The following is a 72089-nucleotide window of genomic DNA, read 5'->3' as shown; positions in this document are numbered from 1 at the left end:
AGCTGATTTTTGGAAGACGTAAAATTGATACACTCAGAAAAAAAGAAGAAAGCAGAAAATCAAATTCAAAAAATATCAAATGAGCAAGATGAATTCATAGCAAAAACAGAAGAAATAAAAAGGAATTATCAGAGCATATTATACAGTTATATGCTAATAAAACAAAAACTCAAAAGAAATATAGGAATACCTTTGAAAATATAAAACACTCAAACTTAGATCAGCCAGAATTTTAAAGAACTGATCTCAGAAAAAGAAATAGCTCTAGCTATAAAGGAACTGCCAAAACAACAACAAACTCTTGATCCTGATGGATTTACAGAAGAATTCTATTAAACTTTAAAGAATAGTTAGTATCCATACTTCACAAATTATTTGTAAAAGAAAGAACCCCATGAAAATCTTCTTAGGAGACAAATACAGTCCTGATACTTAAACCAGGAAAATCTAAAACACAAAAAGAAAACTATAGGCCAAAATGATTAACGTACATTGACTGAAAAATTCTAAACAAAATTCTATCAAAGAGATTATAGGAATTTATCCAAGAAAGGATTCATTATAATCAAGATGAATTTATATCAAGAATACAATGATTGGGGCAGCTAGGTGGTGCAGTGGATAGAGCACTGGCCCTGGAGTCAGGAGTACCTGAGTTCAAATCCGACCTCAGACACTCAATAATTACCTAGCTGTGGCCTTGGGCAAGCCACTTAACCCCATTGCCTTGCAAAAACTGAAAAAAAAAAGAATACAATGATGGTTTACCTTTAGGAAATCAATCAACATAATTTATCATAATAAAACCCAAAATATCTAAAACCGCGTGACTATCTCTTTTGCTAAAGTGCTAAAAACACTACATAGTATACAGAGGGTTTTTTTAATATCATAAAAAGCATCAATCTGAAACCAAAAGAGGGCAGCTAGGAGGTACAGTGTATAAAGTTCTGCCCCTAGAGGCAGGAAGACCGGAGTTCAAATCCAAGTCATTAAGCCCTCTTTGCCTCAGGTTCCTCCTCTATAAAGTGAGCTGGAGAAGGAAATGTAAACCACTCCAGTATGATCCCAAATGGGGTCAAAAAGAGTTCGTATGACTGAAATAACTGAACAACAACAACAAAACCAAAATAAACATCATATGCAATGAGGATGCATTATAAATATGGGAATGGAGCAAGGATATTCATGCTCAGCACTATTACTTGATATATTCCTGGAAATGCTAGCAGTATCAATAAGACAAGAGAAAGGAATTAAAGGCATAAGATAAGGACAGAGGATAAACTATCACTGTTTGCTGCTAGTGTGGAAAATTTGGAATCATTGGAAAATTCCAATCAGCAAAGATACTAGAAAAGCTGCAGGCTACAAAATAAATCTTCAAACATCAATAGCATTTCTATATAGTAATGACAAACAAAAGAAGCAATAATAGACAGGAAAATTCCATTCCAAATAGCTACAAAACATAAAATATCTGGGAAATAAGTCTTACTTTTTATCTGTTTATTTTTATTTTTTCCCCAGCTTCATGACAAAACAAGTTTCAACATTTACTTCCAAAACCTTGAGTTTCAAATTCTCTCCCTTCCCCCACCTCACTCCCCCTTATTGAGAAAGCAAGTTACTTGGTGAAGGTTAAATATGTAGCTATGAAAAATATTACTAAATCAGTCATAGTGTAAAAGTAAACATAACCCCTTTCCCCCAAAAAAGAGAAACTTCAAGAAAAATAAAGTAGAAAAAAAAGGCTTCAGTTGGCATTCAGTCACTATCAACTCTGTCTTTGGAATGGATATCATTCTTTTTTTTTTAGGAAGACTCAACATTTATTAAGCACCTTTAGTTGTGAAAGGTACAGTGCTGAGCACTGTACCAAGATACATAGAGTGACACAGACATTCAGCCCGTGAAAGGGCTTAAAGGCTAATATGGATTTATGAAACACAAACAAACGATGTAAAATGAAAAACATTCTCTACTGTTCAACATCTTGCCCAGCTGTCTTTCCTACCTCTCCCTAAACATAATTTTTATCAATTTTCAATTCACAGGGATTTCAATCACTATTGATTAGTTCACAGAGAATTCAACCTAGAAATGGGAAGTCACTTCATTAATACTTTGAAAACAGGGTATGAATGAGTTTGACTAATAAATGACCAGGCGGTTCAATCATTAATATTTTTCAAACAGGGCAGCCCCTAAAAGTGATGAATTAAGTACTTTTAATTTGATGAAAGTCTATAATAGGAATAAAATTTTCCTGTATTTTTATTAGTGATTTTTTAATTGATTTATATTCCTAATTTATCGAACTTTCAAGCTGCCTAGGAATCCAGGCTGTCAGCAACTATGTTAGCCATAGTCCTAACAACCAAGTTCTCCAGGCTCCTCCCCCAATGATCAGCTGGATTTTCTCTCTATAACATAAATCTCATTTAAGTAGATGATTAAATTACAACATTCGGTCACATCTTCAAAAACTATTCCTATGTGGGAACAGCTTCACATAGTATCAGACTTGGTTTTTTTCTCAAGTCTTTTCCTTTCCAAGACAAAAAACACAAAAACCAAGGAATGGAATCAGATGTTTTTTTTCCCTATCAAGAAATTCAGAACTGGATCACTTGGCCCTTTCTCTTCTTAACTCCTCCCAGTTCAAAATGCTTAAACCTCTTCATGGCAAGCTTCCTCTTAGACCTGCAGCTGGGTTCCACACAGTCAAGCCTCAGTACAATCTTTTTGGGTTTTTTTTCCTTTTTCTGAAAACTTTCTTTTGTCTGCCCACTACAACCTCTCTGCTTCCGATGGTTTCGTCTTTTCCCCAGTTCCTTCAGGGAATCCTGGCTTTTCTCGAACTGCGTCACTTTCTGAGGCTTGCCGCACTTTTTGCGCAAAGTTCTGCGGATTCAGGGACGTTCACCAAAGGACGACGCCGCCTTCTCCACCAGGCTACTCCTGTCGCCAGGCCGCGGGGGTCCCTCGGCCGAGCGCTCAGAGGCGAGCTCCCGGCCGAGGACGAGGACGAGCTGCAGAAGACGACCGACTTCGAGGGCTGATGGCGGAACCGATATCATTCTTTATCATAAGTTCTTCATAGTTCTTTTGGATCATAGCAATGCTATGATCCAAAAGATAGGTTATTCACAGCAGATCACCTTGCAATATTGCTGACACTTTGTATAAGGTACATTTCCCATTGCATCTGTTTGTATAAGGTTTTTACTGAGAGTATCCGGTTCATCATTTCCCATAACAGAACAGCATTTCATCTCAATCACATGCTACCATTTATTTAACCATTACATATCTATATAGACATATATATATATATATATATATATATATATATATATATATATATATATATATATATATATATGGAGAGAGAGAGAGAGAGAGAGAGATTCTTTTCTTCCTATAGTTCATCTCTTCTGGACTATAGACCTAGCAATGGCACCATTAGAGCAAAGGGTAGGCATGGTTTTATAGCCCTTTGGGCATTCCAAATTAATCTGTAAAATTGTTGGATCATTTCACAACCCCTCCAATAGGGTATCAGTATTTCAATTTCCCTACATCCCTTCAAACATTTGTCACTTTCTCCTTCTGACCTATTAGCTAATACAATAGTTATAAAGTAGTAACTTAGAATTATTCCAACCTGTATTTCTCCCATCAATAGTGAGGTAGGACATTTAAAAATATATTTAAATAGATTGAATTGATAACCTCATCTGAAAACTCTTAATATCTCTTGATCATCCATCAACTGAGGAATGACTCTTATTTTTTATGTTTGACTCAGCTCACTATGTTTGAAAAATGAGGTCTTCATCAAACTTGTTTCAATATTTTTTCCCATAGCTGTCATTGCTAGCTGTATTTCCCTCCATCCTATTCCCCCCATCCCTATTTATTCTATCCTCCCTCTCCTTTCACCCTATCCCTTCTCAAAAGTGTGTTGCATCTGTCTACCATCTCCCATGATCTTCACTCCCATCCACATCTCCCTCCTCTCCTCACTCCTCCCCTTTCTCCCATACCTTTCCTTTCCTATTTTCCTCTGCAGGAAAATGTATTTCTATACCTAAAATGAGTGTGTATATTATTCCCTCTCTGAGCCAATTTTGATGAGGAAGATTCACTCACTTCCCCTCACCTTACCCCTCTTCCTCCCTACGGCAAAAGCTTTTTCTTGCCTCTCTTATATGAAATAACTTGCCCCATTCTATCTCTCCTTTTCCTTTTCCCTCAGTATATTCTTTTCTCACCTATTAACTTCATCTTTTTAATATATTATACCTTCAAATTCAACTCCCTCCTGTATTTTATTTATGTATGTTCCCTCTAACTGCTCTAACAAATTAGAAGGCTCATATGAGTTATCAGTATCATCTTACCATGCAGGAATACAAACAGTTCAACATCATTAAATCCCTCATAATTTGTACTTCCTATCCACTCTCTCTCTGCTTCACCTGAGTCCTGTACTTGAAGATCAAACTCTAGTTCAGCTCTAGTCGTTTCATCAGGAAAGTTTGAAAGTCTCCTATTTTCATTTTATGCCCATCTTTTCCCCTGAAAGAATAAGTACAGTTTGCTGGGTGGTTGATTCTTGGTTGTAATCTAAATTCTTTTGCCTTCTGGAATATCATATTCCGACCCCATGATCCCTTAATGTTGAAGATGATAAATCTTGTGTTATCCTGATTGTAACTCCACAATATTTGAATTGTTTCTTTCTGGCTGCACACAATATTTTCTCCTTGATTTGGGAGTTCTTAAATGTAGCTATAAATATTCCTTACAGTTTTCATTTTAGGATCTTTTTTTAGGAGGTGATTAATGAATTCTTTCATTTTCTATTTTACTCTCTGCTTCTAGAATATCAAGGCAGGTTTCCTGGATAATTTTTTGAAAAAAATGATTTCTAGGCTCTTTTTTGTTCCTTTTTTTGTTTTCCAGGTCAGTTGCTTTTCCAATGAGATATTTTCTGATAGAGAAGACCTTTGTCTCAAACCATCCACATGCTCTAATATATTGGTCACACATTCATTTTTCTTCTGTCTGGACTCTCTACCACATGAGTTACCTGTCCTCATCTGTCTATGTCTGGCCCCCACAAGTCTGCCCCCATGTTCTTTCTATTCCAATCAGCTGCCCATGTGACTAGTCCTGCACTGACATATTCCTACTTCTACTTTCACTTCTCTGTCCCAAGCCCCCATATGTCCTTGAACTGTGTGCCTACTCCCTCCCTATTTCCTTTCCTTCCTTCTCCATATGTGTGGGCAAATTCATATTACATAAAATTACTTTACAAGGAGCTCTCCTCAACAGTCTACTTAAAATGATAAATTGTTTGAAGATACATGAGCTTAATATTAATGATCATAATATTAAAAAATTTGGAAAGAAATAAATCATATGTCTAACAGTTATGGGTAGGAAGTTAACTAAAAAAGAGATAGAGGCAATTGAAAAAGACAAAATAGATAACTTTGATTGCTTGAAACTGAAAAACTTCCACACAGACAATATTAATGCATCTAGGATGTGAAGGCAAGTTGGTGAATGGCAAAAAAACTATCAAATTCTCTGGAAGGAAGCATTGATGAGAAAATTTCCCCAGATGCTCCAAAATATTTATAGCAGCACATTTTGTAATAGCTTAAAATTGAAAGTAAAATATAAGCCAATCAGTTATATAAGCTAAACAAATTGTAGTACATGAATGCAATGGGAATACTAATCCACTCTAAGATATCATGAATGTGATGATTAGAGAGAAGCCTGGAAAGATCTATAGGAACTGCTACAGAATGAAGAAAGCAGAACTAGAAAACCCTTTAAACAGTAGCTACAACACTGTAAATGGAAAGAATGACACACCAGAAAATCAAAAATCAACATTAAAAAATTATGAAGATCAAGCCAGACTTGAAGAGAAATGAAAAGATGCCCTAATCCACTCCTTTGTGTAGATGAGAGATCCAGAGATAATATACATTGAACATGTTTTCAGACTTTTTCAATAAATCTATTAGTTATGCTAACTTATTTCTCCTCTCTAAAAATACTGTCATTGTAGATAGCTCTCCGAGAAGAAGAGGGATACATGGGATACTATGATGATTTAAGAAACAGAAAATATCAATATAAACTTGTTTTTCAAAAGAGAATTTAGCATTCAGATCAGCTAGTTCTTTTAATCACATTTTAGGAAGAATACCTGTGGATGAGAGGGAGCACAAATAAGAAGTCCAAGATGGCATTGAAATTGATATGAATTGTATTAAAAAACATACCATTTGAAAGTTGGTTGAGAGTGCTGGCATTGTCTACCTTAGAGAGGAGAATAAGAGGGTGGGCATGGTACAGATTAGTACCTATGCTGTGGTCAAGTTTTATTGGCTTGGATGTTCACTTGGGAAACATGATAGAGATTATCTTTTCTCTTCCTTGGAATTATGTAATTGCTGATGAGCAGAAAATTAGTCTGTAAAGTTTGTTTTCCTAAATTTTGTTTTTAGGTTTTTTCCCAAGGTAAATGGGATTAAGTGGCTTGCCCAAGGCCACACAGCTAGGTAATTATTAAGTGTCTGAGGCTGATTTGAACTCAGGCACTCCTGACTCCAGGGGCGGTGCTCTATCCATTGTGCCACCTAGCCGCCCCATGTTTTCCTAAATTTTGGAAAAATTCATCCAGTTTTTTTTTTTGTCTTAACATCTAAATGCTTCAATTCTTTGCTTCCTGAAGATAAAGAGGCTGTTAGTGAGAAAAAAAGAGGGGGAATGTTACTATAATATATTTGTTGTTGTTCAGTCATTTCAGACTCATGATCCAATTTGGGGTTTTCTTGGAAAAATAATGAAATGGTTTACTATTTTTCTTCTTCAGCTCATTTTACAACTGAAGAAACTGAGACAAACAGAGTTAAGTGATTTCCCAAGTATAAGTCAGATTATCACAAACATATCCTTTTTGTGACACCAATTGTAGGGCAGCAGGTTCTCCTTTCTTCAGGTTTCTGGTTTCAGACATACCAAAAGAATACTGTAGAGCCATGGGGAAGAGATTTATACCATTTATATGTGTAGCCACTGGAGGCTGGCAGCTACAGGTCAACTCCAGAAGTCTCAGATCCACCAAATTGGAAGACAATCTGCATCCTGCTTATCCCAAATCCCCACTGTTTACCTTATGGGAAAAACATTTAAAGGGACATAGAACAAAACTGGCATCATGCCAAGTTTGAGGATTACATAAATCTTAATACATAAACAAGTTGTGTCACTGTGACTACATTCGAGTCTAAAATAAGAGTTTTATATCTAGCTAAGTTGTTTTAACTATGACTAAGGGAAATTCACATCTGGGCCAAACATTATTTGTTTTATACCCAGGGTCACACAGCTAGTAAATAAGGCTGAATTTGAATTCATGAAGATGAGTCTTCCTGATTCCAAGTCCATGTTCTATCCACTGTGCCACCTAGCTATCCTGTTTTATATAGATAAAACTAATAATTAATTTCCATCAGCATTCATCTTTTTTGTCAGAAATACATTTTAATCCTAGTTTTTCAGAGCAGTTATAAATAATAGAACAATTAGAGCTAGCTAAATGTGAAATTTACCCAAGAGTTTACTGGAGACAGCTTGAACTAGAATGACTGTCAAATTTTCAGTGTGAGCATTTATACCTCAGAAACTGTTAATACCAATCACAGCATGAGTTATATTGCTTGTTGATTCTCTAGACTGAAGAAAGTGATAGAGAAAATATTAATTTGATAGAGTATATTTTAAAAGCATATTATGTATGGTCCATTCCCCACCCTTCCCCAGATGTTTGTTAAACATTTAATGGCATACACCTTAAACAGGACCCCTCAAAAAGTAGCAGGTACTCCTTCATTGGTGATTTGTAGGCAAAGGCTGCATAATCATTATTGGATACTTAATAGAGAAAATTCTTTTTCAGCTATGGGTTGAACTACAAAATCACTGAGATTTCTTCTAACACTGAAATTCTGTAAAAAACAATACTGAAAGAATGACTTTAACTATTTATACACTAAATCCTTCTAATTTAAACTGCTGGGTGTAAATGTCCCTGTGACTCAAGGGTGGGGCATGTCTTCTTTTGGTTTCTGAGTCATGGTGAAACTAATTTCATGCTCTGATTTTTCTTCATGTTGCTCCTGATACTACAATGATGACTTTTGAGAATGTTGTTTTCTGCTGGTATGACATGATACAGCACATTTTTAGGGTGAAAGGTGAAAGATGGAAAGGCAACAGAAGTTTGGAATTGGAAATGACTTGAGAGATAATTTGTTCCAACTTCCTGACTTTACAGATGAGAAATAAGATCATCTGTAAAGTTAAGTGATTTTGTAGATATTGATAAAACTGAGTGTGAACCCAGATCCACTGACTCCTAACCCGTCAATTCCATTGTACCAAAGGTGCTGCTGCTGAGATTTATCTATGATACACATCATACATCAGCATCTAATTTAAAAAATAAACCAGCTTTACATTCATACTGTATTTCATACGTTAAGTTTAAAATTCTTTTTTACTATTATGAATTTGACAATACTGATTGATAATGGACAAAGAATAGGAAAAGATTATAAATAAAAACATGAATTTTGAGTGTGCTATTTCTACACTATTCATCTGAAATTCCTTCTTCTCTTTTTTGTGAATTTAAAAAATGGTTCATTAATATTTTTTCTTCTTTTTCTCCTCCTCCTCTTTTTCTTCCTCTTCTTCCTGTAAATATAACCCTACACACATATCTGTATCTATAACTAAATGAAATGACTCTTATCCATATATGTGTGTGTGAATGTGTGTCTGTATCTATCTATCTATCATCAATTTTTAGTATCTTGAATATCAGAATTTTATCAAAGAAATTTGCTTCAAAGTTCCCTCCATCTAGTTAACAATTTCCCTTCTAATTCTAGCTAGCTTTCTTTTTTTTGGTACAAAAAAAGAAAACCCTTTTCAACTTTGCAACACCAAAATTGCCCATTTCACCTTTTTGATCCTTTTTATCACAGAGAAGCTTGGTCAAATTCTTCCACTATCTATAGTTATGAATATATCTATTTCCCTAATCCTCTACTTTGTTTAGAAGATAACCTTTTGCATCCAGTTGAAGATTATTGGAATATTGGATAGTGATCAGACCTTAATTTCTGCCAAACTGCTTTCCAGTTTTCCCCAGAAGTTTTTGGTGTATAGTGAATCCTCATTCCAGTAGTAGGACTCCTGGGATTTTATCAACATTAAGCTACTTTATTTGATTGCTACTGGGTCCATATACCTAATCTACTTCTCTATACTGATCAGCATTCATATTACCCAGTACTAAATAGTTTTGGTTTGAAATATGGTACTACAAGACCTACTTCTTACCATGTTTTTTTAAAAAATTATTTCTCTTGAGATTCTTGATCTTTTATTTTCTAGATTAATTTTGTTAAAATTTTTAAGGGGGAGATCTTTAAAATAATCTTTTGGTAGTTGAAGTCCCAAAGTAATACATTATTTTAGGTAGCATAGTCATTTTTATTGTATTGGTATGACCTAAACCATAAAGAATTAGTATCTCTCTATTTTTCATTTTATTTCTATGAAGAATATTTTGTACTTGAATTAATATAATGTCTGTGGATTCTTAGTTGATGAACTCAGATATTTTACACATAGTGTGGTTATTTATAGTGCAATTTCTTTTTATATTTCTTTTTGCTGAGTTTTGTTTCTGATATACTGGAATGCTGATTTTGTGGTGTGTGACTATTTCATTTCCTAAAACTTAAGTGAAGGTTTTTAATGAATTTAAATGGAAAATTTAGGGTTATCTAAGTAAATCATCCAAAGGAAGCAATAATTTTGTCCTCTCTGTTTATGCAAGTTTTACATAAATGTAAACCATTCAAATGATGATTTTGAAGAATACAGAGGTTTATATGAGGTGATACCAAGGGAAGTAAGCATAACTTCTAGAACAATATACACAATGACAATGAAACTAAATTAAAAGTTCAAAAACCCAAAACTTAACATTGCTATATTGTAATTAAAGGTAAACTAAGAAAGGAAGTGAAAGCATATACGTCTCTCCCATATTTATCTGTAAAGAGGGGGCCTATATATGAGTGTAAAAATGAAAATACTGACAGAGTTGAAGAATATTCTGCTTTTCTATTTGCCCCCCCCCTTCAATCATTATTTCTAGTTATGGCCCACTGAAAGTGATACAAAGCCAAACTATGTTAATATATTTTTAAAAAACCTGACCATGTCACCTTGGGAAAGTCAATTTACCTTTTATGGGTCTCAATTTCTTCATCTCCAAAATAAAGAAATTAGAAGATATCTCTAAGTTCTAATCTAAAATTCCATTCAATAGGGATATCGATAAGTTGCACAAGAAGATTGTGGAACATTATAATTAAAAAGAACTCATTCTAAAATTTCTTTCTTTAATGCTATATGAGTATCCTATCCAACTCTTAGATATAATATAGCATGATAAGCAAAGATTATACATGGTCTAGATTTCATATAACAAAGTTTATGAACATAAAATGATCATGCTACATGGTCTTTTCTTTTTATTTCCATTTCAATTATTTATTAGGTTTTTTTGAAAAAAAATTCTACCTACATTGGAGTAGTATGGATTAGAATTTTAAAATGCCCTTGATTTAGAGTTTGAAGATTAAGTTTCAAATCCAGGTTTTGCCTTTTCTAGCTGTGGAACCTGGGCAAATCTTTCAGTATCTCTGAATTAAATTTTCACATCTGTAAAGACTTCAGGCTTTCAATGGCCACATGCTCACGTCATGCGGGCAATTCCTCCAAAGGTACATATTACAACTCATCTACACCTTTTTTTCCTGAGTGATTCTTTAAAACCTCCCATAAATCCTCCATGTTGTTATCTACCCAACATACTCTATACCTTTTAAAAAAATATTTCATTACTGCATTTGGATTGTTCTTTCATATCCCACTCTTGCTACATAACTAGAACACTGGGAGATGAATTCAAATGTGGCCTCAGGTTCATATATAGCTGTGTGATCTTGAGCTAGTGACTTAATTTCTGTCTCAGATTCCTTGATTGTAAAATAGAGATAATTTGAGCACCTATTTTGAAAAGCTGTTATGAAGACCAAATATAAAGCATAAAGTACTTCATACATGGTAGATAGACGATATTTTAAAAAAATTCTTGTTTCCTTCCCTCTTTTCAGATCATATATTCTGTAGATGACAGTTTTTTAAAGCTATTGCTTATTAATGTCATTGTTGGCAATATGCTGCAACTTCCTTGGATTCATTATGTGTCTTATCTTTCTATTTTTTCTGAATCAACTGCACTTGAAATATTATGATATTTCATGATTTACGTCCAAATGATATTACCAGGAGAAAACTGGTATCAAATATATTATTGTTTGGGATCATTGAAAGCATAGAACAATGACTGGTTCTATGATATTTGTTCTTCCCATCACCCCTCATCCTTACTCAAACCAAGGCTTCTCCGAAGATCAAGTGAGATAATATATAAAAGACTTTGTAGATCTTGAAGCCTATTTAGACATAAATTGCTATTATTAGGGAGTCTTTTAAGCTTAGAGAGATTATAGGCATCAAAAGACTGGCCTCAGATAGAATATTCCAAAAGGAGAACATCAGGAATGTGTGCTTCTGAAATCTAAAACCCTTTAATTAGAAATGTAGTTAATGGCTCACCAGGTAGATCCAGTCTCATTATCTGGTAATCTGGCCACAGGAACAGCATTTAACTAGGCTTTCATCTGTGTGGTAGTTTAGGTATGGTACTATTTTGATAGCAGACAACCAGACTAGATGATATCTAAAGGTTTCTTCCAAATGTGTTATTTTATAATTCTATGGTTGATAATTTTATATTTCAATCCTGCTTAAGGGAATATTTCATATAATGAATAGAAAGTTACCTTATTTGACTTTAATGGTGGTGGGAACTCTACTCTCAAATGGATAAAAGTACTCTTTGAGTTATTAAAGTATTTTACTACCTTAGAGAGAGTAACTTCCTTTAGATTTTGCTATCTCCTTATGTATCTTCTTAGCATTGTGGTGTGGTGGAAAAGATGTTGAATTTAAAGTCTAGACAGCATCATTTGCCACTTAATGCCTGTGTGACTTTGCATAAGTGATTTACCCCTCTCTGGTTTTCATTTACAAAATGAAATAATTGGACTAACATCATAGATATAGAGTTGAATGAACCTTAGGGATCATTTGACCACTAAACTTAGTAAGTGGCAGAACTAAGATTTAAATGTAGTTCATCTAAAGACATCCTGTTTTTCATTGATGATTTCAAAGATCTCTTTCAATTCTGAATCTTAAATCCAGAAGCACATTTTGAAAAATACAATTTGAGCATTGGTTTATTCAGGCAGTAATTGAGGTATCTGAGAGAAGGAAGAATTTCGTTGCTAGCTAGACCCAAAAAAACCTTACTACTTCAGAAATTCTCAACTTTTTTTGCATCATCAATTATTTTGTAAGTCTATATGAGCCCATTATCAGCATAAAGGTTTATATATGCATAAAATTAGATGAGTACAATTACAAAGAAACTAGTTACATTGAAATGCAGTTTGTTCAGTTGCTTTTCAGTTGTGTCTGATTCTCAATGACCTCATTTGGGGTTTTCTTTGCAGAGATACTGGAGTGGTTTGCCATTTCCTTTGCCATTCCCATGATCATAGAGCTAGTACATGTCCGAGCTTGGGTTTGAACTCAGGTCTTCTTGACTCCAGGCCAAGTGCTCTAACTACTGTGTCATCTAACTGCCCTCAAATGCAATTGTCAACATATTATTATAGAAAAAGGTTCAAAGAAAAGAGCTGAGGTTCAGAGCCCTTCTTTAGTAGATATCATATCAGCAGGTAAGGACTCAGATTGACTAGAAAAAAAATTTCCTCTTCTTTCTATGTTCCTTTCACAAACTTCATTTTCCCCCTTCATGACGAATTTTTCCTGTTTCAGACTATATTTAACTTTCATTTTGACCACCTTTAGGATGACAGGTTCAGATCTGGAAGGAACATCAGAACCTATTTGACAAATGAGGAGCTAGGCACTGAGAGGTTAAATGATTTGCAGGAGGTTACACTGGTAATAAGATTTCCTTGGGATTTGAACCTAGCTCCTTTAAATTCAAATCCAGTTCTGTTTCCATTTAACTATGCCATCTCTAATACAAATATCTGACAAGTTGGGCAAGAACCTTACTATTTCAATTTTTCATGATTTGGTCTCAAATTATAGAGCCAACTATTGGCACAGTTGGGAAGACCTGAGTTCAGATTTGGTCTCATACATCTCCTGTGTATTCTGGGTGATGCTGGTCAAGTCATTACCCTTGATTAGCCTCAGTTTCCTCAGCTATAAAATTGGGGTAATGATATTGCAGAGATTTTTGTGAGGACCAAATGAGATATTTGTTGGCTTTTTTGCTAAGAACTTACAGAATCTGGTACTTTGAAGGCATTGGTAGGTACTAAGGAAATGCTTGTTCCCTTCATTCCCTTTCTTCCAATTTTAGCTACCACATTGAAGATCAACCTAGTCTACCCGATACAGTGTCAAGATTACCTTCTGAATTTGTGACAAATTATTAAAGCTCTGGAAGGTTTGTTAAAATAATGTTTTGGATTTTTTTACTCTCTTACTATTATCCCAAATTCTATCACAGTAGATTTTTTTTGTTTTGTAGGTTTGCTGGTAGAAAAAAGTAAAATATGCAATCAACCTAGTCTTAAGCAAATTATTTAAGTTCTCTCAACTTCAGCTACTGAAAAATGAGGATAATAATACACTATCTATTGAGGCAAAGATAATTCAGGTTAGTTATAAGAACCAGAGCTATATTCAAATGACCAAATATTTACAATATGACCAAATGACCAAATATTAAGCAAGTAATGTATATGGATGTACAGATAGATTGCTGGGTTTGGATTCTTAAGTAGCTATGTGACCCTGGATAAGTCACTTAACCTTGTTTGCTTCAGTTTTCTCATCTGTAAAGTGAGCTGGAGAAGGAAATAGCAGACCACTCCAGGATCTTTGCCAAGAAAAACTTAAGTGGTGCCACAAAGAATCAGACATGATGAAAAAAATGCCTAAACAACAGCAAATATGTACAGAGCACTGTGTCAGAGTTGGGGAAGGGGTGGTATGGACACATAATTTAGATACATAGTAGGGATCTGAAAGACTTCACTGAAGGAGACGGCATTTGAATTGAATCAGCTAGAGGAGGACTTTTTAGGCATAGGGAAACAGACCTTAGAGTTAGAAGAAACTTTAGACATCTAATATACCAGAATAATTTTTTACTGAAGTCCAAATAAGTTACTTAACTTGTCCAGAGTCAAACAAATTAAGTGGTAGTTGAAATTTGAACGTAGTTCACCTGACTCCATCCAGTATTTTCTCCCACTACACTATGAGCAAAGGGAATGTGTGGGGAACCTCTAAAGAGGCTTCAAAAAAGCTCAATTTGAGAGTAATAAGGCATTTCAATGTGAATTATTATTAGTCCTTCAGTTTAAAGTTTGAGTCTGTAAAAATGAGAGTTCCCCAAGGAGAAAGAACACTTTAAGATACGTGATTTATATCTTAAAGGAACTGTTTCATAGTCTTTCTAAAGAGCAGCTTGATAGGGAGATGGGAGAATAAAGGAAGAGATAAATGGAAAAACTTCTATCTAGGTTTTGCTTAGGGCATAGGATAGAAGACACATTTCAAGATTCTGAACTGAAATGTTAGGGAAAAGACTTTCCCCAAAGATCTCACTACTTTTCTTCCTTGTCTTCTCTAATCAATATGCAAAATAAGAGGAGAATTTAAGCATATTTAAATTTTAGGTGTGCTCAATAGTTTGTGCATATTTCTATCCTTTGATTTGTATACTCCTGACAGTGCTATAAATTACAACCCTTTCAGGTCTTTAAGTAACTCATAGGGCATCCATCTAACAAATATGAAAAACTCTGTACACCTCTTAACCTTTGAGGGATGCCAATGTAGCGTATGGGTTATCTACCCATTCTCTCTCCTTTCTGCATGAATTATCTACCTGATTCTCTAGCTATATATTTCTGATACTATCCTTCACACTATTTCTCCTGTTCATGTTTTGCTCTGAGTGGCTCTCATCTTTAAGCTTTTGGAAATTCCAGTATACCATGATATGCACCCACATAGCATGACAAGGAGCAGTTGTGTGACTCAGTGGATAGAGTGTTGAGTTTGGAGTCAGGAAGACTTCCTGAGTTTAAGTATGATCATAGATGCTAATTATGTGACCCTGGGCAAATCACTTAACCTTGTTTACCTCAATTTTCTCATCTGCAAAATAAACTGGAGAAGGAAATGGCAAATCAATCCAGTATCTTTGTCAAGAAAACCCCAACTGGTATCACAAAATATCAGACATGACTGAAAGTAATCCTAGAAAAAAATTGATGCAAAAACCAAATGGATCTCAATTGGGAAATGGATAAACAAATTATGGCATTTGAATAGAATGAAATACTATTATACAGTAAGAAAGAATAAAAGGAATGGTTTCAGAGAAAACTGAAGACTTATGAACTACTGTAGAGTGAAGTGAGAAGATCCAGAAAAACAATTTATAGAATAAGAATAACTTTGTACAAATGAACAACTTTGAAAGATTTCAATTTAATAAACATTTATTAAGCACCTGTTATGTATGTTAAGTGCTGAGGATATAAAAAGCAAAAGATGATCACTACCCTCAAGAATATGACCCTTTTGACATAAGCCACTTCCTATCTTTCCCTCAAGGTACCATACTGTTTAACTGGGCTGGCTTGCCGGCACCACTGATGACACTCAGTTGGCAATTGGTGGCAATAGCTGACCTTACAATCTAATGGAAAGTTAACATGCAAATAAATATAATACAAATAAATTATATACAGGATAAATAGGAAATAGCAGAGAAAAAGAATTAAAAGTGGATGAGGAAGGCTTTCTGTATGAGATGAAATTTTGGTTGAGACTTAAAGGAAGCCAGGGAGGTAAATAGTCAGAGTGGAGGAGGGAGAGCATTCAGAGCATGGGGGACAACCAAAGAGAATGGCTGGAGCAAAGAGACTTAAGAATTTTGACTTAATGTAATGAACAATTCCTAGATACCAGAGGACCCATAATGAAGAATTCTTTCTCTATCTCCTGACAGATAATCAAGATGCAGAATAAGGAAGTCATTGTTGTACATGACTCATGTGGGAATTTGTTTTGCTTTATTGTGTGTATTTGTTGTGAGTTTCTTTTTTATTTTCCCACTGAAGTTAGTGACAGGAAATAAAATAATGTTTGTTAAGTGAAAAAATAAGATAATTTGAAAAATAAAAAATATGGATCCTTCTTTCAGGGAGAAGCTTAAGATCATTAAAAGCCTCCACGATTTCAAAATAAGGTCATCTGGCCTGCTTTCCTGTTGTTTCACAACAGGTAGTCTTTATCCACTTGGTTTGACATATGTGGATGGTTAGAGCAGATTCTTTTTTAAGGATCTGAAATGTTTGATACCTGATTCAATCAATAAAATGTTATTCATAAACAGAAGCATCTGGAAAATTTTACTATAGACAAGGATCCCTCTTACATATGACTCTGGACTGTACATCTTTTAAGACTGAAAAATATCCTTGATGGAATACATTTCTATTTCATGATTCTTTTGATACTGATAACCAGAGGGTCATTGTACAAAGTTGTCTATGTTTTAACTTCTTTCAATGAATCTTTTATGTCTTCTCTCTCTCTGAATGTGAGATATCTTGTTGAAAAAGATTTCACCCTCTAATTCTTGTAGACGATGGGGAGCGGGGGGAGAAAAAGGAACAGGGACTGGGATGCCAGGCCAGAGGTTTGGAAAGACAGTTATTCCCAAGGTTCTTGGGTTCATGTGTCAATACTATCTCTCTCTTGGGACCTGAGTAGAGATGGTGGCAGGAATATTACCCATTTGACATAAGCCTCTTCCTATTTTTCCCCTCAAGGTACCATACTGTTTAACTGGGCTAACTTGCTTGCACCATTGATGGCACACAGTTGGCAATTGGTGGCAATAGCTGACCTTTTTCCATTATAGGTTGTTCTTCTGAATGATGGTTGAGTGAAGATACACAGATTTCCCTACCTTCAGGACTGAAAACAAAAGAAGGCAAGAAGGATTAAAATTATATAGATATACAGGAGAGTAGTCAATATATTTGAGCATGAGCCTTCTTAAGAATTCTATCTCTAGGGGCGGCTAGGTGGTGCAGTGGATAGAGCACTGGCCCTGGAGTCAGGAGTACCTGAATTCAAATCCGGCTTCAGACATTTAATAATCACCTAGCTGTGTGGCCTTGAGCAATCCACTTAACCCCATTGCCTTGCAAAAACTAAAAAAAAAAATTCTATCTCTAAATTAATTTTTAAAATTTTAGTCTTCAGGGAGCAGCTAGGTGGCACAGAGGATTGAGCACCGGCCCTGGACTCAGGAGGATCTGCGTTTAAATCTGGCCTCAGACACTTAATAATTACTTAGCTGTGTTATCTTGGGCAAGTCACTTAGCCCCATGCCTTGCAAAAAAAAAAAAAGAAAATAATTGTCTTCTTGTACAAAATAACTATTATAGATATGCTTTACATGACTATATATATATATATATATATATATATATATATATATATATGCCCTATATCTAATTGCTTATCATCTTAAGGAAGAGGGAGGGAAGGAAGGAAGGAAGGGAGTGATATAATTGGAAACTCAAAACTTTTTAAAGAATAGGTTAAAATCATTCTAACATTGTAATTGAAGAAAAATAAAATTTCATATTTGTGTGTGTTTGTGTTAGAAAAAAAATAAGGTCCATGATTTTTCCACATATTGAACATGTAATAGTAATCAGAAATCTTGAAAAGTCAGTCTTTCAAGACTCTCAAAATAATGTAGGTTAATGCATATTTGAAAATGCTGGATGTTATTATTTTCTTTAATTTTTGTTTTTTTTAGATTTTTGCAAGGCAAACGGGGTTAAGTGGCTTGCCCAAGGCCACACAGCTAGGTAATTATTAAGTGTCTGAGACCGGATTTGAACCCAGGTACTCCTGACTCCAGGGCCGGTGCTTTATCCACTGCACCACCAACCAGCCCTAGTTAATGCATATTTGAGCTGGTCTGTTGAACTTCCCATTTTTTCCCCTCATGAGATAGATGTGAATTCTCATATCCAAATGTAAATATCATTCAACAATATTTTGTTGTTTGTACTATCCTGTTCTTAAGGAAGTCACACTCCATAACAGGAGATAACATTCAAACAACTATGTATACACAAGACAAATACAGATATCTAAATCTTAGTGGGAAGATACTAGCATTAAGAGACACAGGACTTGATGAAAGCCAGGAGGCAGTAATGAAGAGGGGAAAGAATTCCAGATCTGGGGGAGAACCAATGAAAATGCCTGGAGTGTCTTGGACAAGGAATGGCAAGGAGGCCGAAAGTCAGTGTCATTGCATCAGAGTTCTTGATGTAGAAGGAAGGAGGAGAGGAGAAGAGAACAAGCATTTATTAAGTATCTACTGTATACCAGACAGGGGAAGCTAGGTGGTGAAGTGGATAGAGCATCTGGTTCTGGAATCAGATAGACTTGAGTTCAAATCCAGCCCCTGAGCAAGTCATTCAACCTGTTTGCCTCAGGGAATACTACAAGCTAAGGAAATGGCAAACCAATCCAGGAATGATAGATTCAGACACTACCAAGCAGCAACAAAATGTGTTGGGCACCATTCTAAGTGCTTTATAAATGCCTTCTCATTTGTTCCTCACAACAACCCTGGGAGGTAGACTCTATTTGAGAAAGTTTTATAAGTATTTCAAACTATATTCCTGGTTTAAAAAAAAAGTCTGATTTCTTTATCTTGTAAGAAATGCAATGTTATTTCCCCAGGAAGACAAGAAAAGTCAAGAAAAGTCAGAAATCTTGTCCTGCTCTCATTATACTTGAATCCAGGAAAAGATAACAATGGATCCTTCTTTAGATCAGACAGCATTGTATACAAATAATAGCACTGATGAAGAATTATACAACCTATTATTGTGCAACCCAACAGACAAGCCTCCAAGAAGGTGTGATGTTTTTCCTTATCCTTGTTTTATATATATATATATATATATATATATATATACTCCTCTTTTTGTTTGGGATAATCATCTTGGATAGATGGCTTCCACCTATAGGTTACATATTAGAGAATCAACTTATTTTTGTTATTTTTAACCCTAATATTTTAAGGTTTACTTATTATATTCCTCACTTGAGGAAACTGAGGCAGGCAGAAGTTAAGTGAATTGCCCAGGGTCATATAGTTAGTAAATGTATGAGGCTGGATTTGAACACATCTTTCTGATTCCAGATCTACTGTATCACTTAGTCGGTGTAAGAAAAGTATTGATAAAGAATGCTATAGTAATCTATTGTCTTTTCCATTTTTCATCTTTTTTATTGCCTGCCTTCTAGCTATATCCTTAAATACTTATTTGAGCTTCTCACCTTACTTTCTGTAACTTGTTTAATCCTTCCAGTGTTTTATGAGGCAAAATCTTCCACTATTCTCTTCTTTAAGTTTTTGCAAATACATACGTGTGTGTGTGTGTGTGTGTGTGTGTGTGTGTGTGTGTGTGTGTAAAATCTACACAGCTGATCTTGGGTGACATATTTTTCCACTCAACCCATAACTCTTAGAATTAATGCTACTCACAAACATTTTTAATAAAAGGAAATAGATCATGTCAAGAGAAATGAAAAATAAATAAAAAAGGAGTTATAAAATAAAATTACACAAGTATATAATAACTATAATAAAACTAGGAGCTTGCATAGTCTTTTTTTTAGGTTTTTGCAAGGCAAATGGGGTTAAGTGGCTTGCCCAAGGCCACACAGCTAGGTAATTATGAAGTGTCTGAGACCAGATTTGAACCCAGGTATTCCTGACTCCAGGGTCAGTGCTTTATCCACCGCGCCACCTAGCTGCCCCTTGCATAGTCTTTAAAATGGTAATAAGAAAATTATTTTTTAAAAAAGCTGAGGTGGGAAATTCTATCCCATAATGTAAAGGAAAATAATTTTTTGGGGGGAACTTCATTTTTTTATTGCTGAAATTGAAATCTTGCAAAGGATTGTTGAGCTGAGATTGTTGAGGTGGCTGCCAATCAGGGGAGCTTTTCAAGGACCCCAGGCTTGCTATCTCAAGATTAGTAATGGGCAGCCTGAGTAGTATTAGCAGCAGAGGAAGATCACAGGTGTTCCTGAGAAAAGAATCGAACATCTTCAGAGCCTGAGTTGGTTGGTCCTGGGGACCATGTGACCAGATTCCTTGACAGTGAGGAAGGTGATTTGCTCATATTCTTTGAAGAATCCAGCGACCTGTTTTTTATAGTACCAGGGCTGATGGGGGGGGTGGTGGTCATTGCAGGCTGGTTCAGGGCCACCACAAGCTTCTCAGCTCGCAGGAAGTTGCAGGCCTTGTCAGTGTACCCATTGTACACCAAGACACGGATGTTGCTCTGCAATAACTCCTGGTAGAAGGGAGCCATATCCATGTACTGCCTCTGGTACCGAGAGGTCACCTGGATGCTGCAAAGTTCCCAATTAGGGAGGAACACAGGAATGTGGACGGCCTGCCTCACTTTGTCCTGGTTCAATCACACATACATAGTGGTGGCATTGATGCACCTGACTATTCCAAGGAGCTCCTGGAGGTGGGACTGCCACATTGAACTGATATTTGTGCTCATGTTAGCAGCAGAGTGGTCCTGGTAGCCTGAAGCCCCCCACCACAGAGCATAGATGTTGTAGATATTGAGGCGCATGCCCTGGATCATTCTGTAAGCCTCCAGGATGGAACTGAGAGCAGTCATCTTAGGTGCTGTTAAAAGAGTTGCAGGCATCCTCTGAGCAGCAGTAGGTGTTCAAGGAGTCCCAGAGGTTATGGGCAGAGTGCAGGGGGAGTGAGAAGTGGGAGGAGGTGTGCATGGGCTTGCTGTGCTCTTAAGGAAAATAATTTTTAAAACATTTAGAACTCTGGTAAAAAGAGTGAACAATGACTTCATACCTGATGATGAAACATTTCTCCTATTTCTCAGTGGAAAGGTAGAACTGAAGAATGAGAAATGAATAATGTTTTGATGTATTTTGCTTGATTATGCTTATTGCATATGATTACATGCTTAATATCCTATGGGCAAAGAAGGTGAATTAGTAGGAAATAATTTTTAAAAAAGAAAGAAAAGAGTTTCAATAAAACAAAACATAGAAAATTTATATTTGTAATAGAAATAAAATCAAAAGAAGTTCAAGAGGTGATACCAACAGTAATTTTGTTACTATCTTTAAAAAAATTTATACCATATTTCCCCATATATGACATACCCTTTTTCAAAAAAATTGAGGTCTAAAAACTGGGAGTGTCTTATATGGTGGTTGTAGATTTTTTTACTTGCATTTCCTACTTTTCTGAGCTTGTTGTTTCACATTTGCTACTGGTATATTAGGTTACATTTTGTCACATTCTGTCCAGAAATGGCTCAGAAGAGATTTTCATACAGTGCTGAATTCAAGTTCAAAGTGATCCAGTTTGCAAAAGTGAATAGAAATCATGCTGCTGAACGTAAGTTTGGTCCTCCTCCAACTGAAAAAAACAATGTGAGACTGGCTATGGGAAGAAGAAAAGACCATGTACTGAAAAGACCATTGCGGAAGAAGCCCGTGAGAGGCAAGAAAGCCAAATGGTATGATTTAGAGAGATATGGATTGAAGAGCAAGGTCAAGTAGAATTCCTGTGTCCCCAAAGATGGTTCAGTGTGAGGCAAGAAGAACTGTTGATGAAAAAAGAAGCAACTGATTTCAAAGGAGGGCACAACTGGTGCTTCAGGTTCATGAACCAGAATGGACTAAGCATGTGCCCATGCACCAGACTTGCCCAGGGAGTACTTGTGGTCAGCTCCCGACCAGAGCACAGGCAGGAGAGCAGTCAAAGCCTCTCCTGAGACAGAGATAAGTCATCAAACACAGATGAGGACAAGCTAAATGGGTGGGAGTTTTGACAGTGATGAGGAATTGTATGAATTTTATGATGATTAAAATGAGTTCAATAACTTTATGTAATCCATTTTCCCCAAAATTTCAGGCCCCCAAATTAAGTTGCATCTTATACATGGGGAAATATGGTTCGTATTCTAAAACAAAATACAAAAAGTCATGTTTGTACATAAGTTTTCTTATTCTTTGTATATTAGAATATTTATTTATTGAAAATCTTAGGTTCAAGAAGGAAAAAAGGAAAAAAATGTAAGTAAACAAAAAGAAATCTTATCTGGCAGTAAGAGAGTACATGGATCAGCAACAGTGATGAATACCACTGGCTAAATATACTTCCAGTCTTATTATATGTAGGCCTTGTTTCATAGTATGGCCAAAACAAAGCATTCACTAGACCAGGGAAGAGTTGCTTCTAAAAGCTGACAAATACCTAGAGATCTAGATTCTACTCAAATTAAGGATGCAAAAAACTCCAAATAAACTCACCAGCATACTTATCACAACTAACTGCATTTTAATTAGCCTCTGAATGTGAGCCAAGGTGGTTTTTGGAGAGAAAAATAACATATATTTTTTTCTTTTTAAAAAAAAATCATTTCCTACTAATTCACCCTTTGCCCCATGCCCATAAAAGACCTCTTTTAAGTTTATAAGCAGTTTCAATAACACACACACACACACACACACACACACACACACACACACACACACACATTCTCCACTTGGAAAAATTTCTGGAGATCAAAGTTGTCTGAAATCCAATTGTAGTATATGACTAAGTGGTCTCCCTATAACTTGCTGCCAAATGTTATCCCTTCACCATTTTCTCTGTGCCTGGCAGAAATTGGGATTTTTAAGTTTTAAATGTGTCTACTGATTCAGCTAAAAGGAAGAAGATCTTCAAGCTTGGGAAAGGACAATAAAAAACAACACTCTCACCTAAAATTTAGTTTTGTTCATTTTTTGTAAAGAAAGTTAATCTTTTGTTGGTAAAGAACTGAGAACCTTAGCTGGTAGGCAAAAAAGATCAAAATGACTGGAGTGAGAGGTATGGATTATAATGGTAAAGTTACTATCTATGTGTGCAAGGTATTCCTTCTACTCATGATGCCTCAATCTACCCTTCTGGCAGCACATCTGACATCACCTATCAAATGAAAGCTAGAGTCTACCATTTACTAGCAATTCTAAGGAAGCTTCATCATGGTTAGCTTGAAAATGGATGTGGTTCTTTGCTGTATCTAGACTTATATGTCCTCTGACCTCTGATAGTTAAAATGTTAATAAAGACAAAACATGACATTTCCTGGAGTCACCAGATTTATGGTCTTGGAATATTCTTTCTCCATCCTCCTTCCCCCCAATTGATCGATAATAACTAATAAATTTGAAATATTGGACAGACTCTGAAGCATGTATTGCACAGCTCTCTACTGGTGCACTATCTACTGATCCACATAGACAATGAATGTTACTCATTTCTGAATCTACCTGTCAAATGTAGTACTTCAAGCAGGGTAATTCACTGAATAAGATGAATTGACAAAAATCTAAGACAATATTTTTAAATGCAGGGTTGAATTGCTGTAACCATATGATGGCCAAGATTGAATTTTCAGTCACCAAAATAGACTTGACTCATAATTTTTAAACTTTGTATTTAGAACTATAATTCTCATTTTCCTATAGTCTCAAAGATCCAGAGAAACCAACCTTATCTCTGCACAAGGAACATATATCATTGTGAAACCTGTGTGACAAATGTTTCTGTTGACTACATACAAACAGTCACTCTTCTGGAGTAACTAGAGATCTCCTAATTTCCAATGAATTGTCTTTCTCCATTAAAACAAACAAACCAAATCAGACCCATGTGGATGGAACCTTCTCCCTGGCTTCAAATGAGTAAGTCTTGTAATTTGTATTCTTAGAATATTCCCTAGATCACTGGAAAGTTGAAAGCTTATCCAAGGACATATAGCATATGTGTCAGAAACAGAATTTAAATCTAAGTATTCCTAACTCCAGGCTAAGTATTCCTAACTCCTCTATCTACTACAATTCTAAGTTGCCTCTCAGGTCTAGTATTATTATTCTTCAATTTGAATCAAATCATATAGATCATTAATGCCAAAGTTATTGTGTAAGTCTGTAAAGAATGAGATTCTAACTTAGCATATCTGGAAAAGGAAATTCAAATAACAGCTAAATTAAAATATAGAAAATTTGCAAAAACCTTATTGCTAAACTATTTTAACTTTTGTTAGACTTAATGACTTCTTTATAGCCAAGTGGATCCTAGGGTTTTTTTTTTTAAAGACTGCATTAGGAATGGAGGAGAGGGAGGCAGACAAGGGAGGTTTGAATATACATTGTACCAATGTGAAATTTGCTATGGGTTTTAACCCACTGGGAGTTCCAAGGATACATCTGTCATTTTTCCAATCTGATTGCCCTGGGATGCCAAAGTAATTTTCCTAAAGTACAGGTCTGATGAAATTACTGTCTGCTCAAAAATCATCTTGTGCTTCCCTATCCCTTTTAGAATAAAATGCAAACTCTTTCCCCAGGTATTTAAAAACACTCCACGTTCTCATTCTAGTCATACTTCCAACCCTATTTCATATTACTTCCCTCTCTGTATCCTATGTGTACTATTACATAATGGACTACTCCTTGCTTTGACCACACACTGTGTCTCCTGTTCATTCTTGGGGTCTAGATCCTCAGGCCAGGCTTTCACTTTCATCCTTCATAATGTTCTCTTCTTTCAATACCTAGCTCAGATTCCACCTCCTCTGTAAAGTTTTACTTAAATCTTCTCTAACCCTCCACCAAATGTTTCCTTTTTCTAAAGAAAATACTTTGCCTTGATCTCTCCTTTGTCTCATAGCACTATCTTGTTTTATTATTTGAATATATGATGAATCTACCCTATTAAGCTCCTTAGACATAAGAGGTGTTCTGTTTTTTTTTTTTTAATCTTTGAAACTCCAAAATTTATCCCAGTGTTTTGGATCAGCATTTTCTTAATATATTTGTTTACCTGGATTTGAATTCCAATTTCTTCAAGTTGCTTGAGTGTGATGGGCACTTTATATAGGTCCTAGAATTTACATAGAAAATCAGGGAAAGGGAGCCAAGAAGGCAGAGAGAAGCCAGGAATTTGCCTGAATTTTTCCCAGTTTGCCTCTGAAACAACTTTAAATGCAGCCTCTAAACAGATTCTATAGCAACAGAATCTACACAAAGATGGAGTGAAACAATTTTCTACCTCAAGATATCTTAGAGGGACTTCAGGAAAGTTCTGTCTCATTGCAATGGAGGGAGAGCAAAGCCCAGTGCAGGAATGATGTGAAGAAATTTGTAGAGCCCAGCACAAGAAACTTGGGACTGTGTAGCCTTTGCCCCAGGAGCAGAGTTCAACTTTTAAAAATGAGCAAAAAGCCCCCAAAGAGACCTGATCATAGAAAGCTACTATAGTGACAGGAAAGTTCAAAATGTCATCTCAATTAGGTTTAGAAATTTACCTTATTCTACAAAGAAGTAGGAGGGGAAAGGGGAAAGAAAAGGGAATGGGGAGCTGATGGAAGTGAGAGCAGAACTAAGAGAGGAAAGAAATAGGGGGGCTGATAGAAAGGAGGATAGATTGAGGGAAGTAATGGAAAAAAGTAAAATACTGGTGAGGAGGCATAGGGTGAAAGGAGAAAGAATAATATGTGGGAGAAAATAGGAGGGAGGGAAATGCAGAGTGAATAATCATAACTATGACTGTGAATGGGATGAACTTTCCCATAAAATGGAAGGAAATGGCAGAGTGGATTAAAAACCAGAATCCTACAATGTTGTTTACAACATTTGAAGCAGAGAGATACACACAGAGTAAAGGAATAAGACTGGAGCAGAATATATTAGGTTTCAGAGAAGTTAAAAAACAAAACAAAACCAGGGGTGGCAATCCTGATATCAGACAAAGCAAAAATAAACAAATAAGTACCCCTAATTAAAATAGATAAGGAAGGAAATTACATTTTCCTTATAGGCACTATAGACAATGAAGTAATAACAATATTAAACATATGTACCAAGACAACTTGTATCCCAATAGCATTCAAATTCTTAGAGAAGTTGTTAGTTACAGGAAGAAATAGAGAATCAGGAAAAGAAAAAGAGTGTCAAGATAATTATGATTTTTGTGTTGAATGATATGTGTAATGAGTTTAATAATAATAATAATAATAATAATAATAATAATAATAATTTAGTTTCTAGAGATCCTTTTCAGAGATAAAGGCACTGGCCCAGGGAAACAGTGAAAATAAAGCTGCCCACATAATTTATTAAATCATGACAAATCCTGAAGTCTTTTGCTTGTGTTAAGTGAAATGAATTAATATAATCAGTACTATACACAAGCAAAAATAATAAATGCCCCTCTAAGTCTATACAACCAATTTAGCCATTCACAGGACTTGAGGACACCTGTGTTGCAATACTTGGATGGTCCTGATTGTTTTAATTGTTGTACTGTCCTGCACCTGGTGGCTTGTCATGAGAAGATCATTCAAGACCCAAACTGGTTTTTCTGTGATCCGCCTTCCCCCTCCCTGTGAAAGGAAAATAATTAAACTGCTAACTGATTACTGGCATTGTGTCTCTGGTCTGGTCTGCCATGTCCTGGTTAGAGATCGATTCAGTAAAAATTCAGTTAAGAAGTGAGAGAAAATACTTGAATATGGAGGGAGGGGGCTCTCCTTTCTTTTCTATGTGTACACAAATGTAAATGTGATCAAGAAAGAGAATTGATTAATCAAAGCGATCAGACATCACTATAGAGCTGGAGAAACCTTGAATTACTGTCATAGCAGGTCACTAGGCCACTTGGAATTAGAAATTGAGGTAATGCCCATCAATTGGAGAATGGAAGAAGCTTAATGGAATGAAATACTATTGTGCAATAAGAAATGATGAGGTGGCAGTTTTCAGAAAAACCTGGAAAAACTTAAATGAACTGATGCAAAGTGAAGTGAATAGAACCAGGAGAATATTGTACCCAACAATAGCAACGTTGTGCAAAGATCAACTATGAGTGATTTAGCTCTTCTCAGCAGTACAATGATCCAAGACTATATTAGAGGACTCTTGTTGGACCGTTGCTAGTCACCTCCAGAAAAAAGAACTGATGGATTCTGAATGCAGATTGAAGCATACTATTTTCACTTTCTTTACATCTCTCTTTTTTCATTATGATCTGTTTCTTCTTTCTCAACTTATGACAAATATGGAAATACATTTCACCTGAATACACTTATAAAACCTATGTCATATTGCTTACTGTTTTAGGAAGAAGGAAAAGAATAGAGGGATAGAGAAAAATTTGGAACTCAAAATTTTTGTAAAAATGAATGCTAAAAATTGTCTACATATAATTGGTAAAAGATAAAATACTCTTAAAAACATCAGATCACTTCTTTCTCCGGGTCTCACTTTTTCTCATCGGAAAGATGAAGAGTTTGAACTAGTTTATCTTTTAACCTTTTATTAATGGATTTCTGAGCAAAGGTGCAGTTGATGAGAGGAATGAGAGTTTAATATGATTGAAAGATATTAATGTGCGGTAAATAAGGCAGAATCGATGGAAGGTTGAGTACAAATATTTAAAAGAAATAAGACCTTAACTGTAACTTTGCTTTTAAAGGAAATAAGGTTAAGGAAATAAGAACTTAACAATAACTTTTCTTTTAATGGAAATAAAGTGGGCGGCTAGGTGGCACAGTGGATAAAGCACCGGCCCTGGAGTCAGAAATACCTGGGTTCAAATCCGGTCTGAGACATTTAATAATTACCTAGCTGTGTGGCCTTAGGCAAGCCGCTTAATCCCATGAACCTTGCAAAAACCTAAAGAAAAAAAAAGTTAAGGAAATAACACCTTAACAGTAACATTTAAAGGAAATAAGGTTAAGGAAAGAAGACCCTAACAGTAATTTTGCTTTTTCAGGGAATAACAAACTCCAAAAGGAAAGGAGGGGTTTGAGACACTGGAGCAATCGAGCAGGTAGAGAACATCTGTGACAGCAAAAAAAAAAAAAAAAAGAGGCTGGAGGACAGTTACCTACCTCCCCGGGGCGGAGTCTTGCCCCAGGACACACCTCCAAAGTCTAAATGCGTTCCAGGTTCCAAGTTCCGGCTTTGGCCGCCTGCAACGGCGAGTGAGTGACCAGAGAGATCCCGGGACTTAGAGCCTGGAGCTGCTCCCGCACACAGCTGCGCACTTTGCTCGGTCTCCCTCCTCCGGTCTCCCCGACTGCCGGCTAAGCTCAGGAATCCTCTTGCGCTCCGACCCAATCATGAGTGACAAGTCTTTCTTCGATACCGATGTCAACACCCTGACCCGTTTCGTCATGGAGGAGGGCAGGAAAGCCAAGGGCACCGGCGAGATGACCCAGTTGCTTAACAGCCTCTGCACCGCTGTCAAAGCCATCTCCTCTGCGGTTCGCAAGGCAGGCATAGCCAATCTGTGAGTGTTTGCACCCTGCCCTTCGTTCCGTTTCCGAGGCGGCCCCCAGCCCCACTCATTCTAACCCCGTGGTCCCCAAATCCCCACATTCCCCTCCAGGGATTCCCCTCCAGGGAAAGCGTTTTCCCTCCATCCACTTCTTACAGGGCTCACGGTTCGATGCCACCAGTGGTGCCAGTAGGCATGGGTTGGTTAAAATTCCCAGATCATCAATTTCGTTCAACTGGCTTTGGAAAACTTCCTGACTATATGGCCTAAACGGTTGCTGTTGCTCTTTTAACATTGTTCTTAAGTTTAGAGCTTTAAAGAATCAGACATTTTGATCTGAAGGGAACTTTAGAGTTCATTATTTTAAAGATGAGGAAACTGATTCTATAGAGGACAGGTAACTTGTGCAAGGCCATACAGGTAGGGACAGAAATAGGATTCCACGGTCTTCTGACTTCAAATCCAGTGCTCCCTCACTGATACACTGATTTGTCAGTGAGAGGAATATAAGTCAAAATACCCTGTTGTAGTCTGGGTGGCATAGGGATAGAGGGATGAAGAGTTGGTTTTCCTCCTAGAAATGTGGTTCTGGGGGTCTCAATTTATGTTTATAGTAGAGATAAGTGCTGAAAGGAACAAGGGGGTCTTCTAATCCAGCATTCTCATTTTAAGCCATATTGAGGCCCAGAGAGATCCTCATAGGAAGTAGGTGGAATAGTTAGAAAGCTATGTTCTCTGACTGTTTTGATGATACATTGCAAAGCAAATAATCTTCCTCAAAGTGCTCTTATCTGTAAATTCATATATTTGCATACTGGCTTTGACATAATGGGAACATACCAATATATGTCTTTTAAAAATATCAAACAGAGTTTCCCCATACTTTGTATAAACGTTTCTCAAAGTTTTTAGAGCTAAGAAGGATCTCAGAGTTAGTCCACACTAGCACTTTCATTTTACTTTTGAGGAAGTTGAGAACCAGGTTAAAAGGACTAAGACTCTAAAACCAAAGCTTTCCTCATTGTTAGCCTGCCTATGACACTGTCAGGTGTCCTTTTACTCCAAAGTCATGCTTCTAATCCTAAAGAAGGTGTAGTAGCTATATTAGTCAAAAAAAAAAGATTGTTCTCATGTTCTGAACTATCCCTCATAAATGTCAAGAAAAGATGGGTTTCCTTGGACACAGTGGAAGAAGGACCTAAGGAAGAGGGATCAGACTGTCTCTTCTTTATGACTATTTAAATTTTGGCCTCAGCAGTCTTTAAAATCTATTTCTATTCATTCTTCACTTTAGGTAATATTGCACAGTTAATCTTTTTACGTAAAAATTAGGTAAAGGGACTGGATCTGTGATTTCACTATTATAGGGAACTTCTGGGTTCAAGTTCCCCTACTAATTCATACTGATTGTGAGATCCTGGGCAAATCATTTAACTTCTCAGTGCTATAGGTAAATTGTCTACCTAAAAGAATTATTGTTCCTATGCCCTTTATTTCCTAACAACTTTGCAGATAATGTGTTATTTGATCTGCATAACTAACATACCTATGAAATAGAGAATGCATTATGCCCATTTTACAGATGAGGAAATAAAGGCTCAGAGTTTTTCAAGGTCATAGTTATTGAGAAGCAGAACCTGGACTTCAAATCAAATTTTCTGCCTACAGACATAGGACCCAGTATATTCCCACTATAACACAGTAGTAGGTGGAATAAGAACTACATCTTAAATGCAAGACATTTTGAAACTAAAGATATTTTTGATTTAAAAAAATCACTTAATGTCTTAGATCTCTAAAGGGGGAGATAACTTAGACTTAGTAATGTGTCTTTTCTTTTTTAGATTAATCTGCAAACTCCAGAGTTTTCTAGACTTTTATCAATAACTTGGATGAGAAAATCTCTCTTTCTCTCTCTCTCTCTCTCTCTCTCTCTCCCTCTCTCTCTCTCTCTCTCCCTCTCCCTCTCCCTCTCCCTCTCCCTCTCCCTCTCCCTCTCCCTCTCCCTCTCCCTCTCCCTCTCCCTCTCCCTCTCCCTCTCCCTCTCCCTCTCCCTCTCCCTCTCCCTCTCCCTCTCCCTCTCCCTCTCCCTCTCCCTCTCTCCCTCTCCCTCTCTCTCCCTCCCTCTCTTCACCTTCTCCTCATCAGAAGTATCCTCCTCTCCTCTTCCTCCTCTTACCCTCTATGTTTGAATGAATTAGATAATTGTCTCAGTTCTTTGTTCCATTTTGACTATGGAGAGCCAGACTAGATATTCCAATTTGTTGTAGTCTGGTTTTTGCTTGCAAAATTCACAAGTGGATTTTTAGATGAGAAGGAATCACCTATTAACAATAATTTTGTTGTTTAGTCATTTTTCAGTCACGTCTGACTCTGTCACCCCTTTTGGTGTTTCCTTGGCAAGGGTACTGGAGTGTTTTTGCCATTTTCTTCTCCTGTTCATATTACAGATGAGGAAGCTAATGCAAACAGGATTAAGTGACTTGCCAAGGGTCACACAGATGGTAAGTGTTAAGAATAATAGCTGACATTTATATAATGTCATAATATTTGTGAAATGCCTTACATTTGTCATCTTTTTTTGTGCCTCACAATTACCTTGTGAGGAACACATGGCAGGTGTTAACCCCATTTTACAGATGAAGCTGAGATGCTCAGGTGCTAAGTGATTTGCCCTTGATTACATTGCTAGCAAGTGTCAGAAGGATTAGGACATTGGTCTTCATGGCCCCAAGTCCTGTACACTATACACTATATGTATACACTAGTTCAGCAAATAAAAATGCAATAAAACATGCATTACATTACATTTTAAAACTAAGTGAAACATGCCCCAAGGGGATCCTTATGTATATGGTTCCCTCCCAATTTTCTATTTGAGTTTGACACCACTGCATTTAGACCACCTGCTGCTGCTACTTAATCTTTAAAATTGTCACTAATTAATGTTGACTGATAATGATTTTGTAACCAGAATTTGAGTTTTTTCCTTTGAACCACAGGATTATGAGAAAAATGAGAACTTTGTTTTTCTCTGTCTAGTAATAATGTTCGAGTAAGACAGTCACAGAACCTATCCAAGGATAATAAGATAATTAAAAAAAATTTTTAAGATCTTGGATACTAGTAGAAAATTATCACCCTATTGATTGTAACAATAATATTAGCTAACATTTATATAGAGCAGCTAAATGGCATATTGGATAGAATGCAAGGCCTGGCACCAGGAAGACCTGTATTCAAATCCAGCCTCAGATTCTTATTAACAATTTTCTCATCTGTCAAATGAACAGGAGAAGAAAATGGAAAACCACTCCAGTATCTCTGCCTAGAAAACACCAAAAGAGGTCATAAAGAGTCAGAAAGACTACAGCATGAATTTTGGAGTGGAGAAAGGTTTGAAGTTGGAGATAAATCAGGAAGCTATTGCAAGTTCTAGTCAGGAGGTAATAGTGGCCTGAATAAAGGTCATAGCTGTGTGACTAGAGAAAAAGAAATATGTAAGAGATTTTGTGGAGATAGGAATGACAAAATTTGGTACCTGATTGGATGTGTGGGATGAATGAAGGGAGGGAAGAGTTGAGGGATAACCCCAAGTTTGTGAACCTGGGGAGGATAGTATTCCCTTAAGAGTTGTGGAAAAGATTTGTAGAGGGTTTGTTTGTTTTTTAATGAGGGAAAAGATAATGGGTCTTTTGGAACTGTTGAATTTTATGTGATTTTCGGTTGAAAATAGCTAAAAGGAGGTTATGTAAGAAGAGTAGGATACACTCCCTCCTCATAGTTACCTTATAGAATTCCTCTCTTTTTCCCCCAATGGTTCAGATCAAGCACCATTTTCTACATGAAATCTTTTCAAAGCTAATAGTGCCCTCCCTCCCTGATCACAGTATATTTAACTGCTGTGTATTTATTTTGCATTTTATTGTGCATTACTAATCTATATACATATTCCCCAAACAAATATAACCTCTTTAAGAATAGCAATGTAAGGGGTGGCTAGGTGGTGTAGTGGGTAAAGCACCAACTTTGGAGTCAGGGGTACCTGGGTTCAAATTTGGTCTTGGGCACTTAATACTTACTTAGCTGTGTGGCCTTGGGCAAGCCACTTAATCCCATTTGCCTTGCAAAAAAAGGAATAGCAATGTATTTCTTTCATTTTTTTTGTATTTTATCCCTAGAACCCAGCACATTGTGGTTATTTAATAAATTCTAAACTTTTGGGAACTGCTGTTATCACAAAGTGAGAGAGTTCAAAGTAAAAATAGAAGAGGGATGAAGATAAGAATCCAAGGGGTATATCACAGTCAGTGAGTGTGACATAAATGATGATCATACAAAGGAGACTGAAAAAGAAGCAATCAAAGAGATAAGAAAGAGAACCAGAAGACAATAGTATCATGAAAACCCAGAGAGGAAGTATTAACAGTGAGGAAAGTGTAGTTAACACTATCAGATACTGTTAGTATCTGAAAGTAAGGATGAAAACTTGGAAAAAGTTGCTAAATTTGGCAATTGAGATATCATTGATAATTCTGGAGAGCACTGTTTCAACTGAAGACTGAGGTCAGAAGCCAGATTGCAGTGTATTAAATAGAGAGTGAGCATAGAAATGGAGTAAGAGGAGTAGAAATGGAATCAATAAGTGTCCATGGTTATCTCAAGGAAGTTGGATAATAGCTAACAGGATAGTGTCCTGTGAGGATTTTTTTTTTGTCAGATGAGCAATTTGAGCATGTTCATAGGTGACAGGGAAGGAAAGAATCCTTAGTATAAAGATTTAAGTGAGAAGAGATAATTGCAAGGATTGAAGTTACATGCAGAGGGGTTGACTTTGGTGAGAAGAGCCACTCCTTCATCAAAGACTAGTCTCAAAAAGGAAAGCATGGGGAATGAAGTCAAAGTCATGGGAAATCAAGGGAATACAGTAAAGAGAAGAACAAGAAGCACCTAGTGTATGACCAGGAGAAGGTAGAGTAGATAGAGAAATCACATGTATGGTCTTAAAAAATAGGCATGAGTTTTAAATTCTTTCTTAGATCTTTGTAGAATTATAGAATTTGGTGCTGGAAGAGAACTTTGATTTTATCTAGGTCAATCCTTTCATCATATGAATGACAAAACTGATTAGTGTCAAAGACCAGAAAACATAATTCAGATATCCTGGTTGCTGGTCACAATATCATACTATTTGACTTTGGATAAGGCACCTGAAATCCATGGGTTTCAGTTTCTTCATCTGTAGACTAGGGATAATACTTGCTTGACCCAACTCACATCTTGTTGTGAGGATCAAATGCTATAATAAAGTAATAAAGTAAATAGAGAAATACTTCAAATGCCGATGGTTTCATCAATGAGGGTACACTTCTACTCTTACTTTCTGCTAAGCACACTGCAATATGGCTTCTGACCTCAGCATTCAACTGAAACTGTCCTCTCCAAAATTGTCAATGATGTCTTAATTGTCAAATCTAATGACCTCAGTTCTCATTCTTACTGATCTTTTTGCAGTAACTGATTCTGCTAATCACCTTTTCTTCACTGATAATACCTTCTCTTTGAGTTGTCATGGTACTACTTTCTCCTGTTTTTCCTATCTGTCTGACTTCAAATTCCACCAGTGTCAATTCATGACAGCAAATGGTTTTTAAAGAATCACTCTCTCTGTCTCTATTTCTCAGTCTGTCTCTGTTTGTGTCTCTGTCTCTGTATGTCTCTGACTTTGTCTCTCCTCTTTAAATGACATATCATGGATCCTTACTCAAACCATTCTCAGTTTGGTCTTGCTAAAACTCATACTTCAGTGAAATAACCTTCAAACACATGGAATTACCTCAATGGAGTAAGACTTTAGGGGTGTTTTAAATAGCAATAAAACATTGTATATTTCTTTTAAAATAATTCTTACATTTTAACATTTAGTTTTAAAAATTAAATTTAGCCAGGAGTGATATAATAATAATAATAATAATAATAATAATAATAATCCTGCAGTAAGATTGTAGAAGTTATCTTTTTACAAATATGTCTTTTAAATACCTTTCATTTGCTTTCAGGATCCTTGCTGTTATCAGAGTAGTTGAACAGATTCAGGGAGAGGCATAACAGACATTCTAATTTATGCTGTACAAGTTTAGAAATTTTTTCTCAGTTCTTGCTGAGGTAATGATAATATGCTAAATTCTATTTTCCCCTCATTTTTTCTTATTTATTTTCCTATATTACAGAACTTTGGGATCATAAGTTTCAAAAAAATTTTATGCAGTGTTTTAAGATTTACAAGGTATTTTCCTTAAAACAGTCTTCTAAGGTAGGTAGTGCAAATATTTCCTCCTACTTGATATATAAAGAAATTGAGGCTCAGAGAGTTTAAATGATTTGCCCAAAGCCACAGGTCAATTTAGTTTTAAGAGACCTGGCTATCTTCTAACTCCAGAAATACTTTTTCTACTATACAAGAAGATCAGCTTACATTTTTATAAATGATTCTGGTTTGCCTTCCTTTATGTTCTTCCTATAGGAGTGGTAGGTAAAAGAAATCAGCAAGATCAATACTCTTAACCATTACCCCAAGAACAAATTTGTGATATAAAATATCTCTTTTTAAACCTTTGCTTAGTGTTTAGTGAATATTTTGTAAGAATCATCAGTAAGTAACTTAGTGATTGGATACTTTCCCCACCTTTCCTGACCCCACCCCCCCCTAAAAAAAAGATAATAAGTTACTTCAGTTTAAACTTTGGAACCACAGAATTAATGCTAAACTAATAAGTGGCAAATGACCACCTCCAGATTTTAGGTGTTTATGACAAGATTGATTTTCAGGAATTTTCTTCTATCAAGGTTATTATTAAATTCCTCATTTCTTTGTTTTTGAATTATGAATTTTAGCTTTCTTTAAAAACAGAAATCCTTCTACTTCTTACCAGAACCATGTTTGTCTTGTGAAAAACAATGCTTACTTGTTTTGGTGGCAACTTTAGGGTTGAGAGAAATTTTTTTCTTTTTCTTTCCCTTTAACTTACATAAGTTGTTGCCATGGCTGGCTTCAAAGTCCTCACTTTGTTTCTGAGTTGATCCTTGAACTTGTGGGACTCATTGGTCTATTTGTGATTAAGTTGCCTATCTAGTTATTATAGTATGTCCATATTTTAACTTACTTTTTTGACTTTAGTCAACCAGGTCAAATGATTATAGTTCTTGTCATTCCCCCTTTTGTCCTCTTTTCATGCAAGTCGGGCATGATGAAAACAAGCTTTTGGACTTCAGAATCTATCTGGAGTGCAGGTACTCAGAACTTGTTCTGAATTCAAGCTTTATCATGATGACATTAGAAGAAAACTAGTTCTTATCAAATGCATTGCCTTTGATACAGGTAAACTCAACAAGCTATTTTCCTGGCCATTGGCTGCTTTTTAAATCGTGCTTCATAATCATAATAGATATGAATTTCCTAATTAATACAAATAACAAAGAGGTTGTTTAGTACTGTCTCCCACTGAAATGGCTCTGTTAGTTTGGGGATTATAGGGAAATTAGAAAAAATTCCTGAATGAAATAATAGAAGATTAAATATTAAAAAAGTCAACTATGCTAGTTCATAATTCAATTATTTTCTTTTAAAAAACAAACATATGGCAGGACAATTAAGTGGTGTAGTGCTGAATTAGGAGGACCTGAATTCAAATCCAATCTCAAGATCTTAATGGCTATGTGATCCTGGGTAAGTCACTTAACCTTAATTGCCTGCTCCCCTCCCTTAAAAAATGCTTGTTGATTGATTGAAATAGTCAGATGGATCAACTTGTATTCTAAGCATCTTTGGATTTCATTTTAACCTGATAAATGTTTAGTCTGTGTCTCATACATTATATTTTTAAAATTTTTTCCATTTTTTCTTGTTTTATGATTTTTTTGACTCAATCATTATTTAGGATGTCATTATTTAGCAGCATTTGAATATTTGTCTTTTTTCATGTTTTTGTTCATTTTTACCATACTGATTTTATTTTATATTTTTTATTTTTATAACTATTAAAGAGTATGATTTCTTTTTTTTTTTGAGGCAATTGAGAGTTAAGTGACTTGCCTAAGGTCACACAGCTAGTAAACATCTGAGACCTGATTTTAACTCAGGTTCTTCTGAGTTTAGGGCTGGTTTTTTATTCAATGCACCACCTAGCTACCCAACTTATGAATTCTTTATGACCTAGCATATAAACACTTTTTGTAAAGATGCTTTTGATGCAGAAAAATATGTATACTCTTTAAGATTCCAAATTGTTAATTATAGAAGAGCTATCACATTTCATTTTCTAATATTCTGTTAAGACTCATAATTCCTTTATGAAAAGGAATATTGTAGTTTCCTGCAAATACTATCTTATTACTATCTTTTGTCTTTAATATTTCTTTTTCATCACTGAATTTTAGAATTCCATTTTCTTCTTCATGGTGTCTTCTGTTTTATTAAAATTTTGTATCCTTTTGTATGATCATTCCTTCTCCTTTACATTTTTAAAACTATGTCCTAATTTTATTCTTTAGTTCTTTCTTTAAATCTTTTTTGTGACAAGTCTGAGGATTCCTGTAGGTTTTCCATTGTATCTTTTGAGGTTCTAATTTGATTACTGAAGAATATTTTTCTCCTGGAGATTTTTCCTCTCATTTTAGCACAGTATTTTTAAATTTCATTAAAAGCTGTGTCTTTCCCTCCCCTTTCTCAACCTTTTCCTCATTCCTGTCTTGGGCCTTCCCCCCCCCTTTCTTCCTCATTTCCTCCATCTGTTTCATGGAATTTCTTAAAATTTCTTTCATTTCCCACCCCCCTTCTGTCTCTTGTCTTTATTTTCTTATTAGGGACAGTTCTTGCTGCTTTGAGGTCTTTATAGACTTAGATACAACTCTCACTGGATCATCCTCCTGGAGGTTCTTTTTTGTTACATTCTTAGCATATATATATGCTTTTGTCTACATTGCACATAAGAGACACTTAATACATTCTAGTAGATTGATTGATTCATGATGCTGATCTGCAGCTCAGTTGACTATTAATAGGAGACAGGAGTGCAAAAGGACACCGAACAAATCCTCCTTTTCAATCTATCAGCAAGCAGTTATGAAAAGTTCCAGGCATTATGCTAGACACTGGAGATACATAAACAAAAATGAAATAATCACTGCTCTAATATAGTTTGCATTATAGCAGAAACTGTATAACTATAGCAGATGCTACTGAATTTTCCAATTTAGAGTCATTATTAGAATATATGTAACCAAGAATGAGAGTGAGGGGGTAGATATTCAGCTGAGATCCAAGAATTCCCAAATGGGGCAGGGTTCCCAAAAAGTCTCAATATGGAGAAGAATTCTTTCCCAGTGTTCCTACCATTGCCATCAATGCTTCAAATCATGGACTGGACTGCATTTAGATAATAGTTTAAAAAAACAACTTGGACTTGGGTTTCTTAACTGAAAAAAATTTTTGACCATTGTGCAGACATCTGAGATTTTATCAAGTCTGAGGATTGTATGTAGGAGTTTCTCCCAACAGTTTCAGACTAACCCAGTGGGAAAGCAACCAACTGCCCAGAGGTCTACAGATAAGATAGATCACCTTCAAGATAGGGTGGGAAAATTCCCATAGTATCAGAATAATAGACTTTGTTGGCCATCTATTCCTGTTCTTTCCCTGACAATTCTCCTTATGAGGTGGGGGGGAGGGTTAGTGGAAACTGGGTAGTCCAAAAGTTTCAAGGCAGTGGTCCTCTGGGGGTAGTCTGACTCTGCCTGTTTTGCTTTTTGCTGGGAAGGAGTTGGGGGTGGGGGTGGGAGATGGAACATGAATTCCATGTGCCTGCCTCCTTTCTTTCTTGATATTTAATTATATTAGAATACTTGACAGTCTCCAGATGACCTTCTCAGAAATTTTGACAAGTGGCTAGATGTCATAGAATTAATTCTGGTCTTTTGGGTGAAGGCAACGTGCCATTATCAATTTTTTGTCTGTTCGTAATATTATGTCAATATATAAATTGGATTTTATAAGTCAGGTTGGTCATTTTGCTCCTAGGATTAAATATGAAATCATCTGTTTGACTGTAAAGTTCTTTACATACTGATCCTTTGTTACCTTTCTTATCTTCTTTCATGTTACTTCCCTCCATACTCTCTATAATCCAGCCATCCTGGCTGACTGGCTGTTTCTTGCACATGGCTCTCCATTTACTATCTATGTTATTTTTGCAGTCTTGCCTGCAATGCTCCCCTTCCTCACTGGTGCATCTTAGTCTCTCTAACTTTCTTCAAGACCCAGATCAAATTGTACCTTCAGCAGGAGACCTTTTCCTCTGCTAGAATCTTTCCCTCTTAAGATTTCATTTTATCCATTTTGTATATATTTTTTGTGTACCTAGTTTTTTCCATGCCTGTCTCCCTCATTAGAGCATAAGCTCCTTGAGAACATGGACTGTTTTTCTTTTCTTTCTTTTTTCTTTTTTTTAATCCCCAGAATTTAGCCTAGTGTTGGCAAATAATAAATGCATAAATAAAAGTTTCTTGGTCAACTGCTATGTTTGAAATTCTGGTAGTTACCATCAAATAATATCTTTTATCTACTACTGCTACTGCTGAACTACTGTTTCATCTCAGTAAATACAATTTCCATTGACAAGAGAAATTGAGAGGCTGAAATAGAATAAAGTCCATTGTGTTGTGTGTGTGTGTGCAAACTCTGTATTAGAATTCTAAAAGTATTATTGACAATAACTACTAGATTTATTTTATAAATTTAAATAATATATATATACTCATATGTTTGAAGAAATACAATTACAAGCTAAATACTTTCTCTTAACACATACAACTATTGTCAACAATGTTTAACTTTCACATTTACTTCTACTAGGGCAAAATTTTATTGATAATGATTCTAGATACTTTTCCTGTTATTTTACATTTTCATTCTGTTATTGACAGTGCTCAGCTTACTAACAAGGTAATCTCTTTCCTCTGAAATAAAGTACCTTTGTTCATCTCAAGGATACCTCAAACTATTGTTTCTCTTAACTTTCCCTATATTTGGTCTTTCTTCTGCCAGGTTTTAAATAGAAAAAGAGATCATAGTCTTTTTTCTCTGTTAGTTGCCTTTCAATAGGGAAAACACCATCTTAATAATCAAATTGCTAACCCATTTATTTATCTTTTTCAATACTCAATATAAACAAGATTTCTGTTTTTATGAGGCCCTACATTTTTATCAAATGCTCAGATCAACTCTCCTCCTTCCATATCACTATGCTTTTACAAAAATGCCTTATCTTATTTTAATTATAATCATTTCCAAGTAATACTCCCCACCCATTCCCAAAAGCTTCCCTTATTTCCAAGAAAAACACAGGAAAACCAGTTGAAACAGTCTGATACCATATGCCATCAATCAACAAGTAAATATTAAATACCTTTTATGTGCTAGGGATAGTGGTAGGTGCTAGGGATGGAAGTACAAAAGATCAAACAACAAACAATTCCTTACATTCTAATGGGGGAGATAGAAAATATATATATAAAATCTATGAAACCTATATATAAAATCTATGAAACCTATATATAAAGTTGACAAATATATATATATATATATATATATGTATATATAAACATACAAATATACATTTAAATACATTTATGATACTGTTTGTCCTGCGTTTTAAGAGAACTGATGACATCACATGGCAATGAATGTTTTTTGTCCTTCATTCTTGAAGAAGACCTTGGCATCAGGAGAGGTGATGCCATGACAAGCACATGATTTGGATTTGAGTGAGGGAGATATTCTGCCTCACTTTTTCCTCCAGTCACCTAAGATCCAGTGGCCAGATTTGAATCAGGACAACAGGAGGATGCCCTGGATGTGAGACAATCAGTGTCAAGTGACTTGCTCAAGGTCACATAGCTAGTAAGCATCTGAGGCTGGATTGGAACTCTCATCCTCCTGACTCCAAGGCCAGTACTCTATCCACTGTACCACCTAGCTGCTGCTAGGTGATATACACATGGTGATACACACATGTGTATATATATACATATATATATACATGCACACATAAATACATGCAAAATACATGTATGTATGACCATTTGGGAGGGAGTGACTGACAAATGAGATGAATCAGAAAAGATTCTGTCTAGGCTTCATCTTAAAGGAAGTGAGGGGCTCAGCAAGATCAATTTAAGGTTGGAGTATGTTACATGTGGGAGGAGAACAGATAGAAGGCAAGTTTGACTAGATCATTTAGTTTAGCAGTAGGGAGAGCAGTGACCAGTGAGGTTGGAAGGATAGATTGGGGCTGAACTATGTGGGATTTTAAAAGTGAAATAGAGGAGTTTGATGGAAGTGGCAATAGGAATTCAATGGAGTAGAGATGAGATGTGGACATACTTATACTCTTATACTTCTTCCTCTTCTGCCATTAGCTTAGGCTGCCACTGTGTTCTCCCCATTGTTAGAAAATCAGTGACCAGAACCCCTGTTCCATTAAACCAATTTATTTCAGATAGATTTCACATAGTTATTTTTAAATATTTTCCCCAGCTATGTGTAAAAACAATTTTAACTTTGTTTTCAAAGTGTGAGTTTCAAATTCTCTTCCTCCCTTACCTTCCTCTCTTATTGAGAAAGCAAGCAATTTGACATAGATTATTCATATATAACCATGCAAAACACATCTACATTTAAATTATGCTTACACAGCTATTTAAAAAAATATTCACTTCAAGGAGAAAGCAATAACAAAGGTACAAATATTTTCCCCAGAACATCTGGGACATGCTTTCTCCTACATGACCTAGTCTCTGAGGAAACAGACTTGAAACTTAGCTCAGTTCTTATATAGCATTGATCCTACAAGTTCAGGGCCAGATATAGCATGACTACAAGATGAACTTTCTAATGGGCTAACATCCAGGTCACTCCCAAAAGATCATTTCTCACTCCCTGGATCATCAATACAGCCTGGACTCTGATGCACTCATTTCTGTAGCTTGCTCCCTGGACCTTTGGAAACTACTAAGGTCAGAGATTCCAGTCCTTTTACCAGACCTTCACTGGATGCCAAGAATAAATGAGTCCTTGAAAACCCTCAAAAATGAATGAGACCAGGAGTCTGTAGATGAAGCTTGAAGGTCTTCTTGAATATTTCCAAAGTCAATATTAGAACTTTTTCCCTCAACATATCTCTAACCAACTGGAACCATTAGAGATTATTTATATATATGCTCTGTAGTCTGTCTCCAAAACACTTCCTTTATGTGTCAATACAAGTCTTCTAGAAGAAGGTTTCTCAGGTCTTATATGTGGAGAGTTGTCATCCCAACTTCTTTTCACATGTTACAGACCCCCAGGACATTCTAGTCATCATTTCTTCTCCTGATATAACTCTTAAAACCTCAAATGCTTTTGTCATCCTTGTTGTGAACGTTCCTCATCTGCCGTAGTTCCTTCTAAGCTTTAGGGCTCTGGACACTGTTCTTAAAGAACCATGTCACACATCTTGCTTCCATCATCTGTACATATATTTTAAAATTAAAACTGAAGACAAGGGGGAGGATGGAGCCAAGATGGTAGAGTAAAGGTAGGGTTGCATTTGAACTCTAAACCACTCCAAATACTTTAAAATAATGACTCTAAGCAAATTCTAGAGTAGCAGAACCCACACAAAGATAGAGTAAAGCAATTTTCCAGCTCAAGACAACTTGTAAGTTTGCAGAGAAAGATCTGTTTCACTTAGGTGAGAGAAGAGTGCAGGGCAGTGCAGAGCATGCAGACTTGGGACCACAGCAATCCAGGAACAGGCAGCCAGGAGGCTAAGTCAGAGGCAACAGTGGTGGTTTTCCAGACCTCTCATTCCAGAGATTACAAATACAAATTAGAAGGTCAGCAGGAATGGAGCACAGTCCATCATAAGCTCAACAGTACAGACCTGTCCACAACCAGGAACTGTGCTTGAAGCCACTGAATCAGGTGGTGGTGGAGTTGTCAGAAGGAGATTACAGGGGTCTTTTTGCTATCACTGGGGCACGACTCTGTTGCTTTGTCCATACGCAGATCTGTGTCACAGTCCCAGGAGGAAGAGGAGCAGTAACATAACAGAGTTTGTTGTGGTAGGGGAGCAGGGATCCTCTCACAGTTTCAAGGCAGAAAGAAGTGCATGTGATCATCCACCAACTAGAGCACAGGCTAGGAGAATAGTAAAAAACCTCTCATTAAAGCCTACCACCTTGGAAGAAATGAAAACTTGGAGAAGTATCTTTGAAAACAGCTGCAAAACCCCACCAAAAGCTTGGGACTGTGCACCTTCCACTTTGGAAGAATTGCCCTATCTTAATAAGGAATTAAAATCAATTCATAGGCTAGGGAAAGAAGCAAGCAACGGATGAAAAAATTCTGACCATAGGAAGTTACAATGGTGATAAATAAGATCAAAATACACACTCAGAAGAAGGTAGCAAAGTCAAAGCTTCTACATACAAAGTCTCCAACTAAAATATAATTTCTTTCTGGCAATAGAAGAGCTCAAAAAAGATTTTGAAATTCAAGTGAGGGAGGTATAGAAAGATTGGGAAGAGAAATGAGAGAGATGCATGAAAATCATGTCAGCAGCTTAATGAAGGAGACAAAAAAATACTGAAGAAAATAACATCTTAAAAATCAGACTGGGCTAGGTGGAAAAAGCAGTCCAAAAAAGCCAGCGAGGAAAAGAATGCCTTAAAAAAACAGAATTGGCCAAATGGAAAAGAAGTTACAAAAGCTCACTGAAGAAAATAATTAAATATAATATTTGTATTATATTTTAATATAAATATAAAAATATAATCTATATTATATATTAAAATATAAAGAAACAAAGAGAAATTGATGACGTTATGAGAAATCATGAAATAATAAATCAAAACCAAACAAATTTAAAAAATAGAAGAAATTATGAAGAACTGACCTGAAAAATAGTTCTAGGAGAGATAATTTAAAAATTATTATATAGCCAAATTTCAAAGTTCTCAGGTCGAGGAGAAAATATTGCAAGCAGCCAGAAAGAAATAATTCATCTATCCTGCAGCCACAGTCAGGAAAACGAAAAACTTAGTAGTTTCTACATTAAAGGATCATAGGACTTGGAATATGATATACCAGAAGGCAAAAAATCTTGGATTACAACTAAGAATCAACTATCTAGCAAACTTGAGCATATTCTTTCCAGGAAAAAAGTTGGGCATTCAATAAAATATGGAATTTCCTAAATTTTCTGATGAAAAGACAAAAGCTGAACAGAAAATTTGATCTTCAAATATGTCTCAAGTGAAGAATAAAAAGGTAAACAGGAAAGGCAAATTATAAGGGACATAATGATGTTGAATTTTTTATATTCCTGCATGGTAAAATGATATTGATAATTCATACAAATTTCCTCAATTATTAGGGCAATTGAAAGGTGTATATACAGAAAGGGCACATGTGGGAGTTGAACATGGAGGGATGCTATATTAAAAAGATGGAATTAAGAAGTGAGAGAGATATATACTAGGAGAAAGGGAAAGTGGGAGGTAGTATGGGAGTGTTATTCCACATAAAAGAGGCAAGAAAAAAGCTTTTGTAGTGGAATGGAAGAAGGGGGAGGTGAGGGAAAGTGAATGAGTCTATCTTTCATTGGAATTGGCTTGGAAAGAGAATAACATACAATTCCCTGCAGGAAAATGGGGGGGGGGGATGGGTGAAGGGGAGGGGTGTGCTAGAAGGGAGGGAAGATTATGGGAGAAGGTAGTCAGAAACAGAACACTTTTGAGGAAGGAAATGGTGAAAGGAGAAAGTAAATACAATAAACAGATGGAGAAATTAGATGGAGGGGAATATAGTTACTATGAAATATATGGAATTTTCTTTGACACTGGTTGAGAAGAGTTAAGTCCATCATAATTGATAATCACACAGTGTTGTTGCTACTGTATATAATGTTCCAGGCTTTTTTGACATTTGCCTGTTCATCATTTCCTACAGAGTATTCTACTACATTTATGTACAACAACTCGTTCAGTCATTTCCCAATTGATGGACATTTTTCTCTCTTTTTTTTTTCATTCTTCTCTTTTTTAATGTTTTCAGAACTCCAGTCTTAAACTCTCCAGGACTAATATTTCCTATTAGAATTTTAGTTTGTGGGAGTATATGATCTTTTCTTTGAATGTTTTGTCAATTTCTCTTTACAAATTTAGACATTTAACTTTTCTGGACCCTGATTTCCTCAACTTTAAAATGGGAGCAATGGTATTTACTATACCTATCTTACAAGATTGCTGTGAAGTATTTTTTATATCTTAAGATTTAATATAAATGGATTATGATTATTAAACACTCCTTACTAAAAGTTATATAGTAAACTGAGCAGTGATTTTGGAGTAAGAGGACCCAAATTAATATCATGACACTGGCATTTTATATCTTAGGAAAGCTTAAGTTACTCTTTTCTGTAGGCCTCTTTAAAATAGGGGCTTTGTAATAAATGACACAGGGTTTCTTATAACTCTGTGATCCTCTGATAATGTTGCTATTTTTGCTGAGCTTGGTTCTTTGGGACAACTTAGTTTTGGAGTATATAGTTGGTTTACTCCATGTCCTGAATGAGATACTATGATGATTTCAATTCTTTTTTTACTGATGCTTTTGAATAGTTTCAAATAACTTCATTACTGATTCTTTTGAAATCATTAGGAAAAATCTTATACAAATATTGTTAATTTAGATCACAAGAATTTTATAAAGAATGAGTAAATAGAAAATGTATTTTTGAATTTTTAAAATATTGAGGTTCTTGATAGCTGATAAAATCACTTAATCTGACTCCTTAATTTTAAAATGGTTATAATAGAAGCATCTGTATACTCCAGAGTTGTCAGAATTAAACATGATAATCTGTGCCAACTGCTTTGTAAACCTTAAAGCATGCTATAAATTATTTCTTATCAGTAATAATTTCAATAAGAAGAGGAGAAGAATGAATAGTATTTGTTGCTTGGAAACAGAGAGAAAACCCTGAGGGTCTTTTCTTTAGAATGTCATAAACCAATCCATGTTAGTGTTCTAATATTACTTTGAAAGATAGACAAGAGTTCATCACTCAGGTTGAGTTATATGAAATTGGTATAATTCAATGGCATAAGCCAAAATTTGATTAACTAGAGATATCCTGTGATGCAGAACCATAGGAAGTTCTAAATAGCTGAATAAAGGAGACCATTATTTTGAAAGTCAGTCACTTCACAGAGCCATATAATTAAAGGTTTACAATGGTCTCTGTATGGTGAAAAAGACTGCTAGATATGGAAACAGACCCTATAGCTATGTGAATGTTGGAAAATCTCTAAACTAATTGTGCCTAAAATTTACTGTAAAATGGAATATTACCTTAGAGTTTGTTGTATGTATTAAATAAAACAATCCATGCAAAGTGCTTTTCAGATCTAAAAAGCTATATAAACATCAGTTTAAACTTTAATCAGGCTTAAGTTCTTTTACCAACTGACCCCTTTGAAGGGTAAACCATCCTAGAAAAGCCAATAAGAGGAGGAGTCAAGGGACTAAATGATCTCTAAAACTTTTTCAGTTTTAATATTCTGTAATTTTAAGACTTTAGTGCTCTCATTGTTAGCTATACTCTGCCTTGTATGTTGTGCTTTAACCTAAGAAATCTTTCTGTCAACTTCTGGGGCGGAGCCAAGATGGCAGGGTGAAGCTAACATGCTCCCTGTCAAAGATAAATGAAGCCTCTGTACTGACATTAAAGCTACAGATCCCACCAAGAAAAAGAGAAGATCCAAAGTTTTCAACAGTAGACATCATGGAGGATCTTCAGTGAAGGTCTGTCTCTTTGGGGGGAAAGGGGGAAGTAAAGTCAAGAGAGGTGGGAGAGCAGGAAAGCCAGTGGGAGGCTTTAAACCAACAGTGCAGTCCAGGTCTGACAGCTCGACAACAGCATAGGTCCCAGAAGCTGGATAGCAAGCCAGCAGGGAGGGTCCCAACCCCAAACAAAGTCTGAACCATGGGAAAAATGGGGCACAAAAGAGGACTGAGTTGGGAACAAACCACTGCATAGGCATAACCTGGACATAAAGGAGGAAATAAATCTGTACAAAGGCAAGGTCTAGACTGCACTGGCCAATGACAAATCAGGGATCAGACCCCAACTTCAGCATAAAAAAGATTAGATCAATACACCCTATACCCCTGAAGCAGTACTAAAACAACAAAGATGAGCAAAGAAACTAAAAGAGTGTCTACTATAGAAAACCACTTTGCGGCTAAAGATGATAACAATGCCATGCCAGAAGGAGAAATCAGTGAAAAATTACTCACAGGGGAAGTCTCAAAAGAGTCTAGAATTGGATGCAAAACCAAAAGCTCATAGAAAAGCTTAAAAAATAATTTAAAAACCAAAGAAAAGAGGAAGAAGAAAAATAGAAAAAAGAAGGAAAATTATGAAAAATTGACTAAAAAAATCAACTCCTTTAAAAGTAAAAATAACCAGTTGGAAAAGGAAACACAAAACTTAATTGAAGAAAAAAAGCCTAAAAATTAGAATTGAACAAATAGAAACCAATGAATCCAGGAGACTACAAGATTCCATCAAATAAAATAAAGAGGTTAAAAAAAATAGAAGAAACATAAAGTACCTTTTGGGAAAAACAAATGACCTGGAAAATAGATCCAGGAGAGATAATTTACAAATCATCCAACTACTGGGAAAGCCTAGATCAAAAAAAGAACCTAGCAAATATCCTGTAGGAAATTATCAGGGCAAACTATGCAAATCTACTAGAACAGGAAGACAATATATTCAATGAAAAGAAACCCCAGGATAAAAACTTTAAGGATTGTTATAGCCAAATTCCAAAATTCTCAAAGGAGAAAATATTATAAGCAGCAAAAAGGGAATAATTTAAATATAAAGGAAACCTAGTCAGACTCAGACAGGACCTATCAAGTCTCAACATTGAAGAACTGGAGGACCTGGAATATTATATATCAGAGAGCAAAGGACCTGGGATTACAACCAAGAATTTACTACCATGCAAAATTTAGCATATACTATCGGGGAAAAGATGAATGTTCAACATAATAAAGGAATTCTAAAATTTCCTGACAAAAAGACCAGAACTGAACAGAGAATTCAATCACCAAATACACAACTCAAGAGATGCATTAAAAATATGAATGAAAAGGGGAAGGAAAAAACAAAACAAAACAAAACAAAACAAATGTTAGTCAAGACCAACAAATTGCATACAACCCTAAATAGGAAGATATAACATTTATAACTCTTGAGAATTGTACTTCTCTTAGGATAATTGAAGGGTCAAATATAATTGAAGAGAATGGACTTAGAGGATATGGGTATGGTTGAATTTTGTCTCTCCATTGATGACATCACTATGGTTGAGACAAAAAGCCCTGATGAAAAGCAGGGGTGTTTACTCTAAACTTAAGTGTCCCAATTTACTTTGACCTGCTTTAATTCTTCTGTGCTCACAAAGCTTAGCACTTTCTATGATAAGGACATCATAAACTGGGTGGTCTTGAGTCAGTGTCTTCCTTAACTTAGAATCAACTGTAAAGTTCTTAAGTGAGACCTTGAGAGCCTCCCAGTATTAAGAATACTTTGAGATTCTTCTAGTTAAATAAATCAGGGTTGGATTTAATCTGAATTTTATTTAACAGAGGGTTAAGTACCCTGGGTGGGGAGGGGGGGGAAGTGTAAGAGAAAGTATGCTTGTGGGGAGGGGCACAAATAGTTCATGAAATGATTTGACTTTGGATGATATTTGGCTCATGAAGATTGTGTGTCCTTGGAGGGTACTTGAAAAGGGGGTTAGGTAAAATTGATTATAATTCAAGACTCTTGAAAAGTGTACTTTTAATGAGGTAGAAGAGGGAAAGGTACTTGGAAACTTTGAGGTAATGCTGCTTATCAAACAATCAAGCAGTCTGTGATGCTACTCATTTTGAGCTTATCAAGCAATCAATTAATGAATCTGTGATTGATGATTCCTATTAATAGTACTTGAGTGATAAACAGCACCAGGTGAAGAGCCAAAAAGATTTATAATTTTAGAGGGAAAGAAGGTAGGGTGTGAAAACTGAGTAAATTCTATTCAATAGATTTGGCCTAAAGAAGGAATAAGATATAATAATCTATCTGAATCTTCAGGAAAGGGGGGAAAGGGAAAGATAAGGGATAAAGGGACTGATAAAAGGGAAGGCAAAGGTATAAATGAAAATAAACTGAAAGTTAAATTTTAAAAGAAAAGTTAAAGGGGAAAGGGAGTAAAAATTTGGTGAAGAGAAATAAGAGGAAAGGAAAGAGAAAATATAAATGGAGAAAATAGCATGGAAAGAAATACAGAACTAGAAATCTTAACTGTTAATGTGAATGGGATGAACTGTCCCATAAAATGGAAGTGGATAGCAGAATGGATCAAAAACCAGAATCCTACAAAATCATACAAGAAACACATTTGAAGAGAGAGAGAGAGAGAGAGAGAGAGAGAGAGAGAGAGAGAGACAAGGTATAGGTAAAAGGATGGAGCAATATATTATACTTCATCTGAAATAAAAAAAAATCAGGGGTAGCAATCCTGATCTCAGATGAAGCAAAAGCAAAAATAGATCTCATTAAAATGGATAAGGAAGGAAATGACATCATCTTAAAAGGCACCAAACTATATCATTATTAAACATGTATGCACCAAGTGATATAGCATCCAAATTCCTAGGGGAAAAGCTGAGTGAACTGCAAGAAAACATAGACAGCAAAACTTTAATAATGGGGAACCTCAACTTCCTTCTCTCAGAACTAGATAAATCTAATCACAAAACAAACAAGAAGGAAGTTAAGAAGGTGAATGAAATCTTAGAAAACTTAGATATGATAGACCTTTGGAGAAAACTTAATGGGGATAGAAAAGAATATACCTTTTTCTGAACAGTACAGGGCTCCTGTACTAAAACTGATCATGTACTAGGGCATAAAAACCTTATAATCAAATGCAGAAAGGCAAAAGTAATAAATACATCTCAAATCATGGTGCAATAAAAATTACATGTAATAAAAGGTCACAAAAAGATGAACCAAAAACTAACCTAAATAATTTAATTTTAAATAGAGTGGATCAAACAGCAAATCATCAAAATAACAATAATTATATCCTTGAAAATGATAATAATGAGACATTATACTAGAATTTATGGGATACAACCAAGACAATTTCGAGGGGAAATTTTATATCTTTAAATACTAATATGAATACAATAGAAAAATAGGAGATCAGTGAATTGAGTATGCAACTAAAATAGCTAGAAAAAGAATGAATTAAAGATTTCCAATTAAATAACAAATTAGAAATTCTGAAAGTAAGAAAACCATTGATTTGATGAATAAAACTGAGTTGGTAGGGGCAGCTAGGTGGCACAGTGGATAGAGCACTGGCCCTGGAGTCAGGAGTACCTGAGTTCAAATCCGGCCTCAGACACTTAATAATTACCTAGCTGTGTGACCTTGGGCAAGTCACTTAACCCCACTGCCTGGCAAAAAACCTAAAAAACAAAAACAAAACTTAGTTGTTATAACAAAATTACCAGTATCAAAAATGAAAAGGGTTAACTAATAACCAATACTGAGGAAATTAAAGAGATAATTCAGAGCAACTTTGCCAAACTGTATGGCAATAAATTTGATAACTTGACTAAAATGGATGAATGTTTACAAAAATACAAACTGCCCAGATTAACAGAACAGGAAATAACATACTTAACCCCATTTCAGAAAAAGAAATTGAAGAAATCTTCAATAAATTCCCTAAGAAAAAAATATACAGGTCCAGATGGATTTACAAGCGAAACCTACCAAACCTTTAAGCAACAATTACTTCCTAGTCTACATAAACTATTTTAAAAAACAGACAAAAAAGGAGTTATGCCAAATGTCTTTTATGACACCAGCATGGTGCTGATACCTAAACCAGGAAGAACCAAACAGACAAAGAAAATTATAGTCCAAACTCCCTAATGAGCATTGATGTAAAAATCTTAAATAAAATTTTAGCAATGAGACTACAGCAAGTTATTATTAGGATAATACATCATGATCAGGTAGGATTTATATCAGCTAGGCAGAGATACATCAATATTAGAAAAATATTCAATATAATTGAACATATCAATAGCTAAACTGACAGAAATCATGTGATTATCTCAATGAATGCTCAAACAGTTTTTTGATAAAATACAAGTTTAGGAATAAATAGAGTTTTTCCTTAAAACAATAAGTTGTATCTATCTAAAACCATTAACAAATATTATATGTAACGGGGATAAACTTGGATTTCCAGTGAGATCAGGGGTGAAAAAAAGATGCCAATTATTACCATTACTATTGAAAGTAGTATTAGAAATGTTAGCTTTAGCAATAAAAGAAGAAAAAGAAATCAAAAGAATCATAATTGACAATGAGGGAGCAAAGCTTTCACTCTTTGCAGATGATATGATTGTATACTTAGAGAACCTGAGATAATCATCTAAAAAACTCCTTGAAACAATTCACAGATTCAGCAAAGTAGCAGTATATAAAATAAACCCACATATATCATAATCATTTCTATATATGAACAACAGAGCCCATGAGCAAGAGATAGAAAGAGAAATTCCATTTAAAGTAACTGTAGACAACAATAAATACTTGGGAATCTACCTCTGAAGACAAACCCAGAAACTGTATGAACACAATTATAAAGCATTTCTCACCCAAATAAAGTTAGATTTAAATAACTGGGAAACTGTCAATTTTTCATGGTTCAATCGAGCTAATATAATAAAAATGACAATTCTACCCAAATTAAATTACTTATTCAGTACTATACCAATCAAACTACCAAATAATTATTTTATTGAGCTAGGAAAAAATAGTAACAAAATTCATCTGGAGCAACAAAAGATCAAGAATAGCAAGGGAACTTATGAAAAAAAAATGTAAAGGAAGGTAGCCTAGCTCTACTAGATCTAAAACTATACTATACAATAGCAGTCATCAAAACTAACTGGCACTGGTTAAAAAATAGAGTAATGACTCAGTGGATTAGGATAGATACAAAAGAAACAGTAGTAAATGACTATAGAAATCTAATATTTGACAAACCCAAAGACATTAGCTTCTGACACAAGAACTCACTATTTCACAAAAATTGTTGGGAAACTGGAAAATAGTATGGCAAAAATTAGGCATAGACCCACATCTCACACCCTATACCAAAAATAAGGTCAAAATGGGTATAGTATTTAGACATTAAGGATGACCCCCATAGATAAATTAATAGATCAATGGAAAGGGGACAAAGTTATGATCAAACAAGAAATAGAATACATTACAAACTGCAAAATGAATGATTTTGACTCTATTAAATTTAAAATGTTTTGCACTAATAAAATCAATGCTTCCAAAATTAGAAGGAAAGTAGAAACTTGAGGAACAATCTTCCCAACTAGGAGTAAAGGTCTCATTTCTAAAATATATAGAGAACTGCATCAGATTTATAAGGTTACAAACCATTTCCCAATTGATAAATGGTCAAAGGATATGAATAAACAGTTTTCAAATGAAGAAATTAAAGCTACATATAATGATATGAAAAACCAGTCCAAATAATTATTAATGAGAGAATTGTAAATTAAAACAACTATGAGGTATCACCTCACACCTATCAGATTGACTAAAATGACAAAAAGGGAAAATGATCACTGTTGGAGAGGTTGTGGGAGGATTGGGACATTAATGCATTGCTAGTGGAGTTGTGAAGTGATCCCACCATTCTCCAGAGGATTATGGAATTATGCCCAAAGAGCAATAAGACATTCATACCTTTTGACCCAGTAATTCCAAATTCTAGTCCTATATCCAGAAGAAATCATAAAAACATGAGATAAAATCCCACATGTTCCAAAATATTCATAGCAGCTCTTTTTGTAGTGGCAAATAATTGGAAATTGAGGGGATGCCCATCAATTGGGGAATGGCTAAATGAGTTATGAATACTATGAATACATGAATACTATGGAATATTATTATATAATTCTATAAGAAACCATAAATGGTTGGACTCTAGAGAATCATGGAATGACTTACAGGATCTGATGTACAAATTAACAACAACATTGTGAGATGATGGTTACAGTTGCTCTCAGCAGTTCAGTGAGCTAGGACAACCCTATTAGACCAGCTATGGGCAATGCTATCCCCATCCAGAGAAAGCAAAACAAAACAAAACCCTTTAAAAATCTGATGAATACTACATTCACTTTTTAAAAAATATCTCATGTATTTCGTTTCTTTAATCCTAACTCCTCATACCAAAAATGACTAATCTGTAAACATGTTTAAGACAAATGTGTATGTACAATAATAACCTGACTTCACCTTTGAGGAGATGGGGGTGGGAAGGGTGGGTGGAAGGAAATTTTGTAACTTAAAAATATTCATAGGCATATGGATGAATGTTGAAAAACCTTCAGAACATGTATTTGGAAAAATAAAATAACACTTTAAAAAATCTTTCTATCTCTGTCAAATAGTTTTCTTTTACCTATGTCTGGAATAGCCTCATTTCTTGCCACTAAATTATCCCTTCATTCAGAACTACTTTTGGGGAAAATCTATCCATGCATTTATAACTCTGCTATATATCTTGACTATCATCCTTCTTTTCAGTTTTGATATTTTTTTCTTCTAGCTATGGAATTGCTGGCTCTACCAATGTCACTGGTGACCAAGTCAAGAAGCTGGATGTTCTCTCCAATGATCTGGTTGTTAACATGCTAAAGTCATCCTTTGCTACATGTGTTCTTGTTTCAGAAGAAGATAAAAATGCCATAATAGTAGAAACAGAAAAAAGGGTGAGTATTTACTTTCACCATGAAGCTGATTTTGAATAATATTCTCTTCAATATTTGAAAAACTTCATGATTTCACTGATTTGGCTTTTCTTGGTTCTCTTCCTACCTTGTTGGCTATTCCTTCTTCATAGGGAAACCATCCTCTGCTGGGTCAGCTTTCATATTCTATTTTCTGAGCATAGTCATAAGGCTCTAATCTGTGCTGCTCTGGGTCTCATTATCTCCCATGAATTCATAGGTAACATCTTTTAATCAATAGATTAATCAATATATTAATCAGACAACACACTTTAATTAAGCACTTGTTATATACCCAACATTATCCTAGGTTCTGGGAACACATATATAAAAACATAACCATTATTGCTTTTAAGGGTCTTAGATCTTATCAAAGAAAATATGTGTAAATGCATATATAAATACTGTAAGTATACATATATGTATATATACACACATAATATGTTTAAGTCTGTGATTTATATATGTATGTACATATAGCAAGGCTTTCACCCTAAAGCACCTATGATAATTTCATAGATGAGAATGTGAATATGTGGGACAAAGTAATACTCAAGTGCTCTTGAGAAAAAATACATTAAATTTCTATCTTCAGCCTGCTATTTGACTTATGTTATTAATTATTATTAATTATAATAGGCTCAAAGGCAATTAAGGAGGGTATATTCTGAGATTACCTCATAATATGGAAACTATCTCATTAATTAGCTCCAAAGTCTCAGTCTGATTACTTTTATATAAAATATATAATAATATATTACTTATATAATATATTAATATTTCTATAAATACATATTTATATAATTATGTAACAGATATTGTATACACAAACATGCACACACTCATAAAATTGTAACCACATTCAATATAACTGGGGTTTAGGATGACTCTATTTTTGTAATGAGTAATACCCCATTTATGTATCCATTTGTGTGTGGGTAGATAGGGCAATTCCTACTACAAAGTCATTTTCTTGTTAATTCTCATCCTGGACTTTAAGGTAATCTAAAGGAAGTATATTAACTAAAATTGCAACAGTTCTCATTAATTAGTTAACTCTGAGTCGCCATTCTAATAAAATAATTTATTTAATAAAAACTAGAAAAACTGCTTTCAATAAATGTTTTACTCCTTTTTTCCTGTACTTTTCAGACAATATCCTAGGTGTAAACAAAGTTTTTGTCTATATCATTTGTCGACAGTGGAACAAATAAAACACAAATAATTATTTACAATGCATTAACTGTGATAAAGGTCACAGCCAAATTCCACTTTAACTATCACTATAATGAAATTCTCTTGAATTCTAAAAACTGTCTCAGTATTTAGAGTTCTTTGGATACCAATTCAAATCTCTTTTTGAGAATGCTCTTTGTGTTTCCTTGCAAGATAAAGGTTAAATACTGTTCTTTCAGGAATCAAGATCTCTTAGAATTTTATTTTTAACCTTCAGTCATAATAATTCAGTCATTATTTTTAATCTTCATTTTCAGTCAATTTCAGTTTAGATCTCAGTCTCCTCCTTGATTCCTTATAGAATGACCCAAAATTCCATTACACTATAAAGATACAGTAACAGTACCTACAGTTTCTGTGGAAGATCTGTGGAAACTTGGATTATACTAAGTTCTTTCAGGTAAATTCTCTGAGGAATTCTCTTCAGAATTTCACCTCAAATTAATGTCTTCTATATAGAATTAGTGTTAAACTTAGTTTTCTCATATTTCTCCAGATTATCTTAAGGATACCTGTTAATTCTTAGAGTCTCTCTCTCTCTCTCTCTCTCTCTCTCTCTCTCTCCCCATTCTTCCCCCTCTTCCTTTACCTCTCCCTGAATTACTCCCTCATCCTACTTCTCCCCCTTATTTCTTCTTCTCTTCTTTCCCTTCCTCTCACCCTCCTTCCTATTCTCTGCCACCCCATCCCTCTTCTCCATCCCCCTCTCCTTCTTTCTCTATACTGATTCCAGGGCTGGTGCTCTATCCACTGTACCATATAGCTGTCCCAAGTCAGGAGGACCTGAATCCAAATTTGACCTCAGACATTTGACACTTAGTAGCTGTGTGACCTTGGGCAAGACACTTAACCCTGATTGCCTCACACCCAGGATCATCTCCAGTTGTCCTGATTCACATCTGGCCACTGGACCTAGATGACTTCATAGGAAAAAGTGAGACTTATGACTTAGCATAATACCCCTTAATTCAAATCCAATTCACTTGCTTGTCAAGGCATCACCTCTCTGTTGTCATTGTCTTCTTGAGAACAAAAGACAAACATCATCATTATCATCATCCTGACAATCAGTTCTCTTTGTCTCCTCTGTAAAGATATTTTAGTGTTCTATTAACATTATTTTTCACAGAACCTTTTGATACTTAACTATCTAAAACTCCTCTAGAAAAAAGTTTTGCTTAACCTTGTTTGCCTCAATTTCCTCATCTGTAAAAATCACCCAAAGAAGGAAATGGGAAACCACTCTACTAGCTGCCAAAAAAAAACCCAAATGGGATCAAAAAGAGTGAACTGAAACAAGTGAAGAACTACAATGTTCCTTTAAGGTCTAAAAATCAATGATTTTTATAATTATATATTCCATGAGCACATGGGTAAGTCTGATAAGATGTTCATTTTCCCTGAGGAACAAACAAACATTTGTTAAATTGAATTTTAAAAAAGGACTTAAATTCCATAATTCACATATTAGTGGCAGGGCTAGACATTGATCCCTTGATCCATTAAGCTGTCTCTATGTACTCTATTGCTTCTATTTTTTGTCCTTAATGTTTTTTGATTTTGAACTGTGCTTAGAAAAAGATTTCTTAACAGCCTGTTGAAGAAGTCTTTCAGCTCTTCCTTCCTGAGTTCACTCCTTTCCTAATCTTAAATAGTTATGTGATAGCATGAAGTATTGGTCAATACCATTTCATGACATGACCACACAACTAAGTACTATTTCCAGTGCTTCATCAGATTAAACCAGTTTTCATCTTATTTATTTGCCTATGAAGATTTTTTTTAGTGAATGTTGGAACCATGAACAGTCCCCCCCTAGCCTGAAGATATATGCCTGTTGAGATATTTCTATGAAATCATCCTTCCATTATAGGTTAACTCTCCTGGGTTAGCTGTACCTGCAACATAAGAACATTAATTTAAAGATGAAAGATACATTAGAGATCACTGAGTCCAATTCCTTCATTTTATAGAAGAAGAGATAGAGAGGTTAAGATCAAAAACTAAAATGTTTCATTTACTCAGGAGTCATTTAGCCATAGAAGCTTGATTTACAGAAATCAAGTTCATTAGAAGCTGATTTATAAACCAGAATGAATGCCAATTTAAATGATTAATTCTTAATAGTGAACTAATTATTAGGCCTTGAACTGGAATGGATTACTTTTATAGGTATTTATAAAAACATTATTCCTTCTCATGAATAAGCCTGCCCTGGAGAAGAAATTAGAGATTAGGTTACTTAATAAGAATAGCCTTATGACTCTGGGCAAGTCAGAACCACCCCTGGTGTTTGTTTCCTCATCTGTAAATTGAAGGGTTTAGACAGAATGCTTCTTCTTAGCCTATATTGTGACATGGATCCCTTTGGCAGTCTGATAAAGTCTGTGGACCCCTCCTTAGAATAATATTTTCAAATACGTAAAATACATAGGCTTGCAAAGGAAGGCAATTTTACTGCATGTCCCCTTTTTGTTTGTTTGTTTTTAGGTTTTGGCAAGGCAAGGTGGTTAAATGGCTTGCTCAAGGACAGCTAGGTAATTATTAAGTGTCTGAGGCCGCATTTGAACTCAGGTACTCCTGACTCCAGGTCTGGTGCTCTATCCACTGTGCCACCTAGCTGCCCTTCCCCAAATTCTTAATGTAGTTTTAAGCTTAGATAGGACAGAACCAACATAGACAACAAGAGGAGACTGGAGGATTGTAAAGCATTCATCTGTTCTTCATGAATTGAGGTGGTGTTGTGGATAGAGCACCGGCCTTGGAGTCAGGAGGACAAGAGTTTGAATCTTACCTCAGGCGCTTGACACATATGTAGCTAGGTGACCTTGAAACCCTGACTGCCTCACATTCAGTTCATGTGCTTGTTATGGCATCACCTCCCTGATGTCATAATCTTCTTCAAGAAGGAAGAACTTTTCCAGATGAACTACACCACAGGGAAGTAAAAGAACTGGCAACTGTAATTGCTAAGTAGTACTGTTTGAAGGATCATGATGAATGAGGATTATTACATGATTGACTTGAATTTTGTTGTACAGCCATGTCCAACTCCTTGTGATCCCTTTTGGAGTTTTCCTGGCAAAAATACTGGAGTGGTTTGCCATTTCCTTCTCCAGCTCATTTTACAGATAAGGAAAGTGAGACAAATAGTTTACAAGTATCTAAGGTTGGATTTGAACTCAGGTCTTTCTGACTCCAGGCCCAGCATTTTATTCACTGTGCCACCTAGCTGCCCCAAAGACAAATATTATCCCAAGTTTTTAAAAAGGGAAATGAATGTAGGTAGAAAGCAAAAGTCAGTATACTGAACTTAAGTTCTAGACAAAATTCTAGAAGGGATGGTTAGTGAACATCTGAAAAAGGAAGCAAGTGATAATGAGCTAATATGGTTTTATAAAGAACAAATCAGATGATGGGGTGAACTTCATTTCCATTCATAGCTCGTAGCTCAAAGGAAAGTTGTAGTTGCTATCTAAATAGATCTGAAAAGATCACTGAACAGAGCCTCCCATCTTTTTCTTGTGGATACAAGAAGTCCATGTTAGATGACAGGAGAAGTTACATGGACTTAGAAATAGTTGAGTGTCTAGGCTGAGATTGTCCTGAGTAGTCTGATATGGAAGGAGATTTCCACTGGAGTGTCCCAGGGATCTGTGACTGGATTTATGCTGATTAACATTTTTTATTAATGACTAGGGAAAAGGTACAGATGGAAGGATCATCAAGTGCATGTCACATATTTGTACATGGTATATAGTTATTACGATTGCTCTAATAGTTATTACCATTAGATAGGTCCATTGGATGATAGGTCCATGATCCAAAAATATCTCATCAGGAAAGAATATTTGGAAAATCTAATAAGATATCATTTAATAAGAATCAAATATAAAGTCATAATTGGGTTCAAAAAATTTACTTTGGTATTTTTGCAAATAACTTACAATTTTGTAAATTTTTTTTTTTTTTTTAGTTTTTGCAATGCAATGGGGTTAAGTGGCTTGCCCAAGGCCACACAGCTAGGTAATTATTAAGTGTCTGAGGCCACATTTGAACTCAGGTACTCCTGACTCCAGGACTGGTTCTCTATCCACTGCGCCACCTAGCTGCCCCTGTAAATAATTTTTTATTAGGTGATTATGGAAGAAGGAAAGAACGTATATATCCTAAAATATTTATAGCAGCTTTCTTTGTGGTGGAGAAGAACTGGAAATAGAGGAGATGCCCATGAATTGTGATATGACTAAACAAGTTATGGTATATGATTGTGATGGAATTCTTCTGTCTTGTAAGAAATGTTAATTGATTTTAGAAAAACATGGAAAGACACATAAATAATAAAAAGTGAAGTGAATAGAACAAAGAGAATGTTATATGTGGTAATAGCAATATTGTTCAAAGAATAATTGTAAACAACCAAGTTATTCTGAGTACTATAAATACTCAAATCAACTATAAAAGGTCTATTATGAAAGGTGCTATATACTTACAAAGAACTGATAAATAGAAGTATGCATAGTATGATTTTATATACATATTTATAAGTCTTTGCCAATGACCTTCTATAGTACAGATTGGGGAGGGAAACAGTTCAGAACTTAAAATGTAACAGAAAAAAATAAATTAAATTAAAAAAAGAATCTGTAGACTAGACGGTTTAAATATAGTTATACTCCCAGTTCAGCCCAGAATGCTTCAGAGTGCAACCTGGACCACATTAAAAATGTGCTTGGGAAATAACTAGTATGTGACAAAGGTCAAATTTGAACTCAGATCTTCCAAACTCCAAGGCCAAATATCTACCCATTGCTCCACCTGCTTGGGAAATTTCTTTAAAAATTAAAAATACAATTAAAACATAAACTGCATTGCATTTTAAAACTGCCATTATGCAGCCTCAGGTATCCTTAAGTATATATTAGTAGTGGATGTTTGAGTTTGACACTTGCTATGGATTATAGAACTTTAGAGCTACAAAGATCACCTAGTCTTATTTCTCATTTTTTGGTTGAGAAAACTGATGTCCTGGAAGGTGACTTATTCATAACATACTTGTAGAAATGAGGAAACACAGGATTTAAACTCAGGTTAAAGAATCACAACATTCGAATCAGAAGGGGACCTTGGATCTTATGTAGTTTTACCCCCCTTATTTGACAATTAAGAAAACTGAGGACCAACTGGGGACAGAAGAGGTGAAATGACAGCCCCAGGTCACAGTAAATAGTAGCAACTGGCAGAGCTATAATTTGGATAATCTTTCCCTGATTCCAAATTCAATGTGGAGATCATTATACCCCTTGCCTTTAGAGAAAATGCTATCCATTATGTGTGAATTTTTGTTATCTTTAATGGCACTTCCTTACTTTGTTCTCATCTAGGATACTATTTGGATCACCTGACTGCTTACTATAACAGTTATACAAGACAGAACTGTATTATTTTTTTCTTTTTATTTTCAGGGTAAATATGTGGTCTGTTTTGATCCTCTGGATGGTTCTTCTAATATTGACTGCCTTGCATCTATTGGAACTATTTTTGGCATCTACAGAAAGGTAAAATGTGATGCTTCATTTTTATTTCAGATAAGAAGATTCAAGTCTAGGGAACCACATGATTCCATTAGTGAGCTTCACTAAATATTTCCTTATTCACTGTTGTAGCAGCAAAATTAAACTTGTGTGTTTGTGTGTGTGTGTGTGTGTGTGTGTGTGTGTGTGTGTGTGTATTGTGGAGGACATGATTTTAAAGAGTTCTGAAATTATTGCCAGAATATTACTCAGACCTTCGATTGAACGCATGAAGTTGACCAGGCAAAATACACTAGTGGGAAGAGAATCTAAAGTATTTTATTCTTGTAATTGAAACTCTCATAAAGCTTTATCACTATCATTAGAGATCATATATCTCTTTATACCTAGAGTATAAGTTAATTCATTTCAATTGACATTTGTCCTCTAGTAGGTATGCTGTGCCTTGGGAATACAGATATAGTATAGACTTAGTGCTTTAAATTAAAATGTGATGAGGGAAAAGATGTACAGAAGAATAACTGTGATACAAGTATCATAAGTGCAAAGAAAAAGTCTAGTAAAATTCTATGCATGTATTTAATGAGATGAATAACTATTGCTTTCTTGGGTTGAAAGGGGTATTTGGTGAAGTCAGGGAATACTTCAAGTCTCAACTCAAATGCCAATTCTTCCATGAGAGAAGGGAGGAATTTTAAGAGACAGATAATGGGGATGGGTGAAGTAGAGTATATTATAAGTTTGAGATGGAAGTATAATGGGATAGCCAAGTTCTTCCTAACAAATATTCCCTCTCAAATATAGAAAAATACACCAGAGTGGGTGCAACTTTGGAAATCTATGAAACAAACATCATAGTGAATAATTTTTCCAGACCAGGTCAAATTTTCCAGACCAGATCTATGGGTACTGAGGACAGCCACACAGAATGTTCCTGTGTTTGTGAAGTGAAACTGTGAACCAGGGAAAGAAGAAGTCTTAGATCCAACTCAGAACTGTCTATCCTTGGGTGTGTACAGGAATAGGGGTTGGGAATAGGCAGCTATATTGCCCACTATCCGCTGCTAGGTCACAGATCTAGTGTGACCTGAGAAGGGAACCTGCCCATAGGAGTGGCAGTCCAGGGCAAGGCTGTGTAACTGAACAAGGAGAGCATTCAGAAGCCAAATGTCAGCTATGTGACTCTGACTTCTGAGGTGCAATGAGGACCTCTGATCCAACCCTAGCCTAGCCTGAAACCTGTAGCAGAAAACCAGATCAGGAAGTTCAGTCAGAACCAAGGGGAGCCTTCACTTCTGTCTGTCTGTCTGTCTGTCTCTCTCTCTCTCTGGCAGGACAATGGGGTTAAGTGACTCGTCCAAGGTTACAAGCCAGGTAATTATTAAGTGTCTGTGGATGGATTTGAATTCAGGTCTTCCTGACTCCAGGGCCAGTGCTCTATCTACTGTACCACTTAGTTACCCCCACTTCTGTCACTCTGAACTTGCAATGCTTTCTAGTAGTCTGATAGTGGCTGAGTCCAACAGTAATATACTGGAGTTCCTACCAGGACCATGCCCCAAATTGTGTTGTTTGGAAATAAACCCAAGTCAGAAACTTGCAGAAACCTGCAATGCCAAGGCAGTGCTCAGATTGTACCCTAGATCAGATGACTTTGGGGGGCAATGAACATTTGCAGGTCTCTGGTATGTGATGGTCTCCTGTTCAAAAAATGTGATTCCTTATTTCCTATACAAGTTGAAAAACAAGCCTGACAATTCATACCTTCCACAATCTGGTCTTGACCTACCTTTCCAGTTTTATTTCATACTACTTTCCTTCACAGTTCTCACCTTCCGTGTTCCAGCTTAAATGGACTACTTTTGCTGCTGATGCTGCTGCTACTACTGATATGACGCACTCTTCCACCTCTTTGCATTTGTATAGGAAGTGTGCTCTTTACTAGAATGTACTACCTCTGTCTTCCTTGTTAAAATCTTTTCCTTCAGGATTACTCCTCCATAAAGTCTTCACTGGTTTATCCAGGTGTAAGTAACATCTCGCTCAAATTTTCTTTGAATTTCTTTCCCATTACAATCTGCCTTGTATAGGTTTTTCTTTAAATTCTTATGCATGCTATGCTCTAGTTCTAATATAAGCTCTTTTAGGGCAAAGATTATGAAATTTTTCAATTCTGTATCTCCAATATCTTGAATAGTATATAAAACATAGAATAGGTGCTCAAATATTTATTAAATTGAATCATATTTCAAAGATCTTGGTAAAGAACAAATCTAGTGTATAGCGAAGACTAAAGAAATATACCTCAGTGCATGGGATCTCTTCTATAAGAGCCTCTCTAGGGTCTCATGGACCAAAATGATGGTCTGAAGGGGAGATCAGGATCAGGTTCTCTCTGTCTCTATCTCTGTCTCACTCTCTTTTTTCTCCTCTTCCTCTTCTTCTTCCCTCTTTTCTTTTCCCCCCTCCATATCAATAACTAACTCCATAGAAATCTTTAAAACAAAGATTAGGTATGGCTCATGTCTTCCCCAAACTGGGTCAACAGGGTCCTTTCTAGAAAAAGGAAATAGTCAATGTATAATGTGTGCTTCAGGTATATGATAGTCATTTTATTTCCCTTATTACAGAAACTATATAAAATGCAAAAGGTTCCAAGACCAAATATAGAAATACATAAAGTATAGTCACCTATCTTTCTATCTGTATCTATTTCTATCTTTATTCCTATCTCTTTGTGGTATTTCAGAATAGATATTTCATATTCCCCCTTGGACTTTAACTGTCTGAACAACTCAATAAGGTCTAAATCTCCTGGTCTGGATTTCTTTGGTCCTTCATCTGCATGGTGATCCTGATGGTGGTCATTTTCTCCTTTGGAAATACTGTTAAGGAAATCTACTGGTCAGCCAGTATTTGAACTCTTGAACTCATAACCTCAAGGCCATAAACATCCAGTTTTCTGAATCATTAGTTGCTGACCTGTGCACAGGAAAGGAAGGAATCAGAAGAAAGCAGTTAAGGATAGAAGGTTCAACCTCAGAGTTGCTTAATCAAGTATATCTTCCAATGCTAATATGCTTGTGTCATAAGCAAACCTTGTTACTGGAAGGGGTGTTAGAAGGGAGAGAAGAAACCTAGCAGGGGAGGGATTCAAAAGAGAAGAGCAGAGTTGTTTCCATAACTCTTATAGCCTAGTTAAACCCCATCTTTCTAATTCACAATTGACAATCATCTTCAGAAATGCTCTAGTTTTGGGGTACAAACAAGTCATTTCCTATATCATCTCAGTAAGATACATGTACCTTAGCAAAGAATCAGAAATTTACCCAGTCTAGCCAATTAGGAGCTTGTTCCCCTGATTACCCCAGTCATAGAAGCATCAGTATGAGATAACTGACTAATATCCATATCCCTTTTAATAGGGAGAATGGGAAAATAAGGGAAGATAGGGAAAAGTTCGAGTTCATTGACTTCCTGCAGGCCTTTATATACAAAACTCTGTCCCCTGGTAATAAGCTCCACATATTTGATTTCCCCAGCAAACATATTTCTCTTGACCTATGTTAATTTGTTTAAGGAAAGATGAGGTCGAATGGTGGAAGATCTGGATGATAGTAATAAAATTGGAATATTCGGGGAGCTATGGCTACAGAGAGAAAATGTGCTTATATTTTGAAGTGGTAATGGAGAGGCAAGAGAAGATCTAATTAGCAAAATTAGAGCAGGATCTTGTTTGGAAAGAGCGCTCCAGATACAGGAAACTAGGCATCTGGTGGGAAGGCTACTGCACTAATAGAATCAGGAAATTACCTAATGCATGAAGTAAAGCTATTAAAGAGAGCTGTCTCATTACATTAGGACTACAGTATCATCATGCATCCCGTCAATAATGGAGGGCCGAAAAAAAATTTTCCTTTTTTAATTCCAGAATTCAACTGGTGAACCTTCTGAGAAGGATGCTTTGCAACCTGGCAGGAATTTAGTGGCTGCTGGGTATGCCCTCTATGGCAGTGCCACAATGTTGGTGCTGGCCATGGAATGTGGAGTCAACTGTTTTATGCTAGACCCGGTAAGAATTCCTATGGGTGATTAAAAAAAAAAGAGGATTACCAGACTTGAGGGGGTGAAAAGGCTGGTACAAAGAAATAGAAAAAGAGTGATATGCTATTTTTTAAAGTGGAAAATATTATATGAACTATGTTAGTGGGATTCCCATTGTAAAACAGGACATCATCTTTCATCCCAAATCTTCAGATTTTAATGTCATAAGGTTCTGCATCATGTTCTTCAAACTTCTGTCACATTCTGTAGTTCCAGATGGAAGCAGGTGAACTTGAGGTTCTCTCGGTACCTTCTATTTACATCAAGAGTTTTACTGAACAGAAATAAATAAAAATATGCGTGGGAACATCTCCCTCCCTACCTTGTGGAGAAAAATAGGATTTATAGATTAATGCAACTGCTAATTGCCTGTATTTCCAAAAATTTAGAGGTTGAATGAGGTTCCCAAGGTACCATGAAAATTATTCATTGCTATGTTTTATAGGTCATCTCTAGCCTATTAGATGAAGTGTTTTACATCCTATTATTTAGTAAAAAAACCAAATATTTCTAAAAATTTATTTTCTTTTGACATATTTTATAGATTTAAATATATAAATTCAAAACAGATTAACTATTTTTATTTACCTAAATTCCCTCATAGCAATAATGAAATAACAGCAAACATTTTATGTAGCACTGATGTACATTTATTGAGGATCTATAAATAATTGAAAAATTGTGACTTTAATAATTCTGAACTTTAATAATTCTGAATTATATTAATAGAAAAAGTATCATAAACAAAATCACAATTGTGTGCTCACCATATTTTTCATCAAATCACAGAATTTGAGATTTTCTCAGAACAGTAAAGACAGCCTAGACTAAACCCTGTCTGGTTAAGAATGATGGAGTTGATCTCAGTGGTCTCCCTTCCAGCTCCAAATCTGTGATCTTATGATCCTGCCTACAACATATTTAAATGGGCATCCAGCTTTTGAAGACATCAAGTGAAGAGTTTTTCCTTACATTTGTTAGCTCCTCTTTTCATCTTCTTCCTATTGCTCCTGTTTCTGAGTTTTATAGAACTGAATTTAAGTCCCTTCAAAATAAGAGAGTATAACATTTAAAAGTAGGTTGCTACCATCATTTGAGACCCAGTTAGCTGAGAGTTATTTAGAAAAAACAGTAGTGATGAGCAGTTCAGAATAGGTCACTCATGAGCTTATATCACATTTGAGTAATTGCAGATGAAGAAAAAAAATAAATCTATTCTTCTTTCCAGATTGCAAAAGGATATCTAAAGGTGTAAGTTTTCCTATATTTGATTCTTTATTTACCTTACCGAGACCTAACAACCTCTATATATTTTAAAAGATAAATGCAAAGTTAATGTACTTTTTTTACTTCTATTACTCAATTTGATTAAAACCATTATTAAATTGATGACTGTAGCCTGCTTGTTCCTGTTCTGTGAGGGCAGGGACTGTATTATCTAAACTTTGTATTTCCCCTAGCACTTAGTATAGGGCTTAAACCCTTAAGAAGTATTTATTATTATGAAAGTTTTTTTATTAATAAGTAAGCATTTAGTAAAAATTTGTTACTATATTTTTGCCTAGGACCTTGGGCATATAAAATCAAACAGTTCCTGCCCTCATGTAACTTATACTCCACTGAGGGAGTCAATATTTGTGCATATAAATATATAGAAATTAAATACTTTCCTCTTGACTTGATATTTAAACAAGTCACAATAGCAGCAACAATTTGCATTTTCTTAGTGCTTTCATATTTTAAAAAGCTTTCAAAATGATAATCTCTGTCTTTGTATCAAAGACATAAGTACAATACCTGAGCTCAGATGTTATGGTCAGAAGCTGTTTATAGTTTGAGTAACTAAGTAGCTGTTTCTCCGCATGACTTCTTGTCTGCATGTGGCTGTTTTGCATTTCAAAATTTTTATTTTCTAGATTTAGTTTAGTTTGTCATGGACACCTCTTTTTCTATCTTATGTGCTGTATCCCACTGCTTATATGGGGTTGGGTGGCTTGATATAAGTCCTAGACTCTCTAGTGATAACTGCCTGTTTATGTGGGGCAAGAGTTAGGTAAATGCCCGAAACATAGGTGGGGTGGGGGAAGATGCAGTCTTTTATATCTGGCATCAATTGTCTGGGCACAAAAGCTAAAAATTAATTGGGCAGAGCTTCAACTATCCTCTACCAAGAAGGTAGTAAAAAAAATCTGCTGTACAGGAAAAGTTTGACTTAATACTTATCCTACTTATCCTCTTTGAAATACTTAACCCCATAAGTAATACCTGGCCTAGTATATCTGGCATTGTTTCTAGAGTCAAGTCACAGCATTGACTGAGGGGTAACTTCAGGCTATCCACTTATACTTGCATTTTTAAAGATTTTCCAATTCTTTTTTTAAGGCTATTGGGGAATTCATTTTGGTTGATAAGGATGTGAAGATAAAAAAGAAAGGTAATATCTACAGTCTTAATGAAGGCTATGCCCGAGACTTTGATCCTGCCATCACAGAGTATGTGCAAAAGAAGAAATTTCCCCAGGTAAGCATGTACATGCAATTCCACCTCTATGATACACATAAGTTAAATACACTCACTGGTAGAATACATTTCACATTTGACATCTATAAATATACCTATATATATAAACCACATCAACAAAGTCTTTATTATGGGGATGGGGTGGGGGAAGCATCTTTCTAAGTCAGAGATTTTTAATTGGATCATGGATCCCTTAAGCAACAGGATAATGTTTTTAAATGTATAAAATAAAGTACATGGGATTATAAAGGAAATTCTTATATTGAAATACAATTATCAAAAAAATTTTAAATGAGAACAACTTCATATGCTTTTGTTTAAGAACTTCAAATCAATGCAATAAAAGCATATATTTCTCTAGTTCTGTAACCAAAACTATAAATATCTTATTTCTAGATTTGCTTTTTTTAAAAAAAAAGATACATTCACATATGCACAAAAATAAATTGTGTATGAAAATATACATATATGTTTACCTAGGTATGTATAAACACACACATATATGCATATATCTATATATATATATATATGTATAAAACAAATTTATAACAGGTAATGGAAGTGGAATAGCTACCCTGAACCTTCAAAGAACTAACCACATTCATTGGGTGACTTTTATTAATTAACCACATTGTGAAAATGTAATAAGGAGCAGATCTGAAGAACAACACATGTTGTTTTGGCCCTTGAGAGTCCAAAGGATCACTTCCTGGCACTGCCATCAGAATTCTTACCCAGGGGAGAGGTGGGAGGTAGAAGTGAGGGGAAACAGGATAATAAAAGTAGCCACCTCTTGCAAGATTAATGAGTTAATTGGTCATAAAACACTTTCAGTTCAGGAACCTATGAGCTCAGAGAGTATAAGGGGTTATTATTTCTTATGGGTCACTCTATGCAGTTAAAGTCTCCTGGATCATTCATTCTCGATGACATGTATCCTGTTGCTTCACTTAACAATCTCTCCCTCTTCATTTCTCCCCCTCCAGTTCTTTTTATAATGAGTCTGTCTGTGAACATGGTTGGAAGGGGGGTAAAAATCTGTTTTTAAGGTGTTTTTTTTTTTTACTGGTTGCAGGTATATCTGAACTAGTGTGGTTACTAATGATCTTGAAATTGGCAGGATAACACAGCTCCTTATGGCGCAAGATACGTGGGCTCTATGGTGGCAGATGTGCACCGAACACTGGTATATGGAGGAATCTTTTTGTATCCAGCCAACAAAAAGAGCCCTAAAGGAAAGGTAAAACACTCGGGAGTAAGGAGAGGGACTCCATTTGCAACATAGGGCTGTTTAAGCTAGGTATGAGAAAGACTGTTTCCCCAGTCCCCTGCCCCACCCAGGTTGCTAATGGTCTGCTGAGAAGTACTATGGTATATTCTTTGATTTAAAGGGAGTTATATTTAAGAGGCCCCTAAATGGCACAGTAGAAAGAGTGCTGGATCTGGAACCAGGAAGACATGAGTTCAAATTTGGCTTTAGATATTATCTGTGTGACCCTGGGCAAGTCATTTAAACTTGTTTGCCTCAGGTTCCTCATCTGTAAAATGAGCTGGAGAAGGAAACGGCAAACTACTCCACTATCTTTGCCAAGAAAACCCAAAAATGGAGTTGCAAAAAGTCAGATAATGACTGAAACAACTAAATAATATACTTGAACTCAAAAGTTTGGGTGGGGCTAAAGTATAAAATAAGTGACTTCTGGAGATCCTTCCATGTCTATGATCCTGTGATTTTGTCACTGTCTGGCAAGGATGAGGAAATCTTTTTTCTGCCAAGGACTTGGATATTTATAACATTATTCACAGATCACAGATCAACTTAAAAATTGGCCTATGATATTTGGTCAAACATTTAATTAATTCACCCCATAAAAAACTAGATTTATTAAATTTCGAGTCCCACCTCTAGTTGCCTTGGCAAAACCAGATCATACGATTTAGCAGGCCTTATTCAACCCCAGAGTCAGACATCCCTCATCCTTGCTGTACAGAATTCCTAGCATGGAAAACTCCTATCAATATCAAGATAATCAAGTAGTTTATAATTTTTGTTCTTAGAGAACTGCCTTAGGGCAGCTAGTGGATAGAACCCTGGCTCTAGAGTCAGGAGGACCTGATTTCAAATCTCAGCCTCAGACATTTATTTGTCAGAGACAGAATTTGAACCCACGTTTTATAGAGATAGATACCTAATGAGCCTATTAGCTCTTGGGAAACACTTGCAGGGAAAGAATGGCTGTGTTGTGAAACTTGTCTCTTAGATATCATGCAGTCATTGATTAAATGACTTATATTACATGACTCATATTTGGGTTTTTCTCAGATATATGATTTCTTATATAGTCTAAGAAACTTTGTTCTACCCTATTCTATGTGGTATAACAGAAATTGTTTCCCTTTTAGAATACTGTCCACTTTTCTTTGTCCCCATGTTCTTCAGCTTAATCTACATTTTCTCCCATTTTTCCAACATTTTTTCTTAAGTCTGGATAATGAACAAAGCAATATAACAGGCCCTGTTTTTGTAGTATGCTGATTTTATAGGTGTGAATACTCACACTGAAAATTTAAAAATCAGCTCTCTCCTAGTGTGAGCTGGCTCCAGGATTCCCTTGTTTTAAATGCTAAACTGAGAATTTTGTCATATTGCAAAGAATACAAAATTTGAACTCAAGTTCAAATCTTGATTCTGCTAGCTATAACCTAAATGATTTTCTACAAATCATCCTCTTGGAGCTGCAATTTCTTCATAAGTAAAATGAGAATTTGCATCCCTAAATTCCCTTCCACCATTCAAGCCTGTGACCAGATTGTACTTGTCTTATTTTCTAGCTGAGACTCCTGTATGAGTGTAACCCAATGGCCTTTGTCATAGAAAAAGCTGGAGGACTGGCTACCACAGGAAATAAAGCTGTGTTGGACATCATTCCCACTGACATCCATGAGAGAGCACCAGTGATTCTGGGGTCCCCTGATGATGTGAATGAATTCATAGAGATTTACAAGAAGCATGCTGCCAAGTGAAAATCTCATCTTCCCACATGGGCTGAGACACCAAAAAAGAATAGAACCAAAAATCATAGTGCATTCTGTGAACAGATAAACTTCTATGACAGATCAATGCCAAAGCATTTTTTAAATTTCCTACAATACTTCTGATGTACCAAATACTGTATGGTGCTCTGAGCACCCTAAACAAAATGTAGTTTCAATAGGGCCACAAATAGTAAAAATATTCTGAGATATAGGGGAGCAAAAGAGGGAAATAAAATAATTTTTCCTTTAAAAAACGTTTTGTTGATTTGTGTTAAAACTTACACATATATCCTCTTACATCTAATATTTATTTGCATTTGTGATATTTGCCATCACTATATACATTTCAATTCATAAGACTGTGGAGTCTATTTCTATTTCTTCCTAAGAATTATACCTATAATTGTAAGGTAGATGGTGGTATCAGTTCATTATGGCATTTAATTCAGGGATAAAGCTTTCCCATAAATGTGTTGAAGTGGGTCACATAAACAGAGCATAATTTCACTCAATTTTTATTTTTCTTTATGAATTTTTGATTACTAAATTAGAAAAGCATGACATTTACTAATCTTAATGACTATATCTAAAAGTAATACTATAATTAAAGTAAGCTTTAAAGAAAAAATTACAACCTAGATACAATCAAATGTTTTTCTCACAAAGCTGTAATAGTCAACAATCATTACTTAATCCAAGGTAGTGCAGTGGATAGAATGGTGAACCAGGAGTCAGGAAGACTTGAAGTTCAAATGTAGCCTCAGACACTTAGTAGCTGTGTGTCCCTGGGCAGGTCACATAACTGTTTACCTCAGTTCCCTGACCTGTAAAATAAACTGGAGAAGAAAATGGCAAACTTCTCTAGTATCTTTGCCAAGAAAACCCTAAATGAATCAGACATGATTCATTCATGAATCAAACAACTGAACAACAATAAAAACATGAAATTCGCTCTATCTCTTTCTAGAACTAAATTTAGAGTCAGAACATATAAGTTTGAATCCTGTCTCTGTTGAGTACTTAAAAGTAACCTTAGACTAACCACATAACATCTCTGCATTTCCTCATTCATAAAGTAAAGGGACTAGGATTTCTTCCAGCCCTAAATCCTTTGTCCCATGAACAAATGATTGTTAGTGATATGCAAGGTAATATATTGGTGTGTGAGATAATCTACTGGTATGCTTTCCTACTATCTATTTTCTCTCTAATTTTTTAGAGGATATGGCTATACATAAACATACAGACACATATGCACAAACACATATACACACAAATATGGGGATAGGGATTGAATCTGCTATTTTATTAGTATAGAGAACTCTGAGTTTAGGAGACTCCCTCTACTAATGCATATTGACACCTTCTCTACAACTTATAATGATAGAGAGCTTTCTAGAACACAGATTCCATGACTTGTCCAAAGTGGAACTTAAACCCTGGTCTTCTTGACTTCAAAGTCAGCTTTCTACCCAAACTATATGTCTATACATTTATATATACATATACATATACATGCATACATACCTACTCAGTCATGACTCTCTTCCATAATCTCTAAGAATGAGAAGAATTTCAACTCATCCAATGCCATTTTTAAATGAGGAAACTTAGGCTCAAGGAAGTTGTGATTTTAGTAGAATTACATCACTCCCTTAGTGACAGCCAGCTCTGTATTCCCAATCCTCTCTCTAATACTCCATATTACCTCTTAAATGGCAATCAGAACCCAATTCAATTCAATGGGCTATTAGTTAAGTGTCCCTTACATGCAAGATACAGAAAGTCAGAAAATCAAGAAGACTTGTCTTTTTAAGTACAAGTCTGTCCTCAAACACTTTACTAAACTGGGTGATCATGGACAAGTTACTCAATCCTCTTTACCTCAGTTTCCTTATCTATAAAATTA

The 72089-nt window shown here is 35.5% G+C and overlaps 1 protein-coding gene across 1 annotated transcript; it reads left to right on the top strand.

The window, feature by feature from the left end:
- The first annotated feature begins 28416 nt into the window (after positions 1-28416).
- Positions 28417-70428, top strand: FBP1 (fructose-bisphosphatase 1). The gene is made up of 7 exons (XM_074201232.1): positions 28417-28759; positions 53570-53732; positions 60452-60544; positions 64452-64592; positions 67007-67144; positions 68265-68384; positions 69977-70428. Exons 1-7 carry the CDS (start codon positions 28590-28592, stop codon positions 70166-70168), a joined length of 1017 nt encoding a protein of 338 aa, XP_074057333.1. The 5' UTR covers positions 28417-28589; the 3' UTR covers positions 70169-70428.
- The last annotated feature ends 1661 nt before the right edge of the window (positions 70429-72089 follow it).

This window comes from Macrotis lagotis, chromosome X (assembly GCF_037893015.1).
Source record: "Macrotis lagotis isolate mMagLag1 chromosome X, bilby.v1.9.chrom.fasta, whole genome shotgun sequence".
Classification (NCBI taxonomy): Eukaryota; Metazoa; Chordata; class Mammalia; order Peramelemorphia; family Peramelidae; genus Macrotis; species Macrotis lagotis.
Note: the sequence above shows the minus strand (reverse complement) of the source record. Positions and strands in the feature narration are given on the sequence as shown.

What these genes read in the sequence shown, in the direction of transcription:
- FBP1 (XM_074201232.1), top strand. Translation starts at nt 28,590, where the DNA reads ATGAGTGACAAGTCTTTCTTCGATACCGATGTCAACACCCTGACCCGT. An exon ending in TTTTTGGCATCTACAGAAAG is followed by an intron (nt 60,545 to 64,451) that starts GTAAAATGTGAT and finishes TTTTAATTCCAG; the next exon opens with AATTCAACTGGTGAACCTTC. An exon ending in ACTGTTTTATGCTAGACCCG is followed by an intron (nt 64,593 to 67,006) that starts GTAAGAATTCCT and finishes TCTTTTTTTAAG; the next exon opens with GCTATTGGGGAATTCATTTT.